Here is a 72,089-nt window from a genome sequence, read left to right as displayed (position 1 = left end):
GTACAGCTAAGGAGAGATCGATTGAAGACTCTTAATGATTTTCAAAAGTTATTAGGAAGCATTTCCAACTTACTGGGTATCATGGGAATACCCAAAGATGGACTACAAAATTTGGCTAATACTCTAGAAGGGGACAAAGAATTAAATAGTCCAAGAGAATTATCAGCCGAAGCTGAGAAGGAATTGGCTCTAGTAGAAAAGACAATTCGAGAAGCACATGTGGATCGTGTGGATCCAGAACTTAAATGCATTCTTGTCATATTCCCCTCCAGACATTCCCCAACAGGTATTTTGATGCAGAGGGAAGATATTATATTGGAATGGATATTCCTACCACGTAAACCAAATAAGAAATTGAAGACTTATATAGAAAAGATCTCTGATTTGATTCAAAAAGGTAAACTAAGACTTCGCCAGTTGACAGGAATGGACCCAGCAGAAATTGTAGTACCTTTAACTAATGAAGAAATTTCATCACTATGGAAAGATAATGAATACTGGCAGAGAGCCTGCAGTAACTTTTTGGGAGAGATTAACAACCACTATCCCAAAAGCAAGAGAATAGAATTTATAAAGAAAACCGAATGGGTCCTTCCTCACATTGTACGACAAAAGCCAATTTCTGGAGTCCTCACATTCTATACTGATGCAAATAAATCAGGGAAAGCAGGATATAAATCAGGAGACTTAAGTAAAGTGGTACAAAGTCCATACAGCTCTGTACAAAAGGCAGAACTGTATGCCATTCTTATGGTACTGATGGACTTCACAGAACCCCTCAATATAGTCACTGACTCTCAATATGCAGAGAGAGTTGTTTTACATATTGAAACTGCTGAATTTATTCCTGATAATACAGAATTAACTTCATTATTCATACAATTGCAGGAAATCATCAGAAAAAGGGAACATCCTATATATATAACACATATCAGATCCCATACAGGTCTGCCAGGACCTCTAGCACAAGGTAATGATGAGATTGATCAGTTACTAATAGGTAATGTGCTAGAAGCTTCAGAATTTCATAAGAAATACCACACAAATAGCAAAGGTTTGAAGAAGGATTTCTCCATCACTTGGCAACAGGCTAAGGATATTGTGAAAAAATGTCCTACTTGTTCCATCTATAACCAACTTCCATTACCTGCAGGGAGCAATCCAAAAGGTATACAAAGAAATGAAATTTGGCAGATGGATGTGTTTCATTTTGCAGAATTTGGAAGATTAAAGTATGTACATCATACCATTGACACCTATTCAGGATTTCAATGGGCAACTCCTATGAGTTCTGAAAAGGCTGATTCTGTGATTACACACCTATTAGAAGTTATGGCCATCATGGGGATACCTGTACAAATTAAGACAGACAATGCTCCAGCATATGTCTCCAATAAAATGAGACAATTCTTTGCTTATTACAATATAAAGCATGTTACAGGTATACCACACAATCCCACAGGCCAAGCAGTCATAGAAAGATCCAATCGAACTTTAAAGGATATGCTAAATAAACAGCAACAGGTAACAATGACTCCTAGAAATAGATTGCATAGGGCTTTATTAACCTTGAATTTTCTCAATGCTGATGAGAAAGGAACAACAGCTGCAGAGAGACATTGGACGACAGACAAAACTCCCGAGCTAAACCAACCGGTTTATTTCAAGGATGTGCTGACCTCAGAATGGAAACCTGGATATGTTCTACGTTGGGGAAGGGGTTTTGCCTTTGTTTCTACAGGAGAAGAAAAGCTATGGATACCAACAAAATTAATAAAAATTCGATTTGAACAGGAAAAACCCCTTGATGAGGTGAAGTAAAAGATCATCCACCAATGTTACATCTCTACAAGTTGTAAGAAAAATTTAACAATCAAGGTTGGGGTAGGGTTCTGTTTTTGTCTTTCCAGGATAATGGAAATACCCATCTTCCAAAAATCATAAGGCCTTGGATATCCGGATGTTTACAGCAGAAAGAAAGAATCTATTGGTACCAATCTACACACGGTAAAATCTCACTGTCTAACATCTATCTCTCTATTAATATAGAAAAGTTGTGGTCCCAATTCAATTATAAGCCAAGCTGGCTTTGGAGATGGAATTGGCTCACTCCTTCTCTAAACCCAAGCACATTGCTAAAAGAAAAGTTTGAGAGATTCTTCAGTACCATATCAGAAGAGCCCTCTGGTGTGGGACAGAAGGAAACCAATAAAAAGGGACCATTGTCTTCTAGATTCTAATTCTCTCCATGCTTACTCTTGATTTCTCAGAATCCTTTCTTACATGCTATGTCCTCTTTAAATCCAAATCTTCCATTTTGATAACAAATAAGTTTTTCTAATAGCAATCTCAGAAGTCTCCAGAAGGAAGATGGGGCCCCAACAACAACTCTACCCAATCCAGAATGATGCCATGGTAATCATCATCATACTACACTTCTTACCAGAATTTCAGACAATCTTACCCATTACTCTAAGACTTGCTGCAGAACCTACAGTTAGTCTAACTGAAATTTAACTATCTGCGCTTTCTCACAGTACCCAACAGAGATAACATCACCCCCTAAACAGCAGGAAGCAATTCTAAGAAAACGACGCCCCTTCTCCCTTAGGTTTCATAATTCTCAGGGTTATGGATGATGGTTACAGGGTTGGGGGTGGAAGGAAATATTAAACTCAGTACTCCCAAAAAAAAAAAAAAAAAGGAAAAGAAGAAATGGAATGGATACGTATAAGACATTATGGTAGATTATTGTGTATACTAGTAAACAAATTTAGTAAAATAGCAGCCTTAAATAATTTGCACTGTAATTTGCACTGTTATGGATTCTTATATGTTGATACAAATGTAAACTATTTTTATATTCCTGTTTAAGATAATTTGTATATTGATACAAATACAGAACTATACTTGGTATAATGTACATATATTTCTACTCTTATTTGAAATGTTTGTATATTGATACAAATGTAAATTTATATCTGTCATACTTTATGTATGTTCTACTTCTGTTTAGGATATTCGGTATATTGATATATATTTAAGATTATTGTCATATTGCATATCCCACTACATACTCCTACCTCTGTTATAAATATTGATATATATTTAAGATTATTGTCATATTGTATATCACACTATACACTCCTACCTCTGTTATAACATCTTGTGTATTGTCACAACTTTGAAGTCATCGTTCTTTACCATACACTTGCTTATAGACTGTCTACCTTGTTTACGTGAAGCCTTAGTCCTTAGGTTATTTCAGTAGATAAGACTTGTAGATTTATAGTCACCTATGCTTGTCATCTCTATAGTTACGTTAGTCAGGTTATACAGATTTACAGATACATAGGTCAGATGGACAGGTAATCTTCAAACACTTCATAGACCTAGAGAATATGGCATTTAAATAACTTAGAATTCTGTTGATGCGAGACACAATTGCTCCTGGCTGCACCAATTTGATCCCGAGAGAATGTTGGGCTTCTAGACATTTCCATTTGGAAGTTTGTCTTCTTGGCACAAAATGGCCTACTGGGCAAAGAACTGCCCTTGCCTCGACAGCTGACAGTACAAATGCAATGCTATCCTTTCTGGACAAGCGGGACACAAGGAAAGCGACCACTGTACTCTGCCAAGACAGGGTAAGATGGTCTTTCAGAATTCCTGCTTCTGAAAATGGTCTGTCAGATACTTTAGGCCTGTAGCCAATTTGAATGCACCAACAATGCTGAGAAACATTAGGTGATTGTCCAGGCTGCCAGCTGTCTCGGTCTACTCTCGCAAGATTCCCGAAAGTTGCTTGCATCCATCTACCATTTCTCAGGTACCATTATATTCCTTCTCAGGTCTTTGATGGGATTGAAGACTAGCAGTTATAGTTACAACTTAGTAGATAAAACATATTAAGTATTAGATTCAGGTTCTTTAGGGTAGGACACCTTTTGGAATGATCTTTGTAACATGCCATTTATCTATGCTCTATACTTCTCTGGATTTTAATATGTGTTTCTTGCTTGATATTGTTTGCATTGGTTGTAGTTCCATCTTATCTAGGTCATTATCCCTCATTATTCCTGGACAATATTTGATAACCATTCCTTTGTATATAGTATTGTATTAGGTTAGAACCTTCTTATTTAGACAAAAAGGGGGAGATGTAGTGGGTAGCCATTCCAGCTTTGTTCTGGAAGTTCCAACCCCCATTGAGACTTCGGCAACTGTCACGCCTACAAGGCGGGGCCAAGGGAGGCGCCTGGGAACCCGAGATCTGGATCGGCGAACGCTCTCTTGGTTCCAGGACGCTGGATGGTGGAGGTAGACAGAGGAGAGCTCCAGAGAACACCGCTGGACTGTGATACACCTTCCCCAGACCCCGCGACCTACCTATCCCTTAATTTGTAAGTTACGCCATTAAATAAATCTCCTTTTAACTACGTGGAGTGGCCTAAATAATTTCACCAATACATCTGTATGAGAGAGACAGATTGTTTTGTTATTTAAAATCTTACCTAATTTTGCTAAAGCATCCTAACAGTTCATAAAAATACAGAAAGTAATTATTTCATCATCAAAAATGATCAATTCTGTAGTCTTAACAAGACTTCCCATTATTCTTTTCAAGATACTTAATAGAAACATCTCTATATACTCTAATTCTGTTATCAAATTTCGTCAAAATTGAGAGATGGCCATGGGATGATTTAATTTAAAATATAGGTGATGGAGCATTCCCAGAATTCTCATTGTTAATCTGGTGTTTTAGAGTGGAGCCTCTAAGAGCATCTAAAAATCCTTCAGAACAGTTGACACCGGGGACAAAGCAAGTGAAGTGACTGGAAGTTTGCTGGCCAGCCTGAGATATCCCAAGACACTCTGGACAGAGCAATGACAGTGCCTTCAGATACAAGGCAGGTCAACGTCATGCAGCTCATCGAGGTTTCAACCAGGGTGGCCTCTTTAAACATCTCAGCCCACAGTTCAGTAGCTGCAGGAAAACATTCATGCAGTCAAGGGCTATTGAAGCTTCTCCTGAGAGTCTACAGGCAAGAAAACAAGGCACCTAATTGTGGGATTTGTTAAAACTTTACCATGAGTCCATGTTTGAACTTACTTGATGCCTCTTATGACCACATTGGGCCAACAGTACCCTTAATAGTAGTTGTTAAGTTTTGGAAGCCTGGGGTGTAGCTCATTTGGTAGAATGACTGGCTAGCATACATAGAGCACTGGGGACCATGAAAACTGAGCACTGTGGTTCACACATGTAGTCCTATTGTTGCTGGAGAATTTCTCTCCAACTCCCGCCACCAAGTCCGGCCAGTCTCAGAGCCCACTTATAAAATAAACACACAGACTCTTACATTATTTAAACTGCTTGGCCATTAGCTCAGGCCTGTTATTGTCTAGCTCTTACTCTTATATTTAGCCCATTTCTATTAATCTTTACTTTGCCACGTGGCTTGTGGCTTACCGGTACTTTACATCTTCCTTGTCCTGATGGCGGCTGGCAGTGTCTCTCTCCGCCTTCCACTTCCCAGAATTCTTTTCCTTGTCCCGCCTATACTTCCTGCCTAGCCAATGGCCAATCAGTGATTTATTTACTGACCAATCAGCAACACATTTGACATACAGACCATCCCACAGCATCCTATCACTTAGGAAGTGGTGGCAGGAGAATCACAAGTGCAAGACTTTCAAGGTCACCCTTGACTTCATAGTGACCCAGAAGCCAGGGTGGGACACATAGACCTTGACACCAATCTCTCCATCCTTGTTCTTAACTCCCTATTCTTGGTTCCACTTCAGCCAACTTGAACAATAGAGGGACGTGTTTCTCCTGGGGTAAACTTTTCCATGGTGAGCTGCATTGCACTTTTCTGTTATACACTTATATTTATTTTTATTAATTTCTGTCTCTGATTTTATAGTTTAATCTACTTTAGGTGATTACTTTATTATTCTACAACTTAAAAAAATACATTTATTTTTACTTTATGTGTTTGAATGTTTTGCCTGCCAACATGAATGTGCATGACTTGTGTGCCTGTTGTATCCCTGAAACTGGAGTGTACATGATTGTGTGCCTCCACACGGGTTCTGGGAATTGAACCTGGGTCCTCTCCAAGAGCAACAAGTGCACTTAACCACTGAGGCCTCTCTCTAGGCCCCTTCATCTTCAGCTTCTGAACTGAATGCCTAGCATATAAATTCACTGTTCATTTATTTTTTTCAGGGCTTTTGCTACCTAACCCAGACTGACCTCAAATTCATGATCCTTCTGTGTCAACCTGACTTCAAAGATTACATTCATTCACCACTGTGCTTGGCTGCTAACGTGTTTATTTATGTAACTTTCTTTAATCACAGTCTTTCTGGTACTTTGTACTTTGTGCCACTTAGCATATCTTGTGGTGGTTTGAAAGGAAATGGCCCTCAAAGGAAGTAGCACTATTAGGAGGTGTGGCCTTGTTGGAGTAGGTGTGGTCTTGTTGGAGGAAGTGTGTCACTGTAGAGGCAGACTTTGAGTTCTCATATATGCTCAAGCCATGCCCAGTGAGACAGACCACTTCCTATTGCCTACACAAGATGTAGAAATATCAGCTATCTCTTCAGCACCATGTCTGCCATGATGATAACTAAACCTCTGAACTGTAAGTCACCCAATCAAATGTTTTCCTTTATAAGAGTTGTCGTGGTCATGGTGTCTCTTCACTGCAATAGCAACCCTAACTAAGACATGTCTCTTATGAAAATATGCATACCTAAGGTTGGATTTTGTTCTGCTTCAGTCCTGACCAATTGCTGTCAAACAACCCATTCCATAGTCAAGTTACTCCCACTCAAATAAATGCACAACTGTAGGCAGAGCAGGGTTAAATCCAGCATCTTCTTTTGTTTCTCCTGATCTTGCTCCCTCTATACTTTCTTGACTGCTTTTAAACTGATCATATTTGGTATATCATATTTTTCTGGAGTTTTAGAAATTTATAATCTATTTTTATCCTTTACCTATTGTTTGGAAATTGAAATGCAGATTAATTCATCCAAATCTAATGTTATTTGATACTTTCATTCTCATCTTATTACAAAGATCTCTTTTTAAATTTAACTATTTACCATTTTCATCTCTTGCCATTTTGTCAAAATCATAATTATATAATTTTTAAATACCAAAAGCACTGCCTTTTAATTTTGACAGTTGAATTCATCTGGAGTTACCCACGTATTTCCCACTTCCTCTGCTTTGTATCTCCTTTTACAGTTCAGCTCCTCCATCTGGAATCATTTTCTTCTAAATAAAGTACAAGTTTTACAATGGCCCCTAATGCGACTTTAATGTGCTTAAAATTCATTTCTTCTGAGTCATACAAAACATTTCAATAAATGTAGAATTAATTCTAACTTGCGAGTTATTTTCTTGATGCATATTGAAGACAACATTCCACAACTGTCCCTTTTTCCTTCCCTCCCTCCTTCCCTCCCCTCTTCTCTTTTCCACAATGCTAGATATGGAGGCCAGGGCCTCACACACACTAGTTAACTGCTCCACCACTGAGCTACATTTCTGCCCTTCTGAGTCTATTCATGTCCAGAATTTAACTATGAAGGTAATGATAGATTCTGTGAGGATGATCTGCCTTTATTCTCTGCCCATTTTTAATGTCTTCCCTGACTTTAATTTTCTGGAGCTTCCCTGTAATCTGTTTGAGTGTGTTCTTCTCTTCATATATCCTTTTTGGGAGTCATTGACTTTTTGGCACCTGTATACCTGTAGTTTTTATTACCTCTGGGATCTGGGAAACACTTAACTGTCATCTCTTTAAATGAGATTGTGTTTCATGTCTTTGCTCCTCTACCCCAAGAGAGATGGTGACATTTGTGCTACATATTTATGCTCTGCCCCACATAATCAATGCTCTTTTATGTAACCTCAGTTCTATCATTTCTCTATGACTTTGGTTTGGATCTTTCTACTTGTCATCCTATTCATCAATCCTGCCTTTACCACGTCTAACCTATTATTGAATAGTATTCACCTGCATATCACCTGTCATTCCAATTTTCTCCTTGAATTCTGGATCTCTAGATGTTAAATCTTTTCACTCTATCTTCTGTAACTGCTCTCTCTTCCATATCAGCCCTGGTTTGGGCTCTTTGTGCTATACTGTACTCTAGATAACATATTCCAGTTTATGTCCCAGTTCAGAAATTCTCTTTCTTCATGTGCCAAATTTGCTTTTAAAGTCATCTTTAAAAAATATTCATTTCTTTCCCATTTTTGAAACTCTTATCTGCTTGTTTTTCAGTAATGCAGCACTGGCTCTTCTCAGTCCTTTAAAACCACAGACAGTCAAGATGGAGCAGCCCTGGCTCTTCACAGTCCTTGACACCCGCAGACAGTCAACCTGGAACAGCCCTGGGTCTTCACAGTCCTTGACACACACAGACAGTCAAGCTGGAACAGCCCTGGGTCTTCACAGTCCTTGACACCCACAGATAGTCAAGCTGGAACAGCCCTGGGTCTTCACAGTCCTTGACACCCACAGATAGTCAAGCTGGAACAGCCCTGGGTCTTCACAGTCCTTGACACCCACAGATAGTCAAGCTGCACTATTGAGTCCCAGTTGTTTACACTTGCAGATAGTTAGGATGAAACAACATTTCTTTATCATTCACCCTACAGTCCACCTCTGCCCCATGATGACCATCAACAATAGTTTCAAAGTGTCAAACTCTCGGAGTAGAAGAGACTTCTATCCTTCTTTAGCTCATGCATAATTATTTATATGTGATTTACTTAAAACTTAAAAGTCATTCATATATGATTTACTTAATATGCTTTTAAAATGTTTCCCATCTTTTCAGTCCTCTAACTAATGTAAGTGGCAGAAGACTCTGTGAAGTATATTCCTATTTCCCATGAGGTTAAATTAACAAACTTGGGTATATGTGAAGATAAATATAACTATACAATAATTATAAGGAAAAAATTTAAGGTTGAAATCATTTTTTCTGCTTGGTGAGGGTAATCTGATATTCTAGCTAGAGTCAGCTCTTTCATCCTGACTTCCTCTGACCTACCCCTTCCCTAAAGACATACACAGGCATGCAACTATCTTTATTTCTGTTGCTATTTTCCTATGGGGTATTTAAAAAAAACTGCCCTCTAAGTTACATGTTACCTCTTGGATTTTTTTTCTTGCCTCTGTTTTCTTACAGCTTTTACTCATGGTGTTTTCTTCATTTGTTTTTTTCTCTCTAAACTTGTAGGGGGAGATCTCAAGCTGTGGAACTAATAATGCCTTGATTGACTGCTCATTCTGTTCTTTGGAGGCCCCCACATTATTCGTCATTTTTAGTTTTATGGTCTCTCTGAAAGTAATCTTCCCTGTGTTCCAATTGTTTCTTTTTCATTTATATAATATTGCATGGACACCACTGAGACTATAAATTAGATTTCAGAAGCACTTTCCTCCTGGAGCTGTTTGGTGAGTGACCTGGATCATCATAAGATTCTCTTTCCCACAACTCAGATACATATCGTTTGTTACAGTATTCAAAAAAAGGATTTCCTGCATAACATTTTTCTGTTTTTTATCTTTTCAAGTGATCATTTGCATACAATACAAACAATTCAAATAAGTTGTCTTGGATAGGTAGGGGGTAGATAAATAATATACATACATATACTGCTCCTTACATAATAAACTTATATTCAAATGTTTTGTCCCTGTGAAAGGGAAAAAACTTATGTGTGTATTAGCTACCTGCCTAACTACCTATCTATACATATCTGTATCAATTTTTTTGTTCAGATAGGATTTCATCTACCTTCAAAAATTGTAAAAGTATCCAGGAGAGAATTTTTCTGCTCCAGGGGGATTTCTTTCAATGCAGTGTACTGTATTACCCTGCAAAGCAGTACTTGATCTGTCTCCAAGATCTCCAGAGTTATGAAAGTCAGTTCTCTCTCTAAGTTCCTAACGCTGATGTGGCACATACTGAGCAACCTGACAGTACTCACTCTGCTGCCTGACAAGGAAGAATATCTTTCTTCCCTGTCCATCTCTCTCGAAACACTTCTCCTCTGTACCTCTTGGGGAAGCACATCAGAATTGCTTTCCCGTGCTTTGCTACCCAAGAGGCAGCAGGGACTTTTTTCCCCCATACAATGTATTTTGATCATATTCTTTTCCCTCCTCATTTTTTCTCAGATCCTCTCCACCTCACTATTCACCCAACTTCATGTTCCTTCTCTCTCTTGATTTTTCATTTTTGTTTTGTTTTATCTTTTAAGAAAGAATATGGGTTTTGCTTTCAACTGAATAGACATTTCCTATGCAATAAAAAATAAGCCCTTTACTATGTCCTTGATTAGAGATTAAATATAAAGGTTGCATCACCCTCCCAAACAGATCAAGCCAATCAACTGTCTCACCTATTCAGAGGGCCTGATCCAGTTGGTGACCCCTCATCCATTGGTTCATAGTTCATGTGTTTCCATTCGTTTGGCTATTTGTCCCTGTGCTTTATCCAACCTTGGTCTCAACAATTCTCGCTCATATAAATCCTCCTCTTTCTCACTAATTGGACTCCCAGAGCTCCACCCGGGGCCTAGCCATGGATCTCTGCATCCAGATCCCTCAGTCGTTGGATGGGGTTTCTAGCACGACAATTGGGGTGTTTGGCCATCCCATCACCAGAGTAGGTCAGTTCGGGCTGTCTCTTGACCATTGCCAGCAGTCTGTTGTGGGGGTATCTTTGTGGATTTCTGTGGGCCTCTCTAGCACTTTGTTTCTTCCTATTCTCATGTGGTCTTCATTTACCATGGTCTCCTATTCCTTGTTCTCCCTCTCTGTTCTTGATCCAGCTGGGATCTCCCGCTCCCCCAAACTCTCTTTCCCTTGACTCTAGCTCTTCATTACCCCCACTCATGTCCAGCCTGTTCATGTAGCATCCAGGCAGTGGGACCAGGTCCTGTGCTCATTGCATGAGTTGGCTGTTTGAAACCTGGGGCCTATGCAAGGTCGCTTGGCTCGGCCTGGGAGGAGGGGACTGGACCTGCCTGGACTGAGTCTACTAGGTTGATCTCAGTCCAGGGGGGAGGTTTTGCCCTGGAGGAGGTGGGAATGGGGAGTGGACTGGGGGGAAGGTAAGGAGGGCGGGAGGGGGGAGAACAAGGGAATCCATGGCTGATATGTAGAACTGAATTGTATTGCAAAAAAAAAAAAAAGGTTGCATCACCCATTTTAATAGCTTGGGAAACACAGCTTACTGCGAACTGACTGCCAAAATATAGAGGTCACATTCCATTCTTTACTCCCTGAAAGAAAAGAAAGGACAGAAACAAAGCCAAGACAAGTCACTGACTGTATTCTTCCAAAAAGTTCTTTGGACCTGGTGGCCTTTCATTGATGTTGTTTGTTTGTTTGTCTGTTTACTTAGACAAATCAAAGCAAATGAGCACATAGTATCTTAGCTATGTATGCTGTTATGAAGAAGTTACTCTTATTAAAATTATCTATTAGATTCATCATCAATTATGACAGGCTTGATATCATCAGCAATTCTTGTATCTTGTATGGTCAAGAATATGAGTTTTGCTTTCTGGTGTGTGTGTGTGTGTGTGTGTGTGTGTGTGTGTGTGTGTGTGTTTACATCATTATAAAATTTATGTCTTGATCATATCAATGGAAATTTGGAAAGCTTCAAAGTCCATGAGTAAAACCAAGTTTTAATATGTCCATGACAACACTATTAAAACCCTCAGGAAATAATGATATCATTGGAAAAAGACAATACATGACAATGCCAATAGCTGCCTCCATGTTCTATAAATATTTCATCAAAACTCATGAGGATAGGCGATATCACTTTTCTGGATTTTCTGTTGAGGTTAACAATGAATTATTTCTAAGGAACTATTTGTATAGGTGTACAGAATGTGCACACACAAGACCAAGGGACAACAGCTACCATGATTTTAACATGTGGACAACTATGCTTCCACCTATCACTGGGACAGAAAAGGAAAGGGGAAAGCTGAAGGAAATACAGTGTCAGACAATTGTGACAGGCCATCCCAGACAGACTCACCAGGTGCTAGTCAACTGTGACAGGCCATCCTAGACAGATTTACCATGTGCTAAGAGACATGGGATTGTGAACAAGACTGCTAAATTGAACCAACCAAGATACTTTAAGGCTGTCCTAACTTTTAAAAAAAAGAAGTAAAAAAATGTATTTGTCAAATAGAAATCAAAAATACTTTGGGGAAGAGGTTTTGCTTTTGTTTCCACAGGAACCAAGAGGCTCTGGATTCCTTTGGGATTAGTATGGATCAGGTTTGATCAGGGGAGACGTCCTGAATCATGATAGGTGACATATATCAACAAAGATTACAGCTGGTTTTCCCAAGTCTTGGTCATTATCTCAGTTTTCTCAGGGACCCTGAAAGACACCTTCACCCACAGACAACAGGAAGCACCACATTCCCAAGAGATAGAGTGGGTGGTTGTTGATTATTTGGTGGGTTATGGATGTTTGTTATCATTTAGGGGAATATAGGATAAAAGACAACTATTTATCTCAGATATTTTGCATCAGCATGGATTTTGGTATATTAATACAAATTTCAAGTTGTTTTTGGCATCCTGTACATAGTTTCTACTCTTGTTTGGGGTATGGTGCTTTTGCAGCTCATTTAAAAATTCAATGTATAATTAAGAAAAGGGAATGGTAATTAATCTATAATAATCAAGCTTGTAGTCACATTACATATGTTTTCAAGGTTAAATAGGTATACTTTAGACATTTGGATGATTTTCAAACACTTTGAAGATGTATAGAATATGACATTTAAGATGCTTAATAATCTAAGGTTATTAAGTAAGACACATCTGCTCCTGGAAGCATCAATTTACTTCATAAAAGGATGATGGGCGGGGCTGGAGAGATGGCTCAGTGGTTAAGAGCACTGACTGCTCTTCCAGAGGTCCTGAGTTCAATTCCCAGCAACCACATGGTGGCTCACAACCATCTATAATGGGATCTGATGCCCTCTTCTGGCCTGCAGGGAACATGCAGGCAGAATACTGTATATATAATAAATTAATAAATCTTTTTTTTAAAAAAAAAAGGATGATGGGCATCAAAGAAACTCCATATGGAGGTTGCTTTCAATGTGGCAAGGCTAGCCATTTAGGCAAGAAACTGGTCTTGCCTTGACTGCTGACAGTATGCGGTACAGACCAGAAAACAGGACACAGAAAAGTTACTGTGGAACTTTGCCAAGACAAGGCAGGACAGTTCTTTGAGATTCCTGCTTCACAGAAGAGTCTGCCAGACATTCTGCAGGACACAGAGGAAAGTGACTGATACACTTTGCAAATACAAGGCAGGACAGTCCTTCAAATTTCCTGCTTCACTGAAAAGTCTTCCAGATATTCTAAGCCTATAGGCTGAAGATTGGATGCCCCAACATTGCAGAGGAACACTGGGTGACTGTACAGGCAGCCAGATGTCTCTGCTGTTAGGTAATATTATGTTCTTCTGGGGTCTTTGATGGTGTTAATGACTAAAAATAATTAGAGTTATAGCTTTCCTTACTTATAATAGAAAGTAAAGTAGGTATAAAACTTTGAAATCCTTAAGATAAGGTAGCTAACAGAGTATTTTCCCTGAATTCGCTAAATACAAATGGAATGAAAATTGTAAATGTAATTCTTACTTGATAACTGTTTCGTTATATATAATTAACTATGTTAAAGTTAAAACCTTTCATTTTTATTTAGACAAAAATGGGGAAATATGGAATATTAGTTTAAGATGTATTACATTCATTTATGCTGTGGAATATTTAATGATGCAAAGATGTTGCATTATTTTATATTGCATTTGTTTAACTCTATGAAGCTGTGTTACTTTGCCTGCCTAAAACACCTGATGGTCTAATAAAAAAGCTGATCAGCCAATAGCTATGCAGGAGAAGGATAGGCAAGGCTTCCAGGCAGAGAAAATAAGTAGGAGGAGAAATCTAGGGAAAAGTAGAGCAAGGAATGAAGAGTGAGAAAAGGAAAAAGTGAGGAATCCTCCAGGGGGCAGCCATCCAGTCACACAGCCAGCCATGGAATGTAGAAGCAACCGTCTTATTAAATAAGAAACACAGAGCCAATGCAAAGATGAAAGCCAAGAGGTCAGAGCTAAGAGCCTTACCCTTCCCTGTTGCAGCTATCCTCTTCAGCCAAGAGACCTACTTCCTGTGTGTTTGTCTTTATATAGACTTTCTGTTCTGCCTTCTCATTGGTTGTAAACCCAACCACATGACTGCCTCGTCACTACCTGTCTGTACAGACCGCCAGGTCGTCTATGGTTGGTATCGAGATTAAAGGCGTGTGTCTCCAATGCTGGCTGTATCCCTGAACACACAGAGATCTACCTAGCTCTGCCTACTAAGTGCTGGGATTAAAGGCGTGCACCACCACTGCCCAGCTTTCGCTATGGCTTTCTAATAGCTCTGACCCCCTGGCAACTTTATTTATTAGCATTCAAGTCACACTTCAGTACAAATAAAATATCACCATATTTCCTCTTTTCTATTTTAATAAAAAGAAAAAAGGGAAAAGGTTATAATTAACATAAGAAAAACTATATACAAAAGTACAATAACTATATACAATATATACAAGTAATAAATACCTAAACAATGTCTAGTCCATTTGTATTTGACAAATTCAGAGAAAATAATTCCATTATCTATCCTATTTTGGTAAGTCCAAAATGTACCTAATTCACTTTCTATCCTAACTAATCTTTAACTATAACCAACTAATCTTCAACTATAAATAACTAATCTTCAACTATAACTAACTAATCTTCAACTTCCTCAGAGACCCAAGAAGGAAATAATATTACCTAACAAAAATAAAAACAGGAAGTACATGCAAGCAACTTCCAAAAAAATGGAAAAAAAGAAGAAAGAAAGATATATAGATTAAAGGAAAGTTAAAAAAAAAACCCAGAGGTAAAATGTAATTAAAGAGAAACTGGATCATTTAAGTCACAAAAGCTGGCTAGAAACAAGTCAAGCTAAGGCTAGGCATTCATAAGTAAGAATAAGTCTCTGTGTATTTATTTGGAAGCTGGGTGGTAGCGATTTTTTTTTTAATCCAAGTACAACATACAGTTGTGAGCTGTCATATAGAAGCTAGAACCTGAACCTGGCTTCTCTGGAAGAACGACAGACATTTTTAGCTGTTGAATCACCTCTCCATTCCCATCATGCATCCATTCAAATGGAGGTAAATCTTATTTTACCACATGACATTTTGTAGCTACTAACTATTTAACCATACAGTGTGGATAATAATTATATGCATAAAATCACTATTGCACCTATCAACACCAAGATCAGAAAATTTAAATCAATAATTTGAGAACTCCAGTGTATAATTGTAACAGTTGCTACTTCCTGGAGACTTTGTATGAATGGATCAACATTAAATAAAATAGGTAGATACATTAGCAACCACGAAAGGATGCATTTGACCCTACCTTTTTCAGATTCTGAAGTAGGTACTATTCTCGTTGAATCAGGTTGCTTTATTTATAGACATTCATTATAATGATCCCTTGTTCTGTACCATATTTACACTGAGTCTTGAATCTTCTAAACTTGAGTAAACTTTAAAATGTGTGATAAAAGATTGCTTAACAATGTTCCCACGCTATCACAGTTGATAGCCTATAACTGCTTTGAAAGAAGATGAGCCACAGTCATAGTATGCTTTAAAACACCAAGAATGTGTGCCTTTAAAGTATGTAATAGATCTTCAAAAAGATGCACATTAGAACTTATGTGTATTTCAAATTTAAATATTGGCAAACATCAATTGAACAGGATATATGACTCAAGAATATTAGTCTCCAACAACTCTAACTGCCTCAGGAGAAAACACATACATCAATGACTATTGCTGTGATAAAACACCATAACCAAAGTAATTCATAAAAGAAAGAATTTAATTGGGCTTAGTTCCAGAAGGTTAGAGTACATGATGGTGGAGGGAAGACATGGCGGCAGGAGGCTGGGGCACCAGCTGAGAGCTTACCTCCTGATCCACTAGCATACAGCTCAAAGCCCGCCCCGTGGCACATCTCCTCCAACAAGGCCACAGTTTCTTATTCTTCCCAAACAGCTCCACCAACTAGGGATCAAGTATTCAGACATAGGAGCTTATGGGGACCATTCTCATTAAAAACGCCACATTTTCCTACTTTGATGCATTATTAGACGAGAAGAAAGGTTGTGTGGGATTGAGTGGGGAAGTGGGATGAACTCAGATGGCTTCAGGAGACCTAGTTAACAAATGTTTAGGAAGTTGATGTGCACATTGTGTGACACAGCTATTATTAAAAATAAGTCATGAAGTCTTGCAATTAAATTACACCGAGGTTACAGTGATAAATCCAATTGTTTTGGTCCACTCAGTACTGTTTGTGCTCATGCAGTTATTCCTGTCCTGTACTGTGGAAATGGTGTGTGATGTTACTCATCACATGTCTCTTTTAAGCTCCATATTAGGTGACATCAACTATGGCGGGAGCTTTTATTCCACCAACTTGTCAAACAAACAAACAAGGGCTGGACTAAGGGATTGTAAATTTGAAGATTATGGGTAGTTTTATAAAGCAAAATTATAAAGTAAAAACTAGTGGGTTATTACAAAGTTTAATTAAAACACCTTCTTATTTTCTGTTGCCCACGGCTGCTTTTGTAATAACTGTGCAAAGTAGCACAGAGTCAAGAAAGACCTCATGCCCCATAAATCCAAAAATATTTATTATTTCATCAATTAGAGAGAAATTTTGCCAATCTCTAGTCTAGGCTTAAGAGGCTAATTGACAGAAAGTTAATTTTATAGGCTAAATATAGAAAGAGTATCATGTATACAGCTATCACATTCTGGCTAGCATAAAGACTTGGCAAAACTTTCAGTACTCAAAACCAACTATCCGACTCAGCAGAAAAGTTGCCTGTGTAATTGGCAAATGAGTAAAATGCCAATATATACAACACCAAATGGAAAGCAACTTCAGTTCAATTAATGTAATTTGCTGGGGATGGGAAATAGTTTAATTTTAATGATGATAAATGTATTACAAAAATGTAGTCAATTTAGAATGCACCTCTATTTGTCAAATCCAGACTGAATGGCCGTAATAGGTTGTCTATGGACACAGGAGTTTGAAAAAAGTCAATGAAAGTTTGCTGTGACTCAATTGTCTACAGAAAGCTCAAAATGCTGAATGATTTATGATTATCTATAAATCATATACTATGTGTTGGCATCAATAAAATTAATAAACACACACAGACAACTTCCCCAGAGATCTTGTCTTTAAACAACTAGTTGGACAGCATCAGTCAGGTACCAAAGGGGGCAATTTCTCTTTGTCCAGTGACATTAGGACACTCAAGTTAGTGAATCTGACTATTTTGTTTACAGAAAAACCAAGAAAACTAAGATTGGACAGAAGACAATACCTTGGACAATGATAAAGCAGAAAATAGTCAGGAGACAAACCCTCATCCAGTTACGGTAGCAGGATTTTTTCGACCACCAGGCCCCAAATCATGACATAGAGACTTATTATTAATTATTAAAGCTTGGACTTATCTTATGCTTGTTCCTAACTAATTCTTATATTAAATTAGCCCAAACTTTTAAATCTACATTCCTTTATGTGGCTCAGTTACCTTTACTCTGGACTGCCCATCTTGCTTCCTCTGAATCTGGCTGGTGACTCCTTGTTTTCCTCTCCAAGTCCTCTCTATCCCCAGAAGTCTCTCCTACCTCTTCCTGCCATTCAGCTCTTTATTAAAACAATCACAGTGACACATCTTCACACAGTGTAAAGCAATATTCCATAAGTTACACCCAACCTTAAGGAGCACCCACTGTGAGCATCTTTCTTTGAGGCCAGAGATAAAGAACATTGGGGAATGGGTGGCTAAAACTGATGGTTAGAGCTTTAAACAGCTCTAGAAACTCAGTGACACACACATTGATCCTACACTCAGACCATTGTCCAATGTGGTTAGTGGATTGGGGTGGAGGCTCTGTTCCACACTCAAGTAGGGACCCAGGATCCTTAAACTTAGGTGCTAAACCACATCCAGGAGTCCTAGAGGATCATGGGATGTCTTGTTTATAGGTGACCTACAGAAGAGTGTGTACTGGGTATAGCAAGAGATTTTAGGGCTAATTATAGAGAATTCTGCACAAAAGGAAATGGTCATTTGGGAACAGAGTATTGCCTCACTGCTATTTTTAGCTCTTTCTTCATGGATTGAGAATTTGTAGTATATGACACTTCCCCTTTAAAATTTATTTTATGTGTATGAGTGCTCTATTCTGCATGTACAACTTTATGCCAGGAGAAGATCTCAGATCCCACTATCAATGATTGTGAGCCACCATGTGGGTGCCAGGAATTGAACTCAGGACCTCTGGAAGAGCAGCCAGTGCTCTTAACCACTGAGCCATCTCTCCAGCCCTGTTTCCTCTTTGAAAGCACATCCCAGTAAACATGCTCGACTCATCCACTGCACAGTAAACCTGAAAGGGTCCAGGCAGACTCACCAACAGTTGGCTGCTGCAGATGTACAGGATTTGAGCTGGCTCCTGCAGGAGATTATGGGAAGGATGGGAGAGATGGGGTCAAAAGAACTTTATTTCTCTGATGTAATTGATTACTTTTCTGTGGTGGTATTGTGTTCCCCGAAGTATTGTGCACTCTAATAAACTTATCTGGGGTCAAAGAACAGAACAGCCACAATATTAAACATAGAGGTTAGGCAGAGTTAGCACACACCTGTAATCCTAGCATTCCACAGGCAGGGATCTGCCTGGATCTCTGTGTGTTCAAGGATACAGCCAAGCATGGTGACTCATGCCTTTAATCCCAGGAAGTAATGGCAGGAGGCAGAAAGGTATTTAAGGCATAATGATGAGGAACTATAGCCTGGTTAAGCTTTCAGGCTTTCAAGCAGCAGTTCGGCTGAGATCCATTTGGATGAGGACTCAGAGGCTTCCAGTCTGAGGAAACAGGATCAGCTGAGGAGTTGGTGAGGTGAGGTGGCTGTGGCTTGTTCTGTCTCTCTGATCTTCCAGTGTTCACTCCAATACCTGGCTCTGGATTCCTGCTACACTTTTCTACTTTAATTTTACAAAATAGTTACTCAGATTCTTATCCCCTGGATGTTTATAACTTCAGGCCGGTGCTACCTGTTATGTTATTGGAATTTCCTGAGTCTTTTCTAAAACTTTGTGTAAGGAAAGGCAGATGCTCAAATGAGGTGTTAGGACAAGTAAGTAAAACACAGAGAAGATTAAAGGGAAGTCTGAAATAAACATCCTGAATGATGCAATTGCACTGACCAATTGTAAAGTTCAAAGACAAACACCCAACAGTGTGAACAGAGCTGGATGTCTGCAGGTGCATGTTGCCTCACCGTGTGTGTTGGTGGGTGTCTGAGAAACTTGCCAAATTCTATTTCTAGAACGTGATTCTAAGGACAGCAGGGCAGGAATGTGCTCCTGGAACAATGTCAAGCAAACAGGCCACCCTCCTCTCCCCAGCCTGGGTGCCAGTAGAGACATACATGTGAGGGAGATGCTTCCACACGCAGCTCTCCATCTGCTTCCTGGACTCTTTGAACAGAATGGAAATGCTGAGAGCCGGGACAAAGCCAGGGGCACCGCTGTCAGCTGGCCCAGAGACACCTCCTCTCATGGTGTTTGGCACAATCCATGGCAGGCACACACTTTGGTGAGAGCAATAATCCAGTTTCATCTACAACGTGTTTAAACACGGCTGCTCACAGGTCTCCCTCCTTAGTAAAGCAACAAGACCAGGAAATATCAGAAAAAGGAGTCCAGAAACTGACATGCAGGTACTACCTACCACATGATGGAGGCCTTCCTTTGCTCCTGGTGTGTAGGAAAGCTGCCCCACGTGGTGGCTTTGACCGCCTTCTTCCTTGGGGGGTTTCCTGGTGTAACTCTACCATCTGTCATGGGGAGTATTCTGGGAGAGGCCTTCCTATTCTAGCAACCTGCAGAGGAATGACAGATGAATGTGGGGGAAGGGGAGCACATGTCCCCCTCTCTGAGTGGGCTTGTGTGACTTCAAGTCAAACAGAGCTATAATTACAAATGAGCTTTTGAAAAGATGCATCCCCAAAATGTCAAGGGTTGCAGTTTCTTTAACTGTCTTTCTATTTCTTATCTATTTTTCCCATAATTTTTTTTTTTTGGTAAAGAAGAGACTCAGAATCTCAGAGCCCTATCCCAGAAAGGTAGTATTTACTTTTTACAAATTAAAAAATTACTAGTTAAGAAAATTCATAAATGATAGTAAACTTTGTAGCACCATTAATGAAGAGAATAGTGACGTGACCAGAAAAGTGTTTATTTTAGTTGTCTCGCCTATCCTGTGCTGTCCAATATGGCAGCCTGTGTGTGTGTGTGTGTGTGTGTATCTATATATATATACATATATGTCGTTTGAGCACTTGAAATGGATGGATGGATCAGTGTAGACAGGCTCTGGGTATAAAATGCAGAACCATTTCAAGTACTCTATACAGAAAGAGAATGTAATCTCTTGAATAATTTATTTTGATTGCAGGTTCAAATGGTAATATTTTAGTTACAAGGGACTAAATAGAATACATAATATTTAAATTTTTATTAAGTGGTTTTTATTTTTTAATGTGGCTTCTAGAAAATTTAGAAATCTGTTGTGGTCCACATATTTTTATCAAACACTGGGACATAGCATGTATATTAAGGGAATTGTGGAAATAATGACTAGTTTGGAAACTCCCTTGCTGGTCTCCTCTCAACTTCACATTCATTACCTAAAGCTGATTATTGGCAACCACTATTTTTCCTTCTCATTCCATTTGTCTTAGGAAATGAGAAGCAGTATGCACTTTGACAGTGTGACTCCTAAGCCAGCAACTCCAGCCTGTGTCTGTCCCAATGTGTCTCTCTACCCTCTAGCCAAAGCACATTGTGTGCGTGGGAGAGGAGACGTTGCAGGTGCCCATGTGCCACAGCGCATGTGTGGAGGTCAGAGGACAGCCTTCTGTAAAAGGGGGTGTGATGGCTGTTCTTAGTTGTCAACGTGACTACATCTGGAATGAGCTACAATCCAGAAATGGAGGCACACCCATGAGAGAGTCTTTTTGCTTGGTTTTAAGTGAGTGAATCCACTTTAAGGTAGGGAGACACATACCTTTGAAGTGAGAAGACCCACCTTACATCTTGGCCACACCTTCTGCTGGAAGCATATATAGACATAGAAGAAACTTTTTCTCATTGCCTGCTTGCCCTCACCTTGCCAGCACATCCATTTCTTCACTGGCATTGGAGCCTACGTCTTTGGAATTCCAGGATGTACTGAAGACCAACTGAGATACCCAGCCTTGTGGAATGAGCAACTCCTGGATTTGGGGACTTTCTGTTCTTAGCCAGCCATTTTTGAATTAGCTGGACTGCATGCAACCTGTATGTCATTCCAATAAATCTTATGTGAGATGAGTGTGTGTGTGTGTGTGTGTGTGTGTGTGTGTGTGTGTGTGTGGAGAGAGAGAGAGAGAGAGAGAGAGAGAGAGAGAGAGAGAGAGAACCCTGACTAATACAGGGAGTAATTGAATCATTTTAAAAAGCAAATTAAAAGCCCCTTCCATGTATATGTTACATTTCAAAAGAAATAACTGAAGGATTAAACACAAGTTCAAATTTCCAAACTGTAGCTAGAGTTTTCCTGCCTGGCCCAGAGTCAGGACAAATCTCTGTCACCTGCCAGTCCCACAGCCGCTCAGACCCAACCAAGTAAACACAGAGACTTATATTGCTTACAAACTGTATGGCCGTGGCAGGTTTCTTGCTAACTGTTCTTATATCTTAAATTAATCCATTTCTATAAATCTATACCTTGCCATGTGGCTTGTGGCTTACCAGTGTCTTCACATGCTGCTTGTCATGGCTGCGACTTGCAGTGTCTCCCTCCCTCCTTCCTGTTCTCTCAATTCTCCTCTCTGTTAGTCCCGCCTATACTTCCTGCCTGGCCACTGGCCAATCAGTGTTTTATTTATTGACCAATCAGAGCAATTTGACATACAGACCATCCCACAGCACCAAACTTCACTGGTTCTCCTGTTCAAGAATTTCTTTGCTATCCTGTGACACATTCTTTATCTTATTCAAAGATGACATCTCTCAATCCTATAAAAGTGACTATGACTTTCAGATAGTATTTACAACATGTCATGGAATTGATGCGTGACTCTGGGAATATAATAAGTGCTTTAAAAGAGGTGATGCAGACTTAGAAGACTGACTTTTCCTGTTGATTTTAAATGATTCTGATGATAGTTTAAATCAGTGTTGGAGTTCTGATCCCACTTTGAATGATGGATGGTATTTAAAAGTCTACTGGTTTGAAGCTCATAAAAGATGTAAGGTGGTATAGAAACAAATTAAATTGAGTTTCAGTGAGTGACGGGTTCCTCTAAGGTAAGATGAGATGGGAGAAATGTCAGCCACACCAAAGTGTGGGAGGAAAAGGCAGATTCTAAGTGAGTATTAAAATAAACCTAAAATTTTAATTTGATTTTTTTTTATTTTTATCATCATCATCATCATCATCATCATCATCATTTGTGTGTGAGAGAGAAAGAGGGTAAGGCAATTTTCAGGAGTTGATTCCAGGGATCAAACTCAGGTCTTCAGACTTGGACAGCATGTGTTTTCAATATGATCTCACCAGCCCTTTAACCCACCCTTAAAGACCAACTTTGAGTAACTGGGTGGCAGAGACAACAGACATTCACACACATTTGTGATCCCTTTGCCAAGCATTTGTATACAACGTTCATGATGAAGATGGAGAGGAAGACACAAAAGCACAAAGGAGTCCTCCGGGGTGGTGCAGAAAGAAAAGCTGCATAACTTGGTGTGCCGCGAGCGAAGGGAAGAAACAGCACAGTGCTCTGCAGAAAACAAACTAATGAAAGAATGCAAGGGGAAACTATCGAGAGCAAGATATCTGGAAAACTGTAGAAGAAGGAGTGGAAAGATTATAAGAGCATGAGGATCAGAAAGTGTGTTGTGAAATTATGTCTCCTAGTAACGTCAGAAGCTATACCTATAAAGTGTCACCAACAAGAGTGCCCAGCCAGGAGCTGAACAAGGAGGACATCAGTGAACATGCCAGACTGGAGAAGAAAAGCCCCAAGAGGCCTCCACCATACATGAAGAGCTACAGGCAGATGAGGACAGCTGAGAACAAGAGAAGTGGTCCTCTCCCAGGGAAAAGCACAGTGCCAAACAGTCAGTCCTAAATCATACATATAAGTAACATGTGGATGTAGCTGGAGTTTCCTCCAGTCCTGCCTGGCCCTCGGTCAGGACAAATCTCTCTCACCCGCCAGTCCCACAGCTGCTCAGACTCAACTGAGTAAACACACAGAGACTTATATTGCTTACAAATTGTATGGCCACAGCAGGCTTCTTGCTATCTAATTCTTCTATCTTAAATTAACCCGTGTCTATTAGTCTATACCTTGCCACATGGCTCGTGGCTTACCAGTATCTTACATGTTGGTACTCGTGGCAGCGCTGGCAGTGTCTCTCTGCCTCAGCCTTCCACTTCCCAGAATTCTCTTCTCTCCTTGTCCCACCTATAATTCCTGCCTGGCTACTGGCCAGTCAGCATTTTATTTATACAGAGCGATATCCACAGCATGTGGACTCAACAGGCTAGGAATATATATGTATGTACAAATACATACATGCATGTAGTAACAATTAACTTAAAAAAGATGACATAAATTTGAAGGATAGTGGAGAGGAATATATATGAGGGTTTGGAGGGAGGAAAGGGAAGGGAGATACATTTAATTAAGTTACAATCTCAAAATTAAAAAACAACCGCAACTAAAGAAATAGCTGTAAAAGGCATTTTTTCCTTTTCCCTCCAAGTGGTATAAAGCAAACCTAGAAAACATAAAGTAACTCTTATAATACTTAAAACTCAAAGCTGTGACAATAGTCCATAGATCAGGAAATAGAAAAAAGAATAATTAACTTTATGAATCAATCATGAAAACATATCAGAATGATCTACAAACACTTGAAAACTGAATAATTCATTTTTACATACGCAATGGTTCAAGGTTGACATCACAAGGAAAAATTAGAAAACAATGTTTAATTTACATAAGGAAAAATGTAAGATATAAAAATGCATAAAACTCAGCTAAAGCAGTGCTCTGGGGCAAATGTTTAGCCTTAAGTGCTTGTATTAGAAAAGAGGAGGGCTCTCAAATCCATATTCTACATGAAGAGTCAGAACATTCTTCCCAAAACAGGCCAGATCATTAATGTTTAAAGCTGTGACTAATGTATGGTCTCTCTTATAAACACTCAACACTGTTTTTATAGTGTGAAAGAAGCCACAAATAACAGAAAAGTAAGTGATTATGTTTCTGTTAAAAATCATTATGAACACTGAAACTTGAATTTCATGTAGTTTTATGTACTACATAGTATTATTAGAAGTTTTTAATCAAGTAAAAATATAAAAACATATTCAAAATGTTATATAGATTTAATACAATGACAATCAAAAGCTCAATAGGATTTTGTTATACAACTTAATTTATATATATATATATATATATATATATGAAAATAAAATACTAAGAAGAACAAAACCACAGAACTCACTCTGTATGAATCTAAAGCTAACCATAAAAGAAATATGCTGATCTAGAGACCCTTGTATCAGAATGAGGATGCACACAGAACAACTGGGTAACATGAAAAGACACACATCTCATTTTATTTTTGACAAGAGTGTCTTAGTAATTCAGTAAAGGAAAAGAGGATTTTTAACAAGTTGACTTGGTGTGCTTTTTAAAAATGAAAAAAATAAGAACATGGGAGTGTGAAGTTGGGATGAACATTTATCACAGTACCAAAGGAGATTGGAAAAAGAGCAGGGTGGGAATGGTCAAGATACACTTGTGCACATGCATGAGAATCTCAAAGAATAAAAGAGAAATAAAAAGTAAATCTCAAACCATGTCTCATCATTGGCAAGAATTAACTAAAATTGGATCATAGGCCCAAATATAAATGAAAACTAGGAAAGTCCTAGGAGGGAAAAACAGTTTGAAATCTTGAGTTTGGAGCATACCCTTGTAAATAAGACACCAACAGCACCAACTACAAGAGGGAAATTTTGATTAACTTTACTGCCAACATTTAAAGGCTCTGTGCATAGAAAAGTACTGTTAAAATGGAAATGCAAGTCAAAGATTCAAAGAAAATAATTTAAAATTAACCTGATTGGAAATATGCCCTGAGAAGAAATGAAGACCTACAATCAGTTAAATAGTGGACAACCGGGTCTGAGGAAAAGGTCTGGGAGTAAGTTAGTCGCTGAGCAGTCGGAAAGCCCTGTGTTTGTGTTCCCAGGACCCATAGAAGAAGCTAGGCGCAGGGGTGGGCAAAGGAAGGAATGGATGAAAGATTCAAACAGGGACTTTCTGAAAGAAAAGTGGTAATTTTGGTGGTAATTTGATGACTTCATGTACTGTGTATACTCATCACATTGAAGCCCTAACATGGTAGGTTCTGGATCACCCAATTTATAGTTCATGAACATGAATTTTGTAAACCTTATAAAGGGAACAAGGCATTGTTCTCTCTCTGCATGCTTTCTGTGGTGTCCACATGTGTATAAGTGCAGGCGTGTGTTTGTGTGGGTACATACACCATGCTTCTGGAACTGACCACTCTGTTTAGTGAGATAGTGTCTCTCACTGGTCTGGTACTCACAGAGGGGGTGAGGCTGGCTGGCTTTCTAGAAACCTCCATGGATCCACCTGTCTTCTCCTCCCCAGCAGTGTGATTAGGCACACACTACCACCCTGGCTGTTCTTAATTTTTATTGCCCTCATTTGGATACATAAAAAAGAAGTGGATGTCTTCAGTCATGCCAATTACACAACGTTCCCATTTGTCTTGTTTTTTCTTGAATTTTTGTTTTTCAGATGCAGTGGTGAAGTGTCTTTGAGGTAGCAGAACACTCAACAGGAAGTGCCTCATCTCTCACAGGTAGGTCCCACAGCACACGAACTGGCAGAGCCAGGACCAGGTGGGAGTCTTCATCGGCTCCACCTGCTGCTCTCTGCTTCTTTTCATTTTGTTCCAACTTCTCTTCACTAAACAAAGATGCCCTCAAGTGAAATAAATGTGTGATTTACAACTCTCCAGAAAGCCCCAGGTTCCTTCCAGGCCGGCTCTGACAACTACATAGAGTGAATAGCCTGCAGGTGCAGTCCCTGCTTGGGTTTTCATGAGCAACTTCCGGGATGCAGGGAGCTCTCAGTGAAGCCAGAAGATGGGGGGAGATGTGATGAAGACATCAGACGTAAAATAAGCACACTTCACAACAGAGGTAGATTTGCAAGGACAGTGAGACCAGGGCTGTCTTCCTCTGTAGCCTCTGTGTGTGTGTGTGTGTGTGTGTGTGTGTGTGTGTGTGTGTGTGTGTGTGTGTAGCTAGCTCACTGACTATGTGTATCTGTCTGTATGTGTGTCTTGGGGGGACTTCTGTGTGTGTGAGTGTGTCTGTGTGTCTGTGTGTCTATGTATGAGAGGAGTTTCTGTGGGGGGAATCTCTGTATATCTATGTGTCTATTTGTGATAGGGTCTCTTTATGGGGCCTGTGTGTGTATGTATGTGTGTGTCTGCATCTATATGTGTCTATATGTGAGGGGAGTCTCTGTGGGAGGGTCTGTGTGTGTGTGTGTGTGTATCTGCTTGTATGTATATGTGTGTCTGTGTTCAAGGGAAGAACAAGAAACCCCTCAGAGAGATAAATCACATCAATTGAATAAGCCTTCAGTACATATATTCAGTCCATTTGTCAAACTCAGCAGTGTTGACTACTTTGGCCTATGATACTAAATTACATTTTAGGTACTACCTGGTTTTCCTAGCTCACTGCCCCGTTTGATGACACGGTACATAGCATACCAGCAGAACAGAAAGGCTTGGCTATGGAATTTTGTTTTTATTTTAATCTCCAGAGACTGAGTGAGCTGAGTGCAGTTGTCCCTATGCCACACAATGGGGGCGGGAGGGGTCTTGGATCTTTCCAGTGTCATGGTGAAGATCAGGCACACTGCAGGTTTCTGGAGAACAGAAGATGGAAAGCAAGCAAGCCAGGTCTGCCCCCAACACTACCCTTTCTGATCCTGACTCTTAGCAGCATCTACCATTCTTGAGCATGTCCTTGGACTCTGTCAGCCTGGTGCTTCCACTGACGGCCAGGACTCCATGCCTCCTTAACAATGAAGCTCTCCTCATTTTCTTAGACTTTGTAGACCAAGCTCTATGGCCCCTTCCGTGTTAAGCTTTAACAGAGAGTGAATAATGCCGAGGTACATTTTGATTTTCTGCAGCCTTGGAAACTGTGCCATGTGATAGCTTCATATGTATTATGTGCTGAGTGCATGAAATTCAGCTCATTTTCCTCCTCACAATTTAAATGACAATTTAATCATTGGTATCTGTTGTGATTTTGCCTTTGCCAAAGAGAATATAGATTACTTCTTCCCCAAAGTTATTATTTATCTCTTGGTAAAGGCATGAAGGTAAATTCCTTCCACAACATACTGCAGAGAGTTAGAAGCATGCTGATCTACACCAGGACATTTCAACCTGTTTTAGGTCACGTGGAGGTACTTATAAAGTAGTCTGCCTCTATCAGGGATCTCTTGGTTGCTGGGGGATGTCTTTCTGTACGCTGTGAATATATGTTGTTCCCATTGGTTAATAGGCTTTGGCCTATGGCAAGGCAGCTTAGAGGCAGGCAGGAAATCCAAGGAGAGAGACAGGAAAGAGAAAGGTGGAGTCTGGGGAGACACCAACCTGCCACCCAAGGAGCAACATACCAGCAGACCAGTAAAGCCCTGGAACACGTGGCGATACATAGATTAATAGTTACGGGTTGAGTTAAATTATAAGAGCTAGCTAGCAAGAAGCCTGCCATAGGCCATACAGTTTGTAAATAATATTAAGCCTCTGAATGATTATTTTATAAATGGCTATGGGACCACAGGGCCAGGTGGGACTGCAGGGGCCTGGTTGGATCAGAGAAACTTCCCAGCTACACTTGGTGGCATTTCCTCCAAGTAGAACTAGACCATTGCCATCTTGTAACATAGCATCTGTGATCACCTGCATGATACCCTCAACAAGATCTGGCCTGTTCACATTCCTTTATGAAGAGAGGGAAGTGCATGAGGTATGTGGGCTCGTTGTGTTTACAAGATCCCTCCCCTTCTAAAGGTTATATGGGAGTATGATTGGCAGGGCATGGGAGTCTCTTGTAGGGTAGCTGCCTGTAGTTTGTCCAGTGATTCCACTTCATTCTACATGGGACTCTTCAGTCGTGTGGCTGCCCGTAAATTGCCCTGAAGAGTTCCCAATGTAATGTTGATTTTGAGTCATCAATGCTCTCATAAGTAGTCCCACCCCAAGATGATCTCAGACAGAATCCTGGATCTGCTGGTGCCCTTTCTGGGGTGAACATGCATTTCTTTAGGTCTTCCCAGGAAAACTCACCTCGTAGTTTGAGTCCCTAAAGGCAATGTCTAGGAATTAGAGTTGTTTTAAAAAGGTGTCCCACATATGTGAGAGGAATAAGCCTGTACAAGATACTGCTTTAATGTTTTCTGGCTCTGGCTTTCATTGGCTGCATTCACCTGAGAATATTACCACTAGTGAGTACTACGCCAGCTTCTTAAAAGAATAAAGAGAACAACTTCTTAGTTTAAGTGTGACAGTTTGCTGGAAGCCACTGTAGTCTTTAATCATTTCGCTTATGACCTGAAAACCAAAACTAACATTTCTCCCTCCCTCCTTTCCTCCTCCCCTCCTTCTGTCTTTCTCATGTGTGGTATATATGTGTTCATTTACATGTGTGTGTATGTGTACTTAAGGGTATGTGTGTGCATGTAGAAGGGGTCAGTGTCAAGTGTCTTCCTCAATCTCTCTCTACCTTGATATTTGAGCAAGGTCTCTTATTGAACCTGAAGCTCATAGATTTGACTAGACTGTCCAATGAACTTCAGGAACTTACCCGTCTCCTCTTCCATTTCAGTCTCCTTATTCCAAACTCCCTCCTACCCAGTGCTGGGCACAAACGCAGGTGTCATACCTGGTTTTACATGTGGGCACTAGGGAGTCCAACACCGGTTGTTGTACTTGAGTGACAAGTAGTTTACCAACTGAGCCATCTCCCCAAACCATATATTGAGTTATTTTAGTTAGAATTTGTTCATTCAACATCTCAATTCATACAATTAACTTGTTTCACAAAGTGAAAATGGTGAGATTTTTGAAGGAAGGGGGTGGAATTCTTGTCAGTGCAATCATCAGTTGCATTACATTCTATCAGGGATAGGAAATGAAAGGCAAGCAGTTCCATCACACCTGAGAGCTGTGCATATATGTGTGATTGCTTCATCAACAGACAAGTCCCACAAGACAAAGCAAAAGTTCTCAAATAAGCACAGCACTCTGTGAATCCGTTCTCTGACCAGTGAGAAACATGAACACCTCTGACCCGTTTGCTAACTGCAACAATGGGGGGAAGCTGTTCTGCAAGGGTGGATGAGTAATGAAGCTGTTATATTTTGGTTGGGTTTTGAGCCTTTAACATTTCAGGCAAAGAAAAGGGTATGAGTGTCATCTAGCTTTACCTTCACTGGGAGCCATTGCTTAGGCTTCCTCTCAACCTCTTCCCTCTTGACATTTTGAACTTACAACTCTTTGCCGTGGGGACTGCCTTTGCCTATAAGATGATGAGAGACCTCACCGGCCCCTTCCCACTAAAAACATCACACATCACACCTTGCCAAATGTCATCTGGGTTCAAAATCACTCCCACTGAAAACCACTGACCTATGTGTACAAATTTAACTATCGTGATAAAATTTTCAGAAAATTAAAGGGACTCCTTATGATCTGTTTTAAAAGACTAAAACACATTTATTTAAATATCTGAGCAACAAATGGATGGCTGGGGAAGGGATGAATTCCAAATCATGTGGAGTGAAATCTCCTCCATAGTGAGGTAACACAGAGTTCTGTCAGTGTGGGAGGAGGGTGCAACTGCTTGAATTCAAAGTAAAATTAGTTTAAGCTCCTTTGAGTTCCTACCTCTGAAGCAAGGGGTGGACTTTTATAAGTAATGTAGACTGGGATGTAATCAAGAAAATAGAAAGGGCCCTGAATGGTCATCTAAGTGATGTTTCTCAGAATTCAAGTCTATGGACCCTGGAAACATTCTGTTCAGTCTGGACCTTAACATCTGTGGATTTCAACATTCTTTTCTGTGACAGGAAGGAAAAAAAGAGGAAACCACATAGTTCATTCACAGTGGAGGCACTGCCCTAGAACAGTCTTCTTCAAAATCCCCCTGCATCCCCTCACTATAGCTGAAAGTTGCCCTGGTCGCACCCAGCCCTGTGGTCCTGTGTTTCTCTGGTACGCCTGGCCCCATGGTCCCACAGCCATTTATAAAATAATTATACAGAGGCTTAATATTAATTGCAAATTATATGGCCTATGGCTCAGGTTCTTACTAGCTAACTCTTATAACATAACTCAACCCATAACTTTTAATCTATCTTGTGGGCCACAAGAATATATTATAGAGATTCAGTTGTGCATTAAAGCTATACCTAGAAATTTCAAGGCATTTTTCTAGTTGGAAGCCATTTATCATAGAATATTTGGTGTTATTCAGCTTTAATAATCAGCTGCTCCTTGTTATGAATTTCTTGTGCTCATAATTCTCACAGAATGTGTATGTGTGAGCATCCTCCTCAGGCCAATACTTGTATAAGGTCAGGTAGGCAGGGCCTTCTGCCTCTGAGCTCCATACTCCCTTTTTAGCATTTGAATTGGGTATCTGCCTTCTGCAAATTTCCCCTTTTAGCTACATCCAAAGATAGGACCAGCTCCAAACAAAGCATTGAAGGACAAGTGAGGAACAGGATACCAGACCACTGCTAGGCACCTGAAGCCCCTGAACTAAGTAAGGTAAAACATCCTTTCAGAGGCAACCTGGCTCCTAGATGCATAGCCTTGTTTCTTGTGCAGATGAAGCTCAGACCATCCCTTGCCTTCAGGCCCTGTGGCTTTCCAGAGCAATTGACTGAGAACAAAGGAGGTTTTTTCATATCCGGGTGGTGTGAAAGGTGGAACAGGATTCCTGAGGGATAGGACCTTGTGGCCAGAGAGAAGAAAGAAAGGCAGAGATTCTGTAGATGGTAAGGCAGAATGGCTCAGGATGATGAGTGAGGAGCAAGGAAGAGTTTCTTGTAGATTGTAAGTGAATCAGATCAGTGTAAGAATGATAAGCAGCTCTGGTTACCATGCAGAAAGGTCACAGCCATGACTACCCCAGTATCAGTATCAGAGCTTTACTAGGAGAAGAGGGGTCAGGGGGAACAAGAGAACCAGGTCTGGGGAAGGAACATGTGAAGAGAGAGAGAGAGAAAGAAAGATGTTGGGAGGAAGAGAGAACAGAACAAAGAGAGAGAGTGGGGTCTGTATCCGGCTTTTTAAGGGTTACTGTGAACATGCGCAGGTGGGTTTATGGAGCTACACCATGCATGCACTGATTGCGTGTCCACACACATAGTCACCAGCGTACACTGATGATATAAGATACAAGACCCTTTACTTAACTCCTGAACTGTGCATATGCAGTCATGCAGCTGGAGTGAGGGCAGAATTCTAACAATCAGGAGAGGAGAAGAGGAAGAAAAGATGGAGGATGAAGGAACAGGGGACGAAGATGAAATCAAAAGCATAAGGACTTAGTTATTACCAGGGCTATGAGGGGACAGAAAAAGTAGGTACAGAGAGGAACTGAGACTCAGGATGGAATTAAAGCTGTATAGATAGAATTTTGTCATAGAGGAATAAAGTGAACAGACAAAAGAGCTTGGTGTATCTATATTCTTTCCTGTGCTGTTGGCAACATCTCTCCTGGCCCCCTGGGAAAGAAATTAAGAGGCTGGACCTCAAAATTTCCAAAAACATGTATGTATCGCCATGTGGTCTATGACTTTACCTGTGTTCCATTACGTGTTGCTCCTTGAACAATTAGTTTGGCGTCTCCCCTTACTCTCCTTTCTCCTTTCACTGTCTCTCTTGGGTTTTCCCATCTGGCTCCATCCTGCCCTGCCATAGGCCAATGCAGCTTTATTTATTATCCAATGGTAGTAACACATATTCGCAGCATACAGAACGACGTCCCACCTCACATCTGCCATGGTGACCTCAGTAAGTTGGATGTTGCAATCCTAAGGAACCCAGTCTCTGTTGTCAAGGACAAGGGTGAAACTTGACGTTAGACAGCAGCTGGTGGCCTCGGCCACACTGGCTGCTTTGTTTTTCTGCCCATCTTTACAACAGATGTTTACTGTTCTTTTCTCCTTGGCTTTCCGGAACTCTGTCATTTCTTCCATGGTGTACACAATGAACCTGACAGATACTGTCATAGAAAGAAACAGCTCCATTTCTTTTTTTTTCTTTTATAATTTAATTTTACATATCAGCCACGGATTCCCCTGTCCTCCCTCCTCCTTCCCACCCCCTGACTCCCTCCAACCCACCCCCCATTCCCATCTTCTCCAGGGCAAGGACTCCCCTGGGGATTTAGCTCAGCCTGGTAGATTCAGTTGAGGCAGGTCCAGTCCCCTCCTCCCTTCACCCAGGCTGAGCAAAGTGTCCCTGCATAGGCCCCAGGCTCCAAAGAGCCAGCCCATGCATCAAGGACAGGTCCCAGTCCCACTGCCTGGATGCCTCCCAAACAGTTCAAGCCAATCAACTGTCTCACTTATTCAGAAGGCCTGATCCACCTCAGCTATTGGTTCATAGTTCATGTGTTTCCACTAGTTTGGCTATTTGTCCCTGTGCTTTTTCCAATCATGGTCTCAACAACTCTCGCTCATACAATCCCTCCTCTTTCTCGCCGATTGAACTCCCGGAGCTCCACCTGGGGCCTGGCCGTGGATCTCTGCATCTGCTTCCATTAGTCATTGGATAAGAGTTCTACCACGACCGTTAGGGTGTTTGGCCATCCGATCACCAGAGTAGGTCAGTTTGGGCTTTCTCTTGAACATTGCCAGTAGTCTATTGTGGAGGTATCTTTGTGGATTTCTCGGGACCTCTCTAGTACTTTGCTTCTTCCTATTCCCATGGGGATCTTCATTTATCATGGTCTCTTTTTCCTTGTTCTCCCTCTCTGTTCTTGATCCAGCTGGGATCTCCCACTCCCAAAAGATCTTCACCAACCCCACATCTGACACAGGGCTGATATCCAGAATATATAAAGAACTCAAGAAATTAGACATCAAAATGCCCAACAGTCCAATTAAGAAATGAGCTATAGAGCTAAACAGAGAATTCTCAACAGAGGAAGCTCAAATGGCTGAAAGACATTTAAGGAATTGCTCAACATCCCTAATCATCAGGGAAATGCAAATCAAAATGACTCTGAGATACCACCTTACACCCGTCAGAATGGCTAAGATCAAAAACACTGAAGACAGCTTATGTTGGAGAGGATGTGGAACAAGGGGAACTCTCCTCCACTGTTGGTGGGAATGCAAGCTTGTACAGCCACTTTGGAAATCAATATCGTGCTTTCTTAGAAAATTGGGAATCAATCTCCCCCAAGACCCAGCTATACCACTCTTGGGCATATTCCCAAGGAATGCTCAATCATACCACAAGGGCACATGCTCAGCTATGTTCATAGCAGCATTATTTGTAATAGCCAGATCCTGGAAACAACCTAGATGCCCTTCAACTAAAGAATAGATAAATAAAATGTGGTACATATACACAATGGAATACTACTCAGCAGAGAAAAACAATGGCAAAATGAGGTTTGCAGGCAAATGGATGGATCTAGAAAAAAATCATCCTGAGTGAGGTAACCCAGACTCAGAAAGACAAACATGGTATGTACTCACTCATAGGTGGATACTAGATGTAAACAAAGGATGACTAGACTGCTACTCACAACTCCAGGGAGGCTACCTAGAAAAAAGGACCCTAAGTTAGACACAGGGATCACCCAATGACAGAGAAATGGATGAGATCTACAGTGGAAAATAAGATTGTGTCAAGTTTAGACATTCCAGAGAGTTTTGTTTGTTCATTAGAATATTAGGTCTGGTACAGAGGTAGGCAAAGGATGACTCTGGGAGCTAAAGATAACCCAAGATAAGTTGTGATCGATTGGCTCAGCAACACTCTAAACTCCACAGTCCCTGAGGTTTGTTTCCAGCATGGACAACAGATGCAATTCTCACCTATGTCTTCTAGCCCAAGTCAGAGCAGGAGGCAGAGTCCCCAGCTGTGTGGTTCAGCTGGGGACAAAAGCAGCTGACGTTAAACTACCAGCTGCCTCGTGTTTATTCACAAAGTCTCACACTGCCAACAACTGAGGGCATCATCCGTAATGAGAATCCAGCTAAACCAGCAGCTACAATGGAAGAGCTGGGTCTCACTCACCTACTCCAAAACAAAGCAGGCTGACCCTCTGGGTGATGGCCTAGCTCTTCGGGGCTGGAATGTCACAGAATAGAGATTTGAGTTCCCACCTCCAAAATGTTTTCACTTACAACATTTCTGACACCAAATGTGTGGGCTTTTTCTTCACACCAATCAACTCCTCTCCAGATACCATCTGGGTGTCCTATGATTCAGTTCAATTCTAACACTAACTGCATGGAGTCAACAGAAAACCCAGAAGTGAAGGGCTCAGCCCCACAAGACTGCCTGGCCCACTTCAGACACCAAATGCAAGTCCAGGCCCCCTGTATAGTGACCAAAAAGCTGTAAAGTTAGAGTCAGAGTTCCTTAGCTCTGCCTCATGCTCCTCAATTTATTTGAATAGCATACATACACACACACACACACACACACACACACACCACACACACACACACAGACCAACTAAATAAAAACATAAACAAATAAAAAGCCAAGAGACATGCTTCCTTTAGACTTACCAGGTCACTATCAAAAGACACAACTCAGGAACAAGCAAGTTAAAGGGACACACAGCTGGGAACAGAGCACTGAGCTCCGACGACCTCTCCAGGTCAGCAGCCCTCCCTTTATTGCATGGGTCAGCTTGCTAAATCATTGGCCATTGGTGCTTGACTCAGTCCCCACTCTGTCCCTCTCCCAGGAGAATAGACTGCAAGTCACGGCCGGCCCTCCAAACCCAATGTTGGTTCTTCCTGCTGCCAAACCCCATTCTAAAGCTCTGTGTGTGTGTGGCGAGGGGGGGGGGGTTGGGGATGGGGGTGGAGGGGTGGGGGATGGGGGGTAAGGGGGAGGGCTGCACCAAGCAGCTCTTTAATGTAACGGCAGAGATGTTGAAAGGGCTTATTGTGAGTTGTCACCCAAGGACATGCACCATCTGGCTTTTTACATGGGTTCAGGATAGGTCAGGTCACCAAGGTTACACATGTGTGGCCAGTATTTTTTTTTTTTACCCATGAATCAATTGCTGACTCTGAGCACCGCTTTTCAATAGTTCATTCATAGTGAACTCAATTCACTTTAGGTACATCTGGAAACTCCGCGAGATGTGCTTGCTGAATGTATCTCAGCTGCATCTAACTAAGGAGGTCTGACAACATTTTATCACTAGTTCAGGGGGGACTTTCCCCATTGCCTTACAGGGCATCAAATCAAATTCATACTAACAATGTAGATTAATAACTTTTTTGTCTTTGCTGCAACCGAATGCCTACAAGGAACACACTGAAGGAGGAAGGACTTTTAGCTCCTGGTATGAGAGCATGGGCCATCATGAAGGTGAGTCCGTGACAGCAGAAGCATGGGACTGATTGCTCACATCCTGCTCACAGCTGAGGCAGAGAGAGACTGGGGCCAGAAGTAGAGCTGAGCTACAATCCCGAAGACCTGCCTCCCAGTGACCCTTTTTCTCCAGCCAGCCACAGTTTCATAATACATCCCCCAAGGCATCACCAACTGAGAACCAAGGAATGTTCAAACACATGGACTTGTTTAGAATATTTTCCACTGAAACCATAATCATAAGGAAAACAGTCAATGAGACCAGAAAAGTGAGGATATGTGTTGGGTGGGCGACTTCTGTTGTTTTCTCCAGGCTGAGATGACAGTATCTAAGACATTCAGTGCCCCCTCCCCACGGTCCTTCCCTGAAATCCCATGAGTTCTTATCCTAACGGCACCACACACTGGCAGTGGTCCATCATGGCTTATCATACTTCCATTCAATTATGACTGGCATGGGCTGTACACCTAGAAACTCTGCCAGAGACAGTCTCGGATGATATGCTATGAATGACTAAGGAGTTCTGATGATGTTTATCACCAGTTTAGGGTGGACATCTTTGGGCTTTCTTGACTCATGTTGGGTATCATGTACATCAAGAGCAGAGTCTCTGGGTGCTGTGTGCACACGGAGATGAGTTCTGGAAGAGGTGCGAATATATGCTTGGCAGTAGCTGGTGAAGATAACCAGGCTCAAACTTTCTGGTGCTGCAGCAGCTGAGTGCTGACTCAGCTTTCCCCGCAGCTCCTTGCCAGTATATGAAAGGTACCATCCAAAGACTGGGAAAAGACACATGATCACCTCGTGGTCTCCAGAGATCTGTTCTTATTTGGTCGAGAAGCCCAGACCATCTTCTATAAAATAAGAGGATGGTGACTGAGAATCTCTAAGGTGACTTTCACTTCATGCCCTTTTTAATTTTGAAAGTTCCAGTTAAACTGCCAGAGGCAGGGATGCTTCATAATTCCATGTGAGAGAAAAATCCCTAAAATATTTTATGGGCTGGAGAATACCATCAATCAACATCCGAAGTGGACAAGAGTGAACTCTCCAACATCACATCAGAAGGCAGCCAAAGTCAAACTCCTAAGGATTGGTCCAGACTGAGGAAAATTTCTCTAAAGCTGACAGTAAATGGTCCCAGCTTGTTTATTGATCTGAACTCACCCTGGAGATGTCAAAACGTGTATAGTTTCTGGACCTTAAAAGGAGGGGATTGCTGTGCTCCATCTCGATATGTCTCGCTCTGAATAGTCAGAGTTTAAAACCTTAAAGGTCAGATCCGAATGCACAGCTCAAAGACCTACAACCTTGAAGCAGCTGGAAGCTGGGGCTGCAGTTTGGAGGCGAGGTATAGCCATGCACCACGCCAGCAGCACCTTGAGGAGGTAGGATGCCACAGGAAAGAGTATCCAGCAGCCCATGTCTACACCACAGCCCCTGGGTTAGCCCACTCCCCTTTCCACCCATGCACTCTGAGCCTTGCGTCCTTTAACCCAAAGAAGGTTCTCCTGGTTTCAGGGTTCTGCGTCGACTGGAAGCAGTCACCATGCCCAGAGCCTCCAATGTTGAACTATTTTCTAGTCTTCGCCTTCCCCTTAATACTGGTTCGGTGGGAGCTCCGTGAAATGGATGATTTCCCCTCCGGAAGCATGCTGATTGCAGCCGGGTGTTGTGTAACCGGCTGGATGAGCGCGGAGGTCCCCGGAGAGCCCTAGCCTGGCGGACAGGCTGGCGCGAGCCCGGCGTTCCGTCCAGCAGGGGGCAGCAGAGCCCGCCGCCGCCGCCGCCGCCGCAGCCCGCCTGTGAGCCCGCAGCCATGACAGCCCCTCCCGGAAAAGCTAAGCGGGCCTTGAGCATCGTGTTCGTGTCTGTGGAAGCATTTCCCCTGTCTCGTTTAAGCTGGGACACAGTGTTTCGGCAGCTGATGCGTGCATACTCGCTTTGTTTTTTACTGTTTGCTCTGCTCCTGTTCGCGGCTAAAGGAACAATAATTACACTCTGGCCCGTGTCCGTCTGTGCCGGACGCCTTGCGTTTCACCGCCGCATCCCTGCATCAGTGTCCAGACGATGACTGTGTCATAAGTAACTGAAAGAGGTAAAGGCTTTCAGAACCAGGTCTGAGATTAACGCTGGGGTGAACAAGAAGGGTGTGTGGTTTCTTTCTTTCTTTTTTTATTAAGAAACTTTCTATTCATTTTACATACCAACAACAGATCCCCCTCTTCTTCCTCCCGCCCCCAGCCTTCCCCCCAACCCAGCCACCACTCCCACCTCCTCCAAGGCGAGGCCTCTCCTGGGGAGTCAGCAGAGCCTGGTAGATTCAGTTGAGGCAGGTCCAAGGCCCTCCCCCTGCACCAAGGCTGTGCACGGTGTCCCACCATAGGCACTGGGCTCCAAAAGCTGGCTCATGCACCAGCGACGGATCCTGATCCCGCCCCCTTAAACAGTTCAAGTTACTGGTTTTTTTCCACCCGTTGGTACAGACACATTGGACATGATTTAGCAGACGCCTGTTGTAGCTGCAGCACTTTTATAAATGCTAGAGATTCGGAAACTGAAGGGAAGACTTCATGATCTGAAAGACAATACACAATTTAGTTTTCCTTTGAGCGACTGATCCAGGAACAGGTGCAGAGTGTTTGATCTTCACCCCAGAACGGCTGCACCTCAGAACGGCTGTACCCACAGCCTGCAGTTCCCCGGACTCCCCAGACGGTTTCTGTGTACTTGAAAATTTGGGAAACTATTGGGGACTATGGGGGTCCAGCCCCTTTACAGTTCCCTCCCAGGGTCCGGGAAGAATCTACAACCAGCTGATAATTTAATCTTTGATGATATGAAATGAATCTATGTGCACAAACTCCTTAGTCCACACACTTTATTATTCTGTCGGTTCTCTCTCTTATACTTATACTCTGCTCTCATTTTTAGCTCCTTTCTTGCCTGATTTCTCTTTACATTTATCTGTTGTCCCCTCCAGGTTCTATCTTAATTCCTTCATCTTAGTTCTGCCCCTTCTAGGTTCTCATCCATCTAGTTCTTTCCCATATCATCTCCTCTCCCATCTCCTTCTCTCTCATCTGGCTCTTCCTCATCTTCCATCTCGTTCCTCTAGTACTCTCTTCTAGTCCTTCAATCTAGTTCTTCCCCATCTCAGTTTGTTCCTCTCAAGTTCTTACCCATCTAGTTCTTCCATTCTCTTTTCTCTTCTCGGACCCCGATGTGCCCTGGAAGTCCTGGTATATATACACTTACAAGCAGTATTTCCTTAGCAGTGCAAAGCCAGGCTTCCATGGTCAAACGGAGGTGTGATAAGAATCATATAGAAGGGCAATAACCATTAATTATCATTTGCAACCCCAAAGGGAAATGACCAATGGGGAAATGAATTAACTAAAGGCTAAATTCAGGTAATATTTAAGAAGAGGGATCTTATGTGCTCAACTATAGTCTTAAACGTGATTAGTAGAAAATGTTAAGAATCTATAAGTTGCTAGGTCAATGGGAGAAAATAAAACTGCCTTCTTTTTTCCTGTGGCTCCTATCTGTCCAAGCTATCTGCGGTTTTTCTGCAGGGTGGGGGAAAGTGTGCTTGGTCGCTAGGCAACCTGTGTACAGGTAGATGCCTCTGGTGATAGTTGAAGGGAGATCTGGAACCGGAGGTCAGATTTGGAAAAGGAGGAAGTTAAACTTAATTGGCACATCCGCCAGGCCTTCTCAAACAGGTAGCCTGGATGCTTAGGTCTGTTCTTAGAGAGTACAGAGGTTATCTCTGATAAAGTACTTTCCTCCATTTGGGGATGGACCTGACCGGATGCTGCCAATGATGATAATTACAGGGAGACTTGACCTGGGGTTCTGACTGAGCATAGCTGTCAGTGCAGAAGGTTATCTAAATATTCCTAGAAGTGGTTAGATAAGGAGTTAGAGGTCTATAAAGTTAGTAAGGCTGTAAGAAAGGAGGGTCCGAGCTGAATTGTGTAAAGCTATTACTGAACATCCACCTGACCTAGGCGATGTCTCCTTGTGGAATTTACCTTAAATCAAGAGACTTGGATGTGGGCTGTTATTACTGCCACTCCTTGAAAGTGGCTAAGGGAGATATCTGATTCCAGAGAAAGCCTTTCCTGAGGCTGTTCTCCAAATATCTGGAATGTGTATGTCCAGAGAGTGATCAGTCCACACTGTTAGCCCTTCTTAGGGAAAAGTCAATTGGGAAAACTATGAAGGCACACATGATTTTCATAACAGAATACAGCTGATATATAACAAGCCAAATAACACCAAAAACTCCTTGAAATTTGGCTTCCTCTGGAGGAACTCCTTGATCCCTCCAGGTAGTGGCTTTGCCATAACCAGCTGAGTTCTTATGATATATTGCTGCGGCCCACAGCAGGAAACAACCTGGGAGGGCACCCAGGATTGCCTGCCAGTATTTGGAAGGGCAATATGTGAAAAAATGTGAATGTGTTTGTTTGACCTTGTTCTGAAGGGCAAGTATAAGTTCAATGTATACGATTCCGGAGAGGAGAGTCCCCACTTCCTCTAAAGAGCAGGGAATTGTGGGCTGGAATCATATCTCAAAATGAGCTGGCTTCTTACTAGTTACCAGATAAATTCAAACTGGGATGTTGCAACTAAATACTTCTTCCCTCTGATTCTTATTACTCAAAGATAGGAATGTGTGTAGCAGGAATCTTAAAGGGGCTTATTAATAAAAACAAAACCAGGGCCAGTTATTGGGGTGAATGCTGGAAGATCAGAGAAGCAGAACAAGCCTATCTCACCAGTTCCTCAGCTGATCCTGTTTCCTCAGACTGGAAACCTTTGAGTCCCCATCCAGAATCTCAGCTGAACTGCTGCTCCAAAGCCTGAAAGTTTAACCAGCTAAAAGCTTCTAGTTCCTGGTTTTCATGCTTTATATACCTTTCTGCTTTCTGCCATCACTCCCTGGGATTAAAGGTGTGAGTCACCATGCCTGGCTGTTTCCAATGTGGCCTTGAACTCACAGAGATTCAGAGGGATTTCTGCCTCTAGAATGCGTGTGCTACCACTGCCTATCCTCTATGTTTAATATTGTGGCTGTTCTCTTTTCTGACCCCAGATAAGTTTATTAGCGTGCACAATATTTTGGGGAACACAATACCACCACAAATGTGGTTATTAAAACTACTGGGTAGTGACTCTCTCTCTCTTCCCCCCCACCCGTGTTGTGTGTGTGTGTGTGTGTGTGTGTGTGTGTGTGTGTGTGTGTGTGTGTGCGCGCGCTGTAAAATGTTTAGCTACTACAAACAGTATTCATGGCTATGAACAACAGCAGAGGCCCAGAGTGATGCGGTTTGCACCTGAGGTAGTAAGTGCTCGTCACAATCTGAGGGTAGTGTGAATGGAGAAGGGAAGTGCATCTGAAGGTCCTGAGGGACCCAGTGGGGTTACAGCACGATATGAGGATGAGAATAGGGATAACGGACAAGCAGATGAGAGAGCAAAATTCAAAGGAGGACCCAGACAGTCACTCATTTCTTATTCATCATGTTGGCAGTAAGAAGAACAGAGACTCCTCGACCCATACCTCACAAATACTGGCTCTTTAAAGGGAATGCTGGGTGGACTCTGCTGTTATGAGACCCTTTGTGTCAAGCAGAGCACTGAGGAAGGCTGGCTGTTTACTGTTTCCCATCACACGGGTACAATTAGCATTGAGTGGAAACGATGAGAAGATCACATGTGTGTGACCACTGGACTTCCAAGCAGCACTTGTCTTGTGAGCACTGTGTTATTAACTAGGAAGGCAGCAGTGGCCTCCCCTGGGATGCAGGCTCCAGGACCAGGCAGCCTGAGCCCTGCGGTCCTTTGGATCCTCCCTATGCCTGGGGCACCAGGAAGAGAAGAATGAGATGGCCATTCAGTGGCTGGGACCTAGCAGGCTCTCTGTGGTGTTGTGGATTGGAGAGTGACAGGATGACTGAGGAGCGGCAAAGGCAGCCAGCTGGCCTTGTCTCCCCCACTCACTCCTCCCCTGCCTCCCCTGCAGAGTCTCAAGTAGATACAATCTCTGATCCTTGAGTCTAGTCTGATTCAGACCTAGGGTCTGCCTTGAATGGCATCTCTTAAGTGGTGTTAATTAAGGCAAGTGTGTAATAGACAGTAACCCATTGTATCCTGTGCCTCAGAGAACATTCTTCAATCTGACAGTGTGTTTTCTTAGTGTTATGCTTATTTGTTGTTGAACATCCCAGTAAAGGTCAACGCAACCATCACTCCAGGTATGGGCAGTGTTGGCATCACAGACCATTCTGAAGACAGCAGAACAGCCAGGAAAGGAGAGTAGCCAGTGAGGAGTAGGGGAGAGGGACTTTAGCGGTCTTCGCTTCACGTGGTCTTGGTTGAATGGATGGACTCATCTATCTTGACAAATCTGTTTTCCTACTCGGTTTCTATCCATGTCAGGGAACGGCAGTGGTCCTTCCCATACGCAACCACTTCCCACCCATATCTGGTTTTCCCACTGCTCAGAAATTCCTCCAAATTCCAAGTGTTCCAAAACCCGACACCTCCGGCCTGTGAGACTCTGGACTCCAGCCTGTCTGCTCTGATCATCCCCTGTTGTTTCTCTCCCGTGAATGAACAAATGAATCCTGTAGAGAGCATTTGAACTTTACCCTGGAAGTACATTCAAAGATATATCTTTTTCCTTTCTGGGTTTCTACCTGAGGAACAGATGGTCAACTTTTATCACCTCTTTGGCAGTCTACACTGATTCATTTCTTCTTTTTCCCTCTGATTTCCAGGTGACATTTTGCTTCTTAATGAGATTCTATAAAAAGAATTCCACTTGAAATCAGGCTGCCTACCTGTTAGCCCAGGCTTGCCCTCGCTCCCCCCAACACACACATACACTGGCTCACCAGCCCTGGTGGCATCACTCACCTGCCTGAACCTGTTTCCTTCCCCATAAACAGACCCAGCTGTGCTCCCACAGCTGCCATGATGATGTGCTAACAGCTCTGGAAGAAGCCACCTCCCTTATTCAGTCCCTTTGCCGCCATTCCCATTTGCTGTCTCTAATATTCTTTTTTTTAGCTCCTCAAAACTGGCATTTTAAAAACTGTTACTGTTAAAATGAGTACTTGCCTTTTAAAAAAAATCTTCAAGTTGCTAAGCAGCACCTGCCCCCCCCTTCCCCTTTTATGCAGCCCGGTTGCCATAGTATCATTTGAGCATGGTAACAAGAAGCAAAGAGCAATCATTTTTCACTAAATAGGGTTGGGCAGACAGATAAACATGTTGAAATGTTTCCGTACAACTCTCTCAAGGAAGGGGGAGGCTGCTCCATGGCACACAACTTGGGGCCTTTCATCAGTTCCTCCCCTGCCTTCCCATTTGCCTGGAGCTCTTCTCACCTGTGGCTCATCCCAGCCCTGGTATGACACTTCCTAAAAAGGCTTTTTGAAGGGCTGCTGCTGCTACTCCAGTATTTGTAACTATTTAGGGCTAAAAGCAGGCTGGAATCCTTCTTGGAGAGCTGCTAAACACGGAGTGTACTGTGAATCAGGCTGACGACTGAGGCACCCATGTCGTAGCAGGTTTGGGGATGACAGCAGACGTCATCAGAGTGACATCAAAGGGTGCTTTTTAAAAAATGGAAAGGACCAAAAGAGAGATGAGGTTTTACAATCCATTTGTTACCGAACATGTATTAGAGAAGTATAAACCCCAGACCCTATTCTTCAGCTCCAAGGTCTAAGGACAGGCTTTTGCCCACCAACTACATAAACAAATTCAGACTCTGCGCTAGCACCTGCCTGTCTCCTTTGTCCTGTGTGGTCCAATAAGGCCCAGGTTCCATATCAGGAGCACAGGTGTTGCTTGTCTAGCTGTCCAACCATGACACTATTTCTTGACTGATGGTGGACTCCTGCTTCTCGGTGACTCTGGAATCAGCTGAGGGACCCTTGAGGGCTTCCATGATTCAGGATCCAGAGGTTGAGGCCAGACCAGCAGAGGTTGGCAGGTATGTGCCCACCTGTGAAAGCCAGTAGTTCTAGTCGGTCAGTGTTCCTATCGTGTTCCTTTCACAGACTTGAAATCACCTCTTGAAGCAACCCCCATAGACTCAAAATATTTCTCTAAACATGCACGTAAGTAGTGCCTCCTCAGAAGCGAATTGACTTCCAGATTAAGCCTTCAGTTGAGCATGCTGCCCTCTACAAAGCACTGCCCGACTTGGCCTTCTCCGGGAAGACATTCTTTGAGCTTGAGTCTCAGGCCTGGGAAGGACTAGCACTGTCAATGCACTCTCATACTTGGCTGCACTATGACAAGGACGTACCATTGCCAGGCAGCCACTTAAAACAGGAAGCACACTCCACTGTTCCACAGAGCTGTGTGCTGAGCCCCTGAGCCAATCCTCGACATCTTAAACACATATGGCTTAGAGGCTTAGAGAGAGGGCTTTATCAGACAAAGGCAGGGTTGTCCCAGACTCCTTCAAACAAGTCAACTTCTCCCTCAAAGTGGAATAAAATATTTTCCTTCCTCTGCCTTCTGTTGACCTTCCAAGCCAGTTCTTTCCTTAGTCTATATTCATTATATATAGTGATGATGTCATAAAAATAGTTTCTTTCCTGTATCTTAAGTACTGTGACCATATTTACTCCCCCAAACCCTTCACTCTGTTTCTGATTCCCCATTCTACTCATGCCCTTCCTTCTCCAGCTCTTCCTTTGCTTTCATATATATGGCTTTTTGTATTTATGTGTATTCAGGGATTTGCAAATGAGTAACAACGTGACATTTGTCTCCCTGACTTATTTCACTTCAGACGGCAATCTCCAGTTGCATCCACTTTCCAACAGATGACATAATTCTGTTGTATATCGTGACTAAGGCTTCATCATGTACATATGCCACAATTTTAATCTGCTCATCTGCGGATGGATGCCAAGCATGCTTCCAGCACTTGGCTATTCTGAACAGCACAATAGTATTACAGGGATATGCAAATATATTTGTGGTATGTTGACTTACAATCCTTAAGGCAAATAACCTAGATGTGGTGTAGTTGGGTCACATGGTAGTTCTATTTTTAGTTTGTTGAAAAAACCTCCATAGTGGTATCCATAGTGTATACTGATTCATACTCCTTTATCTGTGTCTCACAGCTTCTTCTCTCCTACCTTCCAGTCAAAGGTCACATTGTTATTAACAATATGCCTTTTCAGAAGAATCCTGGAAGCTAAAAGGTAGGCAGATGAGACTTCCAATCTTCGTGTTTCTCAGAAACAGCCTCAGACATCACAGCTGGAACATGTCCATTCAGCACGTCTGAGAAGGAATTTCTGCCACATCACTGCTACCCCACATGGGGTTCAGAGCCCCTCAGTGCACAGTGCTCACAGTGCATCCTAGAGCCCAAGTGTCTTTTGTCTGAGCTCTACTGGCAGTAGAGCTTAACTAGTTAACTACCAAAATGCCCTGTAAATTAGTCCTTCTGAGACCCAGCTTTCTGGATCTCATCCTTTATCTGATGTCCCTGGTCAAATGAGAACAAGGCCCACATCATGTCTAAGTACTTTCTATCATGTGGTCATGTCCCTAAAGGTCCCATACCACTTCTGAGTGCCACTGACCGTGAAGCTCTATGAATATTGACTCTCGGGTAGCTCACTGATGAGTACATCACACAGGTATGTTTTCCAAGAATTTTTTCCCTTTTTCCGAATTCCACGGAGTTCCACATAGTCACTGATTTGACTAATTCCTGTGCTCAGAGAACCATCAGTTGGAGCTTCAGAGGGCTGTGGCTGCTTTGCTGGACAAATTATCTTTCGATTAAACTCCAGGAGAATACCGATAAATATTTAATAATATACTTTCTAGTGGTGGGTGCATCAAGCTGAGAACAGTAAAAAGAAAAGCCCGATGTGCGACAGCTGCCAGATTTGACAGTGTAAACACTCCCGTTGTGGCCAATTTCAACCTCCTATCAAGTCACTGAATGGGGAATTTTGAAGAGTTGGTACCACAGGTTCCTGTGAGCTGGGACAAACTGCCTCTCATACACCAGTGCAGTGATTCCTCCAGGGGAATTTGACTGTCAATCATTCTCTTGCTCATTTATCTGTCATGTTTCCATCAAACAGCTAATTCCTCCAGACATTCCAGTCCTTTAAGCCAGTCTCCCTTTTTGGCCAAAGGTCTTGATGCTTGTCTAAGTGAATAATGTACAAGAAACAAAAGCAGCCTGATAAGCAAGAGATGTTTCCCCAACACTCTCCCAGAACTCTGGAGAACTTCATGCATTGCTAAATTCAGAATTAGCAATCTAGATTCCTGAGATCTATACAGTATAGTTCTCGTCACAGGACTGTTTTCTCAGACTTTTTGAGAAAGGTTGAGATGAACAATATTTTCATACACTCAGAGCTACATGTAAGCCCAGGCTTTTAGCTAGGTGAGAGGGTGGTTCTCCAAACTCCATTAATGTAGAGATAATGACCCATACGTACTTCAGCGCAGGCCACTGCAGCCACACTACAGTGGAAGCCCTTGCTCCATCAGGATACTTAATGTAAGTGTTTACCTACGGCTCTGAATGTTCTCTGGCTTCAGCTGTCTGCCCCAAACTGAGCTCTGAGTCACATCACTTATCTGGCTGAGGGCTTCAGTATTGCTTTGCTCAGTCAGTACCTTTCTCTGTCCCTTGTTTTCTCAGTGCTTGGTGGAGTGTTATTCCGTCTTCATTCGGAGAGCCTTCAAAGATTCTTCTGTACATTTCTTCTCCAAGAGAGTGCTTCCATTTTTCATTTTAATCTGTTTTTATGATGCAAATCATAGCTTAATGGAGATGTACCACTCAATCTTAATGGACTCACGATTTCATCAATGAGTTCCTTTCATTTTGATGGAAGAAATAGGCTTAGAATTTCCTGAGGTTTCCACAACCAAGCTGTTAAAGAAATAAAAGAAAAAGGATCAAGCACGAGGAGCCTATGAAGACAGAAGACTTAGTCACAGCAAGTTTCTCCAGATTCATGAATACCTTGTGTCTCTCTGACCATCATTTCTTTGTGTAGGACCCAACAATTCTTCTAGCTCTGATCCCTCATGGGCACCATTGTGTGGCTATTTCCTTAGAACTGAAGCATACCCTCCTGGAGAGAGAACAGAGGACAGAGGCTCATGAGATCCCAGAAGCTAACAAAACTTACAAGACTCAACAAACTCATGACACTTAGCAGGCCAGGAAGCTCAGCAAGTGACAAGACTTACTAGACATGGTCCCTGCTCTAGTTTCCTTTATGTTACTGTGATAAACGCCATGACCAAAAACAACTCTGAGCAGGGAAGTGTTTACTTCAGCTGATACTTCCAGGTAGAAGTTCATCACTGAGGGAAGGAAGCCAGTGCAGGGACTTAAGGCAGGAACCTAGAGCACAAACCGTGGAGGATCGCTGCATTCTGACTTTGCTTTCTTATCTATCCCAGGACTACCTCCAAGGAATGGTACTGCCCACAGGGGACTGTGCCCTCTGACAACAATCCACAACAAAGATAATTCCTCAGATATTGCCACAGGCCAATCAGATCTGTCCAGTTCCGCAACTGAGCCTCCCTCCTTCAAACAGACCACTCTGGGCTGTGTTAAGCTGACTGCTGAAGTTAACAGGTCCAGGCTGTATAAGCAATAAGTAATTGCTGTGGAAGAGGAGACTCTTTGGTGGAGCTGCTTTGAGTCCCAGGGATGCAGCTTTGCTGAGGCATCACTCACACTGACATTTTGGTGGCATAGTCACCTTTAAGCCACCCATGTTCTTTCGAGCAACCCCTTGCCCATGCTTCTGTTGTAACCTAACAACCCCTTGCCTGTGCTTCTGTGTGTAACCCCAATAAATTCGTTGGTTCATCGAGCCAGAACTGAGTAGAATCATTTTTGTGGTTTGTTACTGATGCCCTGTCTGAGTTGATACTGACATCTGTGCAGGAAACATCACCTAACAGGCAAGCTTAGAACTCTGGGTACATAGGAACTCTGGTATGTATAAATGTTTTGACTGTCTTCAGGGGCAGTGTGACAAAGCAATTGTTTCATATTGCGATAGATGGGTAGCAGAAAAGCTTAAAGGGCTTCAACTTAAAGCTAGAAGTTTGAAGTGCTAAGTGTTGGATTTCAGGCATCAAACTCCACTAGGGAGTAAGACTGGTGCTGTGGAATGTTGTTCTGTATGCTGTGAATGTGTGTTGTTCTGATTGGTTGATAAATAAAATGCTGATTGGCCAGTAGCCAGGCAGGAAGTATAGGTGGGATAGGCAGACAAGGAGAATTCTGTGAAGAGGAAGGGAGGAGTCAGGAGTCTATGTCCAGCCAGACACAGAGGAAGCAAGATGGCAAGGCAGAACTGAGGAAAGGTACCAAGTCATGTGGCTAAACATAGATAAGAATTATGGGTTAATTTAAGTGTAAGAGCTAGTCAGTAATAAGTCTGAGCTAATGGCCATGCAGTTATAATTAATATAAGCTTCTTAGTGATTATTTTATAAATGGGCCACAGGACTGCAGGGGCCTGGTAGAACCAGAGAACCTTCTGACTACATTTGGCATACTAACAGGGGACTCTCGAATTTCCATAAGGCCTAAAAGAGTTTAAAAAGGACTTCCAAACACACAATAACATAGCCCAAAACAGCTTTCTACTTCATGTCTCATGTGGGTCAAGATATAGACACTGTGGCATGCAGACTTGAGCTACAGTATGGCAGGTTCACAGCATATGGGCTTGAGTTCAGCATGGTGGATTCCTGCCACTGTACACAGTGGTGTCTGCAAGCCATGCAACATGGTGCATGGTGGATGTAGCTTTTGCTAGTACAGGGGAAAAAAAAGGAAAGAAAGAAAAGGTTTTGGGCTACACACTGCTGGATAGTCAAACTTAGAGTTATGTTAGTTAAGTTTTCTAGATACACATAGATATAATTCAATTAGGTAGGTAATCTTAAAATACTTTAAAGACCTACAGAATATGGCATTTAAAATGTTTTAAGAGCTTTGACTTTCTGGACAATGAGACACATCTGGTCCTGCTGGATAGTCAAGTTATGTCCTTCTGAGGTCTTTGATGTAGTTGAATACTAGATATTTATAATTTTCCTTGATTATGATAAAAGATAAATTAGATATGAAACTTTAGACTTACAAATATAAGATAGATGATAGAATATTTTCTTTGATTTTGCCAAATACAAATAGACTAGATATTGTAACTGTAATTCTTGATTGATAACTGTTTTGCTATATGTAATTTTACTATGTTAAAGTTAAAACCTTTCTTTTTGATTAGACAGAAAAGGGGAAGTGCTGTGGAATGTCATTCTGTATGCTGTGAATGTGTGTTTCTCTGATTGGTTGATAAATAAAGCTGTTTGGCCAATGATGAGACAGAATAAGGTTAGGCGGGATATTCCAACTAGAGAGAGAGGAAAGAGAAAGGCAGAGCAGAGAGACATGGCTAGCTGCCGCCATAACAAACAAGATGTAAAGTACCAGTAAGCCACAAGCCACGTGGCAAAGTATAGATTTATAGAAATGGGTTAATTTAAGATGTAAGAGCTAGCTAGCAGGAAGCCTGAGACATTAGGTTATATAGTTTGAAAATAATATAAGTCTTAGTGTGTTTATTTGGGTCTGAGCAACTGCAGGACCAGGCGGAACAGAGGAAAACTTCCAACTACAGACTGGAAAACATTTTTTTGATAGATATTGTCCTTTTCAGTGGCTCCAAACTCACATGTGTAGAGTGTTACTACTTCCCTTTACAGGCAAAGGCCTCTTGTAGGTTCATCAGGAATGGAGGTTGCCTCCCTCATCTTCTCGCCTTCATCTTGGTCACTCTCAGATTGATGGTCTGTTGTTATAGCCTAACACCAAATGCACTCAAAACAGAGCTGCACAAACTCCATCTTTATTATGTCCATCTCTCAATTCATGATGTCAGTTCACAAGGTCACCCAGGCCACAGGTTTTGGAATCCCAGTTCCCCTCACCTTCTGCCTACTGTTCACATCACTGTCAAGTTCCACTGACTCCTTTCCAGATTTCCACCTTTTAATTTGCAGTTCCAACACCATTGCCCAAATTCTAACTATTTTCATTTATGTCTGGTTGGAAGAATGTTTGATTCACAGAACACTTTCAAACTGTCAACAAAAGCGGAACAGATTCCCATAGGTCCTTTGTTCTGGTTGTCTTTGCTCCCAGTCAAGGGTACTTTCATTTTCTATGTATGCCTTACTGAAAGTTTGAAAACAAAGAGCATCCTGTCACGCTCAGAAATTGTAATATTTCAACTACCTGTCACCCTGCCTGGCTCATCTCATGGTCCCTCCATCTACAGGGGAGTTGCCGTTATATCTGCTACAGACAGATGGGGTGTTGCCATTATATTTGCTACAGCCACAGACTCTCTAGACCGGCTTCCCCACAGTCTTTCCACCCAGACTCTGCCTCACTGAGCTCCCTTCCCACCGCGACCCACATTCTAGAATCCTACCTCCCCTGAAATCGCCCTAATAATTGATGTCTTTCACTTCGGCCCTGTGGCCATGGTCGCTCTTTCCCCCTTCAGTGTCCTTGCTGACTCACAACATCTGGAAACTAAATTTCCCAGAAATCCTGCCAGCATTCCTGCTTAGAGTCTGCCAATGGAAAACCTCAAGGGAGAGTTGGAGGTAGAAGAGGAGACAGGCGGCCCATTGTTCCCGAAGCTGTAGGGTACAGGCTGCTGCAGACCTTCCAGGACTCTAGCAGACTGGCCCCCACACTGCTGCAGCAAAGCACACAGATAATTACTGTCCTGCAATTCCTCTTCTGATTTCTTAAATTCCTTTGTTAAATTTTATTATTGTAAATTTTATACACTGACAAGTCATATTTGTAAGATGTCCTGAATTAAAAACGTAGTTCTCACAGACCCCTGTTGCCAGACCTTCTGTTCTGGCTGCAATCTGAAATGTCTCCCCCAGGTTCATGGTCTAAATACTTCTTTCCCAGCAGGTGGATCTGTTCAGAGAGGCTGTGGAACTTTCTGGAGCTGGGGCCTTACCCTGTAGACATAGGTTACTAGGAGCTAGCCTTGGACCATCACCCCTAGCTCCTAACTCACCGTCTGCAGTCTGGCCTGCCAGGGTACTGTAGCTTTGGCTACCATGATCTGAACTGCTCCTCTGTGCTTTCCCTGTCACGATGGACTGAAATCCTCCGAAATGTGAGCCCAATCTTCACTCAAGTGCTTTCAGTCAGGTATCATGGTCAGCCGGGCAAACCGACTAATGCATGCCCCCAAAGATTCCAAAGTCTTGAAATCCTTGCACTCAATAATTTCTGCTGGAAATATTTGAATTCCTTTCTCTTTCACCAAGCCAGGTGCATGGTACTAGGAAATGAGCTCAAACCAAGCTCCTTTCAAGTGGCTGAGATACAGTCCATTTGTTCCTCTGTTGGTCTGTAGGATTCTGTGTCTGCTTCTGTTCCTGAGTTTGATTTTGAATCATTTGCAAGAATTAAATCCTAGTGGTGAATCCCAGCCCACTTGGCTGAGATGGGGGCCAGGGAGAGGGGGGTTTTCTTAAGTTTTACTGGCCTGTCATTGACGGGAAATCAAATCTCAGCCTTTGATCACTCTGCCCTCAGAAGTTGTGCTGTGAATTAGACAGACTGTCTGGAAGCAAAAGACTGTTATTACCCAACTTTGATACTCACTACTGCCTGGAAACTGCTAGTTCTTTGCTTATTTTTGGTTCCAAACAATGTTAATCACTAAATTATTATTCCATATTTTCAGGTGACAAAGCCTGAGCTAAGTCTAATACCACACCCTGGATCCAGTCTCAAAGCCTCCTCACTGCTAACCTCTTCCTTTGACTTCTAGTCTGAGCTTGACATCCCTGTACGTGCCTCTCCCTCTAGCTGAGCTTGCCATGGTTAGAGCATTAAGCCAAGGCCATTTTAACTCATTGAATCATTTTTCTGTTCTATCATTTCACCCCAAATCCTTGTAGCCAGTCAGTTATCACCAGGGTCACAAAACTTAGATGCTACATTATTTAACACAGAAGCTCCACAGTAGTCAAAACCAATCAATGGCAGACCTTAGGATTCCTGACATTATCTGCCCTTTGTGACATACTGAATGTGGCCATTTGTTTTGCTCTCTCCTCACTCACAGTATTTCTGAGAGTATTTACTGCCCTGCTGATGCTCTTGCTCTGTGTTTCAGGGGATCTGGCCCTCACACACCTAGGCTCTGTTTCACATCCCCCTCAGAGCTCCTCTGTAATGCTGAAAGAGTCCTTTCTTTTCCCTGGCTCACTCTCTGCTTTTCCTCTCTGGAAAAATTTCATAACCACATGTGTACATCTAGGGCTACAGACCCTTCTTTAAGAGGTAATTTATGGAAAACCAATCCATGTGCATCATACATGCCAATGTTCTAAGTCCACATAACCATTTAATGCCAGAGTCTGTTTCAGGCAGGAAGCAGGGAAATCAATCGTTATGAAGCTTGGACAGCCCTTATGTCCACATTCAAAATGAACCACAGAAATCCTATCAAAACATTACAGCAGTGATTTTTATTTTACTGGTCTCTCCTCTTAATATTTGAGTGGAAACAATTTCTGCTAAAAGCAAGATATGAAAATACTACCTATTCTTCTTGGAAGTATTTTTTAAGAGAGTCCACCCACCTATCACATTGTTCTGCAGGCTGAGTCATGAGTGCTATGATGCTACAAAAGGCAAATTCTAACACATTTACTCCTAGGCATCCTGGCTGGACAGATCGGCCCTCAAACCTGTCATGTTCTGTCTTATAACAATGATGTGTTCTCTCATTGCCACAGTGGCTGTGTAACTCCACCCTGTCTTCAGTGTCTGACTTCCTCTCTCTTTCCCTCTCTCTCTCTCTCTCTCTCTCTCTCTCTCTCTCTCTCTCTCTCTCTCTCTCTCTCTCTCTCTCTCTCTCCTCTCTCTCTCTTTACCTCTTTCCCACCATCAAGACTTGCTTTAATCTGTTTCCAAAATGCAATTGCCTGCTCTCCAATGAGTGTTTCCATGACAACTCCTTTGCGTGGTATTGTTGACTCCATCGTTCCATTCCAACCTGTCTTTGTGGCACAGAGTTCTACTCTCCATGTTAGACCTAAGCATTTCTGGTTCTGTTTCCAGATTCTTTGTTCTTATAACATGTTGACTTTGATCCCAGCCTCTCTGGACTCAGTTTTCATTTTTAGTTTCATTGTTAGACGAGCCAGAGAAAATCAGAACCAAAGTATAGTTTCAAGTACTGGATCAGACCAAGATTCTCCTGTCTTACAGAAGCAATGGTCATTAATCTTCTCGGCTGAAAAAACAAGGACCAGATAAGAAGGAAAGAAAATCAACTCTCATTTCATGTATATACATATGGGCCATCTTTTGAAATAATTCTACAACAATAAAAATTCATTTAATCATCATTTATTTTTCATTTAATCATCAATTTTTTTCAGGTATATTTCTCTGATGGGGAATGTCTACCAGTTACTCACTCATTAATATAAAATTACTGTCTGCCATAGTGACAAACTGACAGTTCTGAATAATGGTGGAAGAATGGGAACAGAGGTCATATTCAAATGTGGAGACCGAGAGGCAAAAAGACCTAGGTTTTCTAGAGAGATGTTCCAGAAAAACAAAGGTCTAGAGCCCGAGGGAATCAAGAAGCAGGGGAGGTCAGCATGCTGATGGCCAAGGAGAAAGAGAGTGAATGCAGGGTTGACAGATTTCTTCACTCATTGACTGAAGAACCTGTGTCTGACCTTGGACCTCCATGGCTCTTTACCATGGGCAAGTGGTCCATGCTTGTGCTGTATGTCACTGCTGCAAAGGAACAGCAAACACACAGAGTACACTTAGCACAGGCTTGGTTCTTCCACATCCTCCTCTTCCTCCTTCCTCTCCACTCTCACTTCCACATCCAAAGGCCACATGTTAACCGTCCCCATAAGGTTCTGTCATCATCTAGAGGTTAGTAAGTAACAGTATATTCCTTAGAAAGGAGAAATGCGTGCATATCCTATACAGAAGTGTAAACCTCTTTAAATCGTCCAACTACTATATCTACTTGTTCATGTGGTGATGAGGCCGCATGAGCCATGTGGTGGTCAGGCCTTGGAATGGTCTGAGTGTAGATCCTTTTCTTGCCTCTCATCCAGCCAGAGTCCCTTAAATAAGTTCTTTAACCTCGTGGAGACTGTGCTTAGCCAGGAAAAAGGAAATAAAAACACCTGCTTTCTATGGTCAAGAAGATTATGAATAAAGTTTATAATGGGTGTAGGAAACCGACAAAGTTAAACTTCAACAAAGATTATTCATAAAGTACATCGGTTAAAAAAATGACTTTTTAGACCTTTTGTCTGGAAATGTTTCTACCAATCTTCAACCCACAAATAATGATGTCATGGCCAATGGGTGCCAGACAGTACAAAATTTCACCTCATTCTCTGTATGGATTTCAGCTGTGTGACTTGGACTTACTTGTCATCAAATCGTTGGGACAGTCATCTTATCTTGTCCTGCTTGTGGTTTGCCTGCTGTTGTTGGCGGGTTTGTTATGCTGTAGTTGCTTACTGTGCTCGGAAAACCAGTCACGACCCATCTTACAGTCCAGATCTGAGAGCCTCAAGCCCATTCAACTCAATGCGATCAATATTTATGTGCTACTTTTGTGTACCAAGGGTTGTGTTAGATGTGAGGAGGCAGGGGGTGACTAAGAAAGAATGGAATGCTCACCCTGTCTCAAGAAAGAGCAAATACAGCTGAGAGCCAGAACAGTGACCAAATGATTCACAGACACCAAGAAAGTGAATCCAGAGGGGAAGCGACATAAGAAATCGTGGAAACAGAGGCATACTCTGTCTTGGCAACAGTGAAGTGGAGGAGGTTGTATCAAACCTGGCCTTGAAGAATGCCCAGGTTCTGGCAGGGGAAGATGGGAAGAGAGACAGGCAAGCAAAGTCTAGCACACACACGGCCATATTCATAGAGACAGTGAACTTAACTAAACCCACAGGTTTGGAAGTATTATAGCTGGAGGGATTCCAGAGACCTGCTACTCAGAGGGACACCTTTTGGGAGCTTACTAAAACTGTGTCATCTCTGGTCTTTCCCCAGACCTGTTTGAAAATGAATTTGCTAAAGAATCTATAAAAAGTTCTGACCTAAGTCATTACCTGGAATTTTTAAAACTACCTCTATTTCAAAAAAAAAATAAAGGACCACTGCACCACGCCATTGGTTATCCAATACAAAGTAGTCAGCCATGCACCTTTATACACACAAACAAAAAACAGACTCGGTAGGCTACATTTATATATCTGTGCATACATATAAATATATAAAGAACAATAATAATGAAAGAAAGTAAATCTGCTAATTTGAGATGGGGGCACAGGAGGAGCTGGAGGGGGGAATTAAAGGGGGAAGTTATGTGATTCTGTTTCAATTTAAAAAGCTAGATGTGGTGCCACAGGCCTTTAATCTCAGCACCTGGGAACCAGAGGCAGAAGAGTTTCTGTGAGTTTGAAGCCAGCTTGGTCTACATAGCAAGTTCCAAGCCAGCCAGAGCTACATATTGAGACCCCATGCCCGCCCCCCACCCAATGTATAAATTTTTAGTTAAAAACAATCAAAATGAATTAAAGGCAGACCCACAAAATGGCGTAGCTGTACACTTGCACACTGATGTTCAAGCATCACTATTCACAATACTAAGTTTTGGAACCAACCCGGTGTCCAACAATAGAGAAATGGACAAGAAAAATGAATTTGATACATACAATGAAGCTTTTGTCAGCCAGAAAGAATGGCGTTACATCATTGGCAGAAAAATGAATACTGGAGATAATCGTACTAGGTCAGTCTCAGAAAGACAGTATTACATGTTTTCTCTCACTTACAGGTCAGGGACTTTGTAGATATGTAAACTCATCTTTGTACAGGTGATATGAAAGTAGAAATGAACTCCTGGGGGAGGAGGGACAAAAGGGGGGAGAGGCTTAAAAAGAGGATGCTGAAGTGTGGGGAGACTATCCCCAAAGTGCACTATACATTTGCATATGAATGTTATTGTATAATCCAGTATAATAATGTTTTTAAAGTCTTAAAAAGCTATCTCTAGCTGTTTTCCATCTGGTGCTTCTGAGCCAATCAAGTTAATAATCTAATCATTTAGCAGCACATGATAAGTTTAGAAAGGCTTGCTGGAGGAATTCATGCAGAACCCAGAATGCCATTTGGAAAGTCTGATTTGCAGGTAGTGACTATTTCTGGAGGTCCTGGAAGCCCTGTGGAAGAACTGAATGTGTTTGCAGCTTGCTTCCTTGTTCAGGATCCTTCTATTGAGGTGATTCTCAAACTTGGTCAGCTCCCCCAGAGAGCTTGCTAGAACATGGCTGTTGGTCTCCAACTCCTGAGCTTCCCTTTCTTAGGCCTAAGTGGGGCCCAAGAGCCTGCATTTTATAAGTATCCCGGGGAGTGGGGGAGCTGGTACTGTTGGCCAAACACTGAATTATTTTTCTAGAAATAATTCAGATTGGAGCCCTGAGATGGTGTCCTGTCATCGTTTTTCTGGAGGAGAGAGACTAAGTCAACCACTAAATGGAAACAGAGAGGAAAAGAAAGAAGGGGAGGAAAACGAAGAGGAGAGGAAGGGAGGGAAAGGAAGTAAGAACCAGCTTTATACTTCGGGGTACTCTGAGCTCTGCATGCCTGGAACCATTGGAGGAGCCTTGAGCAGCCCTGAGGCCCACGCTCTTGTCGAGACCAGCTAGCCCAGAGGCACTGTTGACAGGAAGTAGGTAAGTGTTTTAGCTTCCAAGGTGATGACCTACATCAGAGCTGCTCATCCTGGCCTGTGCACACTCCTCTTTAATTGGTCAGGTTGCCACTTAAGGTCTTGTACTTGTACTAGCTCCTAGCAGACACCAGGGCTACAGGGCTTCACCTTGAGTAGCAAGTTCTAGAAAGCACAACATTATTTCTCCTTCCCTCCCTCCTTCCTACTTCCTTCCTTTCCTTTCTTCCTTCTTTCTCTCCGTCATCTGTTTCCTCTCCAAATTTCCCTTTCATTCTGTCTACCCCTAGTCTCTCAATACATTTGCAATAACATACCGTCCTAGAGCCCCACCCCAGTTATTTCTAAGAAAAAGCCACATAGACACTGGGTGATATCCTCCTGACTCAGTCTGCTGGTGAGTTAATTTAGAGAGGGATCCCAGGCAGGCTCTCCAGGCAGTGTTGAGCCGGAGGCCAACAGAAGACCTACCATCTGAAGCCTTCTGTCCCAGCAACCCGCTGTGCTCCTCAGCAGGCCACTGTTGTCCCCACACACACACACACACACACACACACACACACAAGCCGCCCACCTGCCTGACCACTGCTTACATATTCTTCCAGAGCTTTGCTTGTACAGAGCTCAGTGGCTTGATTTTCTTTTTCTTTTCACAAACCTCTGTTTATGATAAACAGAATTCCCAAAGAGAGAATAAAAAGCTTTCTGTCCTATCTATTAATCATAAAGGAGACTGAAAGCTGAAAATAGGAAAAAAGAGAGAGGGGACCTAGAAACCAAATGGAAAAATGCTCATTTGAAGTGAGTTGACCATTCACAGGCCCGGCAGTACCCACACCCCCTGCCTGTTGCTTTAAAGGCCTCCTCCCTGGTCCTTGTGTATGTGAGGACAACAAGAGAGGCAGTGGGGTGACGGGAAATTTTCCCTCTCATTTTCTTCCATAAATGCTAACAATAGCTGGGAGTGCTCTCAGAGAGCAAACTATCCTTGGAGGAGTTAAAAACAGAAAACGTCTCAAGGCTGTGAAGCAAATCGCTTCTCTCACAACCTTGGGTAGATCAACCCTAGGACATCCAAATTATTTCAATTGAAGGGAGATGTCGGAGCAAGGCTGAACTGCGTTGTTATTGGACAAAGGAAGAAAACAGCAATTGTTTTGCCAAGCTGTGTTTATATGAACAAAAGCCTCTAGAAGACTTTTCGTGCCTGAACCTCTTTGCGGACTATTCAAGAGGGGACCCTATCACTTACTTGCTCCTTCTGTGTGGCTGAGGATGTTATCAAAAGGGCCCCAGAGAAGACTTCCAAATGGACAAGCATACAGACGCCTTCGAAAGCTGCCGGAATCCAGGCCAAGTGTGATACTTTGTGATACTCACAAATTTGGGTCACTCTCTCAATTAGTTCAGCTCCTCATCTGTGTGAGTACAGAAACAAAAGCTACTTGGAGCCCTTGCGAGTTGCCAGAGCATCTCAAAATACCCTCCTAAAGAGACAGCGCTGTAAATTCAAAACAGACTACCAAAATAAACCCAGCAGGGCAGCTCTCCGGGAGCCTGGGGAGCCAGGCCCAGCTGCCAGTTCCAGGGGTTTGAAACGTCTCTGCCCTGGATGGCTACAATCCTGCCTTCTCTGAGCCTGCGGATCCCAGGAGAAATCCATCATTCTGAAATATCGCTGGATCGCCCCCTCTCCAGACACATGCTTTCACCAGCCCTACCCCCTCCCCTTCGAGCGCTAGTCAGGCCCTCCTGCTGAGGGAGAGGGAGAGTTCAGTATATCTCCTGCCAGTGATGATGGGAAGGCTGACCTTCCGAAGCTGTGGAGAAGACCAGCTCTCTCAGAACTAAATCCAGATTCTGTCCGGTTGGTCTCAGCTGGTTCTGCCGCCAGGGCAAACTTTCATGCTTGGGAATATGAGCAGTGCTTCGAAGTGGGCGTTCTGGTTTTTTGTTTTGTTTTGTTTTGAGCTAATTTGGTTGTGCAATTCCATCAGGAGGAGCCACTTGTAAATCATATTTAGGTGTGTGTGTGTGTGTGTGTGTGTGTGTGTGTGTGTGTGTGTATGTGTGTGTGTGTGTGTGTGTGTGTGTGTGTGTGTGTGTGCTTTCACTTGTGGTGATGGTGACTCATATCCATCTTCACGCCGTTATGTAACTACACAGTTATAAGAAGAGCTCCAAGCCTCTGCCCCACAAGAAAGGCCCCACCCATCCGTGGTCTCCTAGAAGGGCCTGCAATTCTCCTCACACCTGTCCTGGCTTGTCTGTGGAGAAGAAAAGAGAGTGACCAGTTGTTCTCAACTGCCTGGGAAGGTCCAGATTGTCACTCAAAATTCTGTGTTCGAGACCCTAACAGGCCTCAGGTGCTGAGGGTGTGACTATGGCACTGAGTCCTGCTGCACTGGAGTTCAGTCATACCTTCTGCTCCAGGAGAAACATCTGTAAGACCCTAGCCCTGGAGGCAGCAAGTCTGCCCTGACCTGGAGAGCAAAGGGCTCTGCTCCATGTCACCATGCTGCAGTGTGAAGGAGTTCCCTTGGGGCCAACAGAGGCCAGTCTGGCAGGAGAAAGGTGTCTCACTCTACTGCACTGCAATGAGCATGAAGCCAGACATGGCTGTGTGAGAGGAAACACAAGCTTTGGAGCTAGCCCGAGTGACACGACTGATTCATTCCCTTTCTAGGGACAGAAATATTTAGTTGTTTTTTTTTTTTCCCAAGGGAAGTTCTCTTGTCACTAAAGCGAAATTATGAATCTGAGCGTCAAAACTCTGGGCTGCATTTTCCATATCACAAGGCCATCACTAAAATGCTGTCACTCAGCAGGTGAGCTGGACACGGCATCAATGCAGCTCATTAAAAAATCTAGAAGAAAGATTTTGCGTCTTTTCATCATGAAGAAGTGATAAATGTTTGGAATGATATTTTAACCTGACTTTAACATTACACAATAAATTAATTTGCATGCCTCAGAACATTACAGAGTATCACACTAATAGGTACCATTTTTATGTAACCATTAAAAATACATCTAACTTTTCCACAGCCCATCGAGTTCGTCTCTTAGGTATCAGTGTCAGACAGTGAACGTGGCTTTGACCAGGCATGTGCTGCCATGGGATTGTCCCCAGCTTTCCTGGCATGCTCTCTGACTTTGCCTTTTGATCATTATTCTCCAGATATCCATTAAAGAAAACAACTTCCATAATAATCAATCCCTGTGGTTTTATGTCATAGAATTTTACTTCTTATTCTTCAAATTTTGATGTAAATGGAAAATGAACAATGGAATTCTGTTCCACATAATCATTCGTGGACCCAAGAACTCCGCCATCATCACCACATCCTTCTCAATAGGGTTGAGAAGGAACATTCATGTGTCATGAGAAGCACACATGTCCCTTGAGTTCATATTCAGTTGGAGAAAAGTAGTCTCATGGCCCCACCCCTTTTGTAAGAGGACTTGGGAGATGTCTGGGCAATGTGTCTCAGCCATCAACCTAACCAGAAATTGTTCTCCCGTGTGCTAATTTCTTCAGACTTTAGAACACACGCTGGACACTCAGAACACAAAGTCAGGGAAGGCAAAGCCCTACTCTCATGGAGCTCATCTTAAATATGGATAAACTATAAACTTCACCACACTGCTCTCCCATGGCTCCGCACAAGTTTACTCCATACTAATGTAATCAATCATGAACACAAAATATAGAGTACACAGGGAAGAAGACTAATGCTAAAGTGGAGAGGATCCTACAGCACATCTGCACACAAATTTTTGTGCATGGATAAGAAAACATGAAGTCCAGAGAATTTGAATGACTTATTCAAATTCTTTTAGTTAATCGGTACCAGGTTAAACTCCCAACTTTTCCATCTTCCAGTCCCAAACACCTCAGCTCATTGAGAATACTGGTGACTATGCAACATGTAAGGATTTATGAGCTTGGCTTCTTTTTAAACATGTGGTTAAATAAGGGGAATTTACCAACATGGTGCTATTTGTAGGTAACACAGCTAGCATTCACCATTATAACCTCCAAATACACAGGCTTCATTGCTTCACCGGGAAATTATCTCGCCTCTTTGGAATAGTGCCTTTATGTATGCTAGGACACTCACTGTATTCAGCATCAGCGTCTCAGCTCATACGCCCCAAACCATCAACTTCACCTAAGTGATGACACCTCTCAGGGCTAACTTGTCCCAGTGGAAGTATGATTTAGAAGTTTGAACAATACTTGGTTTCAACATGTACGCTTCTCTCTGCCATGTACCCCAAACCAGTGGCCATATCTGTTTTTCAAGCATACTTATCGGGAATCTCTCCCAAAGAACTCAGTTATGTTGGCCCCAGGTACTGTCAGAGTGATCTGTCAGCTCAAGTGAAAAGAGCATTGGCAGGTGTGCACTCGGACATAAAGGATGCTGGGTACATTGGAAAGTGAGGCTGGAACCCAGGCCGTTCCCAGGATCCCAAGTCCCCACTCTAGAAAAGTGAGATAAAGCATGTTACCAGAATCTTAAGGAAAGCTCCTTGAGAAGAGTTGTGTCTAGTCCTTTTATCCTCAGGTTCCAAACAAGGGCTGTGTAGTAAATTCCATTTCTGGTAGCAATACATCTGACGACGAGACTTTGAAGAAGCACCTAAGGATCAGAAATAAAGGACTTGTATATGTCCTGCATTTCTGAAGCTGACCTTCTCACAATGTACTCTATACTAGACAACGGCATATAGCAACAGAATTTCTGGACAAGACCAGGTTGGGGGTATCAGAACAAACACCCACCCACCCACATGCACACACACACACACACACACACACACACACACACACACACACACACACGCATAACCCAAAGTGGCCCAGGAATAACAAGAAAGGCTAGAAACGCTACAACTTCCTGTCTGAACTGGAATTTCCCAGAGAGTCTCGGATCTCTGCTCTCTGAAACTATGTGCTCAGCTGCTCAGCTGGAAGATACAGTGCTGGGTGGGAAGCTAGTTTCCTAATATATAAATAAGATGGAATTTTCCTACTGATCTAGATTTGCGTATTTTAGCAACCACTAAGCTTTTACCTACAGTTTCCCAGAAAACTAGTAACACACTGATTTATCTTCCCTGGACATGTTTTAGATTGTGCTGAAGTAGCCAAGTTTCTCCTCAGTTGACAAAAAGTAAAATCCATTCCATGTGGCTGGATTCAAGCCCACTGAAATTGTTGTCAAGAGCAAAAATACTTTGTGTATGTATCTAAAACAGTTGGAAGGGACTGGCTGTATTTTCTGTGCTACCATCGTTGGCACATGGCATTCTGGCCAGCTTATTTGCATTGGTTTCTTAGGTGGGGAGTACCTAGAAGGGCACAATTAAAGTTGGCCCCCAAAGCCAGTCCCTTCTGGACTGTAGCTCTAAATGTATTGTATATTCTATGGTCTTGTCCTTTCACACGCAGAGTGTGCTGAAGATGTCACCCAACTCTTCATTCTGTCAGATATTCAGTAAAGATTAATTTCTAGCTGACAATGTTGTATTGGAGACAAAAAATTCAAGGGTGAATAAAGCAAACTTTTATAATCAAAGAATGCATCTTAATGTCTATAGATGTGATCATAGCCAAACTGGCTGAAAGGTCATTCATTAGGAATGGCCTTTGTTTTCACTCCATCACAGACCCAGTGAGGAGGTCAGGTGCACGGTTTCCTTTGTAACTGACAGCTCTTAGCAAACAGGTGGAATTCTGTTCTGAGCATGTGCAATGGAGCTGCTCTGGAAGAGGTCACCAAAGGGCTTCTTGAAGGATGAGACGTTTGAGTGGGCCTTATATGATGAGTAGATAGACAAAACACAGAAGGACATTGCAGGGAATAACCTAAGCAGGTGTAATGATAGAGACACAAATAAGTAGTGTTGGAATTCAGAAACTGAGAGGAAGCAGAGGAGATGGAGCCCCAGAAGAATTTAGAAGCCAGGCAAAAAGTGACCTCCCAGACACATGGAAGAATTTTAGAGTATTCCACTAGGGACTGGAGAGTCTTTAAGGGGCTTGAAATGTGGCAGTCATTTGTATTTTTGAAAGTTACTTTGGGGTCAGTGTGGAAAGCTGTAGAGCAGAGAGCAGGAGGAGAGGTCAGGTTAATTAGGCACCTATTGGAAGAGTCCAGTAGAGACACAAGAGAAATCTGAGTGTGTTCAATATACAAAAATCCAATCCAATGTAAAATACTTAAAGCTAGTAGTTGCCTTCTAAAACTAGATTCAATAATCTACCTTTTATCTTATATCTATATAAATCAATCTCAAATTCATATCAATATACATAATTTGTATACAATATACAAAAATCCAATCCAATGTAAAATATTTAAAACTAGCAGTTGCCTTCTGAAAGTAGATTCAATATTCTATTGCCACTAATCTCATAATTCTTTAGTTTTAGTTTGACTCTTTAAAACTTTCCTTAAGGTATGAATTTTATATCAAAATTTGTAAGATTTTATTTTTTTAAAACTTTTGTCATGATATTAATGGTCATATAGAGTACTAACTAATTGTAGAAATAGGCTTCATCTATCTGCCTGTACATGATTTTTCTGCAGGGAATCATGACCAGGCCTAACAGCAAATTTGAAGTCTCCAGAAAGATGATGAGACCCCACAACAACAATTCCATCAGGATGGTGATAATGCCACTAAGCTGACAAACACCACCCAAAGATTGGCTTTGGACTACAAATTGCTCTGAGCAATTTCGAGATGGCTAGCTGAGATGATCCAGCCTCACAAACTACTAGAGCAAGGACTTGAGACAAGCCTTGCATTTTGCATTATGCAGAGACCGGACAACAAATGATACAGCTACTTCTCTTAGGACTTGACAATTAACCCAAAATTTTTCTTTTCAGGATACCCTAAAAATGCTGTTGCCCCCAGACAGCAGGAAGTAATTTTAAGAACATAATGCCCACATTCCCAAGAGGTGGGGTGGGTGGTTTTTGGTCTTTCAGTGGGTTTTGGATAATTGTCATTGTTTAGGATGGTCAGTTACAAGTTGTTATTGTTAATGGTCAGGGAAAAGGCTAAACAAAGAAGAATAGATTTAAGGTTCATGTTTGAAAAAAAGAAAGAAAAAAGAGGATTTAGATAAAAATGTAGATTGTTGAATCTACTTTCAGAAGGCAACTACTAGTTTTAAATAATTTACATTGAATTGATTTTTGTATATTGTATACAAATTATGTATATTGCTACAAATTTGAGATTGATTTATATAGATATGATAACATAAAAAGATAGATTGTTGAATATACTTTTAGAAGGCAACTACTAGCTTTAAATATTTTACATTGGATTGGATTTTTGTATATTGTATACAAATTTTGTATATTGATACAAATTTGAGATTGATTTTGTTAGAAAATACTGTACATATATTTCTAATCTTGTTCAAGGTATTGTACTTATACAGTTCATTTAACAATGTAATGCAAATTGCTAGTCCTTGAAAGTTATTACCAACTAATTAGGATATAAAGAAATGTAAGTTAGTAGTTAGTCATTACAATTGAACTTGTAGTCAGTCATATTAGGTATGTTTTCAAGGTCAAGCAGAAATACATCTTAGATAGACAGGTCATCTTCAAACATTTCAGAGATCTACAGAATATGGCATTTAAGATGTTTTAGTAACATAATTTTTTTTTCTTTTTTTATGACAATGAGGCATGTCTGCTCCTGGAAGCACCAATCTACTACAGAGAAGATGATGGAGTTTACTTTCATTTGTGGCAAAAATTAGCCACTGGGCAAGAAAGTTCCCTCACATCGACTGCTGACGTTAAGCTGTCCAAAATGGACAAGCAGGACACAAAACAAAGGACTGTTAATCTTTGCCAAGACAAAGTAGGAAGGGTCCTTAGAAAATCCTATTTCACAGGTAAGTCTGTCAGATATTCTAGGCTTTTAGGCCAAAGATGATGCCCCAATGTTGCAGAGAAATCTTGGGTGACTGTCCAAGCAGCCAGCTGTTTCTGTCATTTCTCACATTTTTTGGAAGTCACTTGTTTGCACTTCCCCCTTACTCAGTTAATATTATTTTCCTTCTTGGGTCTCTGAGGGAGTTGAAGATTAGATAGTTACAGTTACAGTTTTCCTTGTTAACTAATTCAGAAAAGAAACTCACCAAAGAGGTGTAAAGTGTAGAAGTTTTTTGTTTGTTTGTTTTTTGGTTTTTTTTTTTTTTTTTTTTTTTTGGTTTTTTGAGACAGGGTTTCTCTGTGTAGCTTTGCGCCTCTTCTGGAACTCACTTGGTAGCCCAGGCTGGCCTCGAACTCACAGAGATCCTCCTGGCTTTGCCTCCCAAGTGCTGGGATTAAAGGCGTGCGCCACCACCGCCCGGCGAGTGTAGAAGTTTGAAAGACATTAAAAAATAGTTTTTGGTTGGTAATACAAGTTAGGATAGAAAGTGAATTAGGCACATTTTGGACTCACCAAAATAGGATAGATAATGGAATATTTTCTCTGAATTTGTCAAGTGCAAATAGACTAGATATTGTTGGTGTATTTATTGCCTGTATATATTATATATAGTTATTGTACTTATTGTATATACTTTTTCTTATATTAGTTATAATTTTTGTTTATTTTAGACAAAAAGGGGGAAATTTGGTAATATATTATTTATGCTCTAATAAATAAAGCTTGCATGGAGATCAGAGGAAAAAGCCAGCCACTATATTAAACACAGAAGTCAGGCAATGGTAGCATACACCTTTAATCCTAGGATTTGGGAGGCAGAGATTCATCTGGATCTCTGTGAGTTCAAAGCCACACTGGGAACAGAGCCAGGCATGGTGGCATATGACTTTAATCCCAGCAGTAGTTAACCACAGAGGTCTGGAGGTCTGGAGGTCTGTACAGACAGACAGAAATTAATGTAGCTGGGCGGAGAGAGGATGTGAGAAGGCAGGGTACAGAAAGGATATAGGCATGAGAATACAGAAAGTAGCTCTCTCTGGAGGCTGAGGACTTGGTGAGTGGTGAGGTAAGGTTGGCTGTGGCTTGTCCTATTCTTCTAATCTCAATTTTCACCCCAATATCTGGCTCTGGGTTTTTTTTTTATTAATAAGACTGTTTAGCAATTCGTTTTACATCTGAGTTCTTACATCTGACTGATGAGGTAAACACTCATGCAACATTTCAGAAGTGAAATTAATAGATCCAGCTGTTTCAATATAAAGGATAAACAAAAGGATTGCTTATGTTTAAAACCTTGTGAGTGGATGTCATTTAACTAGGACAGAGAGCCCACAAGGAAGGTACCTATGGGTGCAGAGAATAAATTTAGTCTGGGGATATCTTGAGTCAGGTATCAGGACCACCAGGAAGACTGCAGAAAGATATTTGAAGCTCAGGAGACAAATTTGGGCCAAAAAAAAAAGCAATTTCAAAGCTCGGTGTTTCAGGCATGTGGAAAAGAGTCCCAGGATCCTTATTTCTTCCTTTCTCTCCACTCTGAAATGGCCTTTGATGAACTTGTCTGACAATTTGACTTTGTCAAAGCTGTCACTGGGAATCTATTTGGTCTTGGCTGTCAGATTGAATTACCACTTATGTGGCTCTCCACTTGATTATAGCAACTCTGAGCTCCTTGCTAAGGCTTCTATCTCTGTTTTTCTGATTGCTTCTAGTTAAAGAATTGAATAGACTTCCCCTGGGCTCTGGCCTTGCATAGCACAGTAAAAGGAGCAAAAAGGATTCTCTGCTCTCTAACTTTCCAGCCATGTGGACCAATGTAAGTTAGTAGATCAAGCTAGTCCTCAATTCCTTATCTTTACAAGCAACTCTAAAAAACTCATGAGCATGATCAGCTTTGAAGTGTAGGTGAGATGAAACAGGATAAAATTCAACATGTTCCATCAGTAAATGCTCAACAAATATTAAATCTATTGACATATTAATTATGTAAATCAGAATTTATTATAAAAAATTGAAAGAAAACTCAGAAACAGTCTTGGCCAATTGTGTCAAGTTGGGCCCCAGAGAATGCAAGAATCTTTACCTAAGTCACATAGCCTATGTGTGACTTCACTTACTCAGGCTTAACACCCCGTTCTTCTCCACCCTTCTGCACCATTAGGGACAGTGTCTGGGTCCCAGCATATCACCACAGCTCTACAGAACTTCTTGTGGGAGACTGACACATGAAAGCTGTTAGTCGTCAATCACTACATAACAAACTGCCACCAACTTAGAGGCTTAAAACACTGTGTGTCTGTTATCTCACAGCTTGTCTAAGTCCTGTGTTCGCTTTGTGCAATTTAGTTGGGTCTATGGCTCTGAGACCCCCGGGCTGCATCAAGGAGCTTTCTAACTATGTCAAGCTCCCATCTACAAGCTCACTTACGCTGTTGACAGAATTCATCTACTCATGGTTTGGGGACCAAGGAACCATTTTTCTTGCTAGCTTTCATGGGGAAACTGCTCTCAGGAACTGGAGGCCACTCATGGTCAATGCAATCCACCCTCTCACACGTCTGCATGTCTATGGCATGGCACTTGACTTCTTCAAAAACAGTTAAGAGAGTCTCTACCTGTGAGCTAGTGAGTGTCTGTACATAGTGTCTGGACAGGTTTACAAAAGTGGTGTCTCACACCTATGATACATCCTGAAGGTTAAAAGCCACCCCAATCCCCACCCATCCTTGAGGCTCACACAGGGCACAACATGGTAGGGGGCTGTCACAGATATCTTGGAAGCCTGCCCTCTGCAGGCAGCGTTGTGGTTCTCACTGTGACTGTCGCAGAACACAGCTCAGTCAGTCCACGGCCCCCTTCTAATCACAACCCAGCACTCGCCCTGCATTTAGGAAAGCTGGGTCTGTGAGGGGTCTGAATTAACTGTGCTTTCTGACCCAGGTGCACTCATGAAACCTTGGCTAGCCAAAGTGACATATTGACACACACACTTGAAAGATCTGTGTGTCTGTGCATGTGAGTATATGTATCTGTGTATATCAGTGTACTTGTACATGTGAGTACACATAACAAGAAACATGTGTATACGTATGTATGTTGGGAGCTCATCAAGTGACCTTGCCCGACATTCTGGCAATTTCCAGAGTGGCTTTTTCCTGAATTGTTGGTACACTCTGTGACATGAGTCATGCTGCCTCTTTATTAAAAATCCATCTCCTCCAGCTGAGGCAAAGCAAATATTTACTCACATCTAACTCTGGCCTTGGCCTTGGCAAATGTCTGTGCCTTCTCCATGGAGCTCTCCAACACACTGGGGATGTCTACATGGGGAAAATAGTCCCTCTTTCTTCAGTTCCTCCAAAGGCTGGGAGGCTCTTTCTCTCCCTGCCAGGAGATGGTCCAGCCCACTGCTGTCTCAAGAGCCTGCTCTTCATCATACTACTTCAGAGATGCACAGAGGCCATGCGTGTACAAACCTGCGTGTCCCACTTATGGTGCTAAGATCTACCCAGCTGTCGCCAACCCATGTGCCCTTCTCTACGTTTATTCCCCACTGCTCCTCAACCACGGGGGTTGCACCTGAGCAAAGCCAGTTGCCACTCTTTTTTTGGTTTTTTGAGACAGGGTTTCTCTGTGTAGTTTTGGTTTCCGTCCTGGATCTTGCTCTGTAGACCAGGCTGGCCTCGAACTCACAGAGACCTGCCTGGCTCTGCCTCCCGAGTGCTGGGATTAAAGGCATGTGCCACCACCGCCCGGTTGGTTGCCACTTTTTTGCAGTGTACTTCTACCATCCTCCACCACCTGCTATAGTCCCCATTATAATACCAGACACAGTAGCCCGGGCTCTAGGCTACTTTCGCCTAGAGTTGCTTCAGACTTCCTCCTAAGTCTCACTACCTCCCTAGCCTTATCTGGGCAAGCCATTCATCTGCCCCAGCTCTGACCTTTCCCAGTATTTGCAGGCTGAACCAGAGTTCCCACCTTGGGCAATTTACTGTGTTCTATTTAGCAAAGTCTATGCAATTTTTTATGAGGGTGTATCGTGTTTCTCTGGTGAAATTATAAATATCTTAGGGGTACCATTAACATTTATCCCCCTGCCCCCCTTTTTTTCTTTCTCTCTCCCTTCCTGTCTCCTTTTACTGTTGCTGATGTTTAGTATCTGGGGATTCGGGTTGATGGGCTCATATTTAAATCTTGAGACCTTTTCTTTTCATTTGAGTGAAGATGGTGTCCATTTTTTTGTGCTCAAATGTGGATGGTAACCTCCTCTTGTTATTGAGAGAACACGTGTAGGAAATATATGAAATCACATGTATGAAGAAATGGTTGTCCTTTCCTATGTACCTAGCACTAAGAAAGTATTCAGGCAATGAAAGTCATAGAATCTGTCGTTGCATACTAAGACCAACCGTGTCTGTTCAATCCAGCAAGAGTCGATCTTTGCACAAGCCCAGTGCTGTGTTTGCTTGATGCCAAGAGAGCCAGGAATCAAATGATGACATCACAACCACCAGGCTTCTGGAGTCAGCAGAGTGGGTGATCAGAACCCTGAGGAGACCAAAATGGATAGGCACTGTCTTTAAACATTTACAAGAATCTACTGATAATGATGTCATTGAAATGTAAAATAAAAATCACTTTCAATCAGGGTGTCCATTAAAGTTCATGGCGAGAGGAGCCTAGAGCCGGGCTACTGTGGTCTTCTGTTTTCCCTACTCCACACAGCCTTGTACGGAGACAGTAGAGGTGGAGTTGTTCTGAGGGACTGAAGATCGAGTGGTGCTTGTTGGTAATCCGTCACGTGATGAAGACAGATGTCTTCCATTCTAATCTACTAAAGGTGGGAGAAGCCAATGACCATCTCACCGCCCCTCTTTGCACGCTTGTTGGAGATTGGGAAATGTCTAGTGATTCAAGTGACTTCTACAACTTCCAGAAACAAGTATGGTGGCTCATGCCTACAATACCAGCGCTTGGGGGGGGGGGGGCAGGGAAGGCAGGCTGCAGGGATCTGAAGGTCAATCTCGCTACAGTGTGAGACCCTGCTTATAAATAAACAAACAAACAAACAAACAAACAGCCAGTTTATAGGTGGGATCTAAGCTGGGATATTAAGTGCTGGACTGAGTCCTACTCTTTCTAGCTAGTCCATAATGCTACAGAACCTGGTCCACTGGAAAAAGGTTGGCTGCGCTGACAAGATTCTTCTGCACTAAAAGTTAAAAATGGAAGTTGAGAAAATTGTCTGAAAGCTGAAACACGAGTTTGGAGTACTTTCTCTGTTCTCTTTTGTGGGCGGCTCAATAAAGCACTCAACATTAATTTGGAGTAAGATTGCAAGTGGAAGAATTCATTGTCTCTCTCTTTGAAGAATGCATTGTGCCTTAAGTTTTGACAGGAAACTCTGGTTTGTGAAAACCTCAGAGGTGGAAGGTTCTTCTCTCAAAGGTACTCACTGGCCAAGCAGCCTCCTGGTGGGTTCTGCAGAGAAAAGAGCTCCAGAGGACCTGTGCTCCACCAAGCTGAAGCCACTCAGTGTCCCATTGCAAATGTTTCTTTCTACCTGTGTCCCCTGTTTGTTCCTGTGCTGTCCCCTTGCCTGTTTCTGGATTGATCATCAGCGCCATTAATATCAGTCTGTCTCCCATTAAACCATGGGACCTTAAACCTGAGGAATACAGGAACTGTCTGCAAGCAGCTCAGAGGAGAGAGAGACTTCAAAGCCCTGGAATCTACATGGCAGAGGAGAATGGGAGGCCAATTCTACACGAGGGAAGACTCCATCCCCCTGCCCTTGAGAAGCCTAACCCTTTTTCATTCAGTTGCTTCCTACTCATCCTCAGGCTGGGTCCATTTGGAAGAATCTTGACGAGTACTTCCGCCTCGCATGCATTTACTTCTGATGATTTTCTCACTCCCCAGCTGTAGAAAGAAGTATTCTGTGAAATGAAGCATGATGTTCCACACCTATGACCCTAGCACTTTAGAAGCAGAGGCAGGAAGCCAGTGGCAGCTACATCACGGTAGCCTATCAGAAAGAAAGAAAGAAAGAAAGAAAGAAAGAAAGAAAGAAAGAAAGAAAGAAAGAAAGAAAGAAAGAAAGAAAGAAAGAAGAAAGAAGGAGTGAGAGAAAGAAGAGGGAGGGAGAGAGAGGGAGGGAGGGAGGGAGGGAGGGAGGAAGGAAGGAAGGAAGGAAGGAAGGAAGGAAGGAAGAAGAAAGAAAGAAAGAAAGAAAGAAAGAAAGAAAGAAAGAAAGAAAGGCAGGCAAAGAGAAAAAGAAAGGCCCCCGTGAGAATTTACTGAAGAAAGCCAAGGGCTGCTTCATTCCTTGCGACAGCAATGGAACCACCAGCATACCTTGGCCTTTTTCCAACCCCCTTGCTCTGAACTAAGCACTTTTCACACTGGTTTACCAAGAAGCCACATCAGGGTGTGACCTTGTCATCCCCAGTTAGTAATGAGGAAGCAAGCCTCATCAAACATCCAAAAGAACACAAATCCCAAAAATCGATGAGCCAGGATGTGAATCCTCATATTGGACCCTCCATGCTCAGCTCCCTTTCTATGATACTTCAAGTCTACAGAAAGAGTCTCTAAAAACACTTTCCAGTTTGGCGATCTGTTTCTCCATGTCACAGACATTTTCACTCTCCTTCTGCCCTCAATCATAATCCACAGGGGCACCAAAAATGAAACCACTACAGGGAGTTTATCATTTGGAAAGTCAAAGGGCAAAGAAGCCCCTAGGGTAAAGAAGGTCAACAGGCCAGGTACCAGCAGAGTTGGTGTCAGTCCAGAGATCATTTCCCGATTCACATCTCTGAGTCCTCCTGCGGTGCAAGAGCAGAGGAAGCTCTCTGTGTCTTTTATGAAGGTATTTGTTTCAGGTCTCAAGACCTAGTCACCCCTCCCAGAGCCTCCCCTCCAATCACCATTCTAATGGGGACCCACATTTCAACATGTGAATCTTAGGAAGACAAAGACATTAAGGGAATAGCACCCACCCAGTCATCAAATCATAGATTTGATTATTTTGAATAATCTAGTTAGTTTACTAATCTAGTTAGTATATTCTGTTGGGCATGTGAGATATTCTTGACAGTCCCGTGGCACACACAGGACCCAGAATAATGGTATCTTGGTTTAACCCAATGGAGAAGAGCCTAGAAAAGGCAGGCCAAGAGACTGGAG

General features: G+C 42.3%; 1 long non-coding RNA gene across 3 annotated transcripts; it reads right to left on the bottom strand.

Annotated features, from left to right (window-relative positions):
• Positions 1–38,301: 38,301 nt before the first annotated feature.
• Positions 38,302–53,142, bottom strand: LOC131919137 (uncharacterized). 3 transcript variants are annotated; one of them, XR_009381168.1, is made up of 5 exons: positions 53,059–53,142; positions 47,066–47,177; positions 46,714–46,972; positions 42,732–42,838; positions 38,302–38,596 (listed from the first exon to the last, which is right to left on the bottom strand). It is a non-coding gene; the product is annotated as an uncharacterized LOC131919137 (long non-coding RNA). The 3 variants fall into 3 exon arrangements; XR_009381169.1 differs by lacking the exon at positions 53,059–53,142 and adding an exon at positions 52,765–52,954; XR_009381170.1 differs by lacking the exon at positions 53,059–53,142 and adding an exon at positions 51,183–52,405.
• Between the last annotated feature and the right edge of the window lie 18,947 nt (positions 53,143–72,089).

Source organism: Peromyscus eremicus, chromosome 9 (assembly GCF_949786415.1).
Source record: "Peromyscus eremicus chromosome 9, PerEre_H2_v1, whole genome shotgun sequence".
Taxonomy (NCBI): Eukaryota; Metazoa; Chordata; class Mammalia; order Rodentia; family Cricetidae; genus Peromyscus; species Peromyscus eremicus.
Note: the sequence above shows the minus strand (reverse complement) of the source record. Positions and strands in the feature narration are given on the sequence as shown.